Source organism: Arachis ipaensis, chromosome B8 (genome assembly GCF_059453495.1).
Source record: "Arachis ipaensis isolate K30076 ecotype BB chromosome B8, ASM5945349v1, whole genome shotgun sequence".
Taxonomy (NCBI): Eukaryota; Viridiplantae; Streptophyta; class Magnoliopsida; order Fabales; family Fabaceae; genus Arachis; species Arachis ipaensis.
In genome coordinates this window covers 24,955,381-25,027,469 of record NC_142443.1, presented here as the reverse complement: position 1 = coordinate 25,027,469, position 72,089 = coordinate 24,955,381, and the positions used below count along the sequence as shown (strand labels likewise).

At 35.7% G+C, this 72,089-nt stretch overlaps 2 protein-coding genes and 2 non-coding genes across 4 annotated transcripts; 2 read left to right on the top strand and 2 right to left on the bottom strand.

Moving 5' to 3' along the window:
- Positions 1 to 8,443: 8,443 nt before the first annotated feature.
- LOC148547477 (small nucleolar RNA R71) lies at positions 8,444 to 8,551 on the bottom strand. Its single transcript, XR_015897608.1, has one exon. It is a non-coding gene; the product is annotated as a small nucleolar RNA R71 (small nucleolar RNA).
- A 21,930-nt stretch (positions 8,552 to 30,481) lies between these two features.
- Positions 30,482 to 30,589, top strand: LOC148547476 (small nucleolar RNA R71). The gene has a single exon (XR_015898185.1). It is a non-coding gene; the product is annotated as a small nucleolar RNA R71 (small nucleolar RNA).
- Positions 30,590 to 36,677: 6,088 nt separating this feature from the next.
- On the top strand, positions 36,678 to 41,175 carry LOC107613163 (Regulator of chromosome condensation (RCC1) family protein). Its single transcript, XM_016315026.3, has 6 exons — positions 36,678 to 38,058; positions 38,506 to 38,712; positions 39,214 to 39,324; positions 39,922 to 40,290; positions 40,386 to 40,493; positions 40,590 to 41,175. The coding sequence occupies exons 1-6, from the start codon at positions 37,720 to 37,722 to the stop codon at positions 40,926 to 40,928; spliced, it is 1,473 nt and encodes a 490-aa protein (XP_016170512.1). The 5' UTR covers positions 36,678 to 37,719; the 3' UTR covers positions 40,929 to 41,175.
- Positions 41,176 to 49,129: 7,954 nt separating this feature from the next.
- Positions 49,130 to 50,944, bottom strand: LOC107613742 (CBS domain-containing protein CBSX5). The gene is made up of 2 exons (XM_016315869.3): positions 50,450 to 50,944; positions 49,130 to 50,207 (listed from the first exon to the last, which is right to left on the bottom strand). The coding sequence occupies exons 1-2, from the start codon at positions 50,806 to 50,808 to the stop codon at positions 49,343 to 49,345; spliced, it is 1,224 nt and encodes a 407-aa protein (XP_016171355.1). The 5' UTR covers positions 50,809 to 50,944; the 3' UTR covers positions 49,130 to 49,342.
- Between the last annotated feature and the right edge of the window lie 21,145 nt (positions 50,945 to 72,089).

Below are 72,089 nucleotides of genomic sequence, written 5' to 3'. Positions count from 1 at the left end.
TATAAATATAATAAATATTGGACATATATGATGAAACAAAATATAGATTACAGTCATAGAGAAGTAAACACACAAGAATAAAATAATGATGGTTAAATAATGTAACCATTCATAAAGGCTCAAATCTCACAGGTTGTGTGTTCTTTAGCTCAAAAATCATGTTTCAAATACAACTTCAAGCAAATTTAACATAAAAATTTTAATTAAAATTAGTGAAATTTTATTCCAAAGATAGGGTCTTAGAAGAAACTTATTGTCTTTTTAATCAAGCAGAACATGGATGCAACTAATCTATTACTATGCAATTTATCCTATTCTACAAAAGAAAAATCTAACTAAATATCCTAATTTATTGGTGCTAGGGAAGAGAAATTACCTCCGGAAGTCAGGTACTGACCGACCTCCCCACACTTAAGGCTTTTCACCGTCCTCGGTGCCATCTGTCAAGAACAAAGGTGGGCTGGTAGCAGTATCTCCACAGTCGGGACCATCATGGCTCCCTGTGCTGGTAAAAGAAGTGGAGTCCGGGGTATCTGAGTCCTTGAATTTTCCCATGATCAGCTCCTTGAGGTATGTGAATCGGCGCTTGTTACGGCGCTCTCTCATCTTAGCTTTGTGTTCTTGCCGATCCAACTTTTCAAGTATCTGATGGAGCAGCTGATCAGTAGTGGGTGCTTGTGGTGTTGAAGAAGGAATATCTTCAACTGGTTCAGTGGGTTGGCTGATAGTGGCTGTTGGAAGTCTAAGGTACTTCTCGTTGGGGACATACTGATCATCCCATGGAAGCATGGATTTGGTGTCCCCAGCTCTGTAGGAGACGCCGGCTGCTGAGATAAGATCTGAGACCAGGGCGGGAAAAGGTAAGTTGCCCGCGATTTGTACGTGTCCCATGGCATTCCGGATATGTCTTGGTAGATTCAGAGGTTGGTCTGTAAGGATGCACCATAGTAGAACGGCCATGTCCGCAGTGAAGGAGGACTCGTGAGTGCTCGGAAAGACGTAATGGGACATGATCTGTGCCCATACGCGAGCCTCCAAGGTAAGTGCTGAAGCCGAAATTCCCTTAGGGCGGGTACGATGGTATCCGTAGATCCATCTGCTGCCAGGTAGTGCGATAACTCTGAGAACGGCGTCCCAGTCAAATTGATACATCTGGCGCTTGAGTGCGGCTTCTTAAAAGGTGTCCAATCCTTCTGGAATAGGGGGAAGACATATAACTTTTTGAATGGCCTCTTCTTTAATGGGGACTTGTTTCTGACGGACAAAGACAGACTGCAGGGTTGGCAGGTGGAAGTTGGAGTAGAACTCGACTACCCAAGAAAGATTGACCTGCCTTGGCTGTCTTTGTAGGAAACCCCATTGTCTTCAGGCAATTTGTGGCTCAACAAAGGTAGCAATATTGGGCGGGAGGAGAAGAAGGTATTCGTTGTTGTAACTCCTTTCAGCCAGGATGGGAAACATCTGCTCACAGTAGCGATTAGGGAATCGCGCAGTGTCCTTTGCTGGGAAGGCTTTTTCTTTATCATCAACCTTTATGATCCTCTTAATTTTCTTTGTTGAGGGCTTTACCGCAGTTGAAGAGGGTTCTGCCACTAATGCTCTCTTTGCTCCTCTTCTTGCTGTTGATTTGGGAGTAGCTTTCTCTTTTCCTTTCTTGGTGGCCATCTTGAAAAAGGGAAGAGAAAGTAAATTAAATTCAAAGGTGTAGAGCAAGGAAGAGAACAGAAAAGGATGGTTATAAATGCACATGAAAAGGTAAATGATGTTAACACACGCTCATGAGTACATGTGAAAACTCATTAATGGAAAATAGCTAGTGCATATGATGACAAGTGAATGCAAGGTGTTTATTGGCATGCCGGCAAAGGGCATGAGTAGCATAGATCAAGCATCACTCGTAACAAACCATCACGTTTGTATTGACAATTAATTTCAATGAATAAAATAGTAAAGGGAATTTGTGAAAAGCAAGCATTGAATAGTAGGATAATGTAGAAAAATGCATAATGCCATATTGGTTTTTTCACAAACACATAGCATGCATGTAGAAGAAGCTTTTGAAAATAAGAATTTGAACATGCAAGTAATCCCTTAAAAAGCAATATATAATTGTCAAACAAATTTATAATAATCCACAAGCATATAAAAATAAATAATGACTCACATAAATTGATAACACCAAGTAAAAAGGAGAAAGAAAGAGAAAGAAAATATGAACAATAAAGGTAAAAAGAAAAGAAAAGAAGATGACATAAAAATAAAAAGAATAATAGAAAAGTAAGGAGGGAAAGAGAAAGAAAAGAAAAACCTTGTTAATGGGGGTGAGAGAGTAAAAAGTGAGAAAGAAGGAAGAAGGGAAGGAGGGAGGGAGAAGAAATAAAGAGGGAAAAGAGAAAATAGGATTTGGGCGGGAGAAAGATATGATAATTGGCAAATCAGGAAAACTGTGCGGCGCAAGCGACGCGGTCGCGTGGGGCACGCGGTCGCGTCGGTCACGCGGTCGCGTGACCCGTTTTATGCCATTGGCACGAGGGTAGCCTCGCACTCGCACAACTCTCTGTTCAAAAGTATATTAGTGCCAAATTTCGGGTGACGCGATCGCATGGGGCATGCAATCGCGTGAGTGGTCAATTATTGGGATACGACGCGGTCGCATGGGGCACGCGATCACGTGAGAGGGACTGCGCGTCCAGCGCCAGTCTAGCACCACTCTAGCACAACTTTCAGCTGTGTACCCTTGTTACGTCGAAATCCAGGTCACGCGGCCGCGTGGGGCACGCGGTCGCGTGGGAGGCCATTATTCCCATATGACGCGGTCGCGTCGGCGACGCGGTCGCGTGGGACGATTTGTGCCATTGGCACACCTCCAGCCCTGCTCCTGCGTAACTCTCTGTTCATATTATTAATGTCTCTCAGCTCCCTGCGACGCGGACGCGTCAATGAGGCGGTCGCGTCGCGTGATTATTTTTTTTTTAAATAAAGGTATGTAAATGCAGATGCACGAAATGTACTAATAAAGAGAAGAGTTATTGAATAAGAAAATTAAAAATAGGAAAAAGAACGATCATACCATGGTGGGTTGTCTCCCACCTAGCACTTTGCTTTAACGTCCGTAAGTTGGATGCTCCACTAGCTCAGTCTTCAGCTATGTGCGGATCTTCCATGAGGAAGATCTCAAGCTCCTTGTTTTTCTTCAGCTTCTCGCCATGGTACAGCTTTAAACGATGTCCATTAACTTTGATAGGTTCAGAGCTTGAAGGATGGCTTAGGTGATAAACTCCGTACGGTTCGGCCTTCTCTACTTTGTATGGACCTTCCCATCTTGATCTCAACTTGCCTGGCATGAGCCTTAGTCGAGATTTATAGAGGAGGAATAAGTCCCCAGGTTGGAACTCTTTCCTCTTGATGTGCTGATCATGTACATCCTTCATCTTCTCCTTGTATAGTCTTGAGTTCTCATAAGCTTCTAGGCGAAGGCTCTCCAGTTTCTGCAGTTGCAACTTTCTTTCAGCTCCGGCTCTTTCAATTCCCATGTGGCATTCCTTTACTGTCTAAAAGGCTTTATGCTCTATTTCAACAGGGAGATGACAAGCTTTTCCATAAACTAAGCGGAAAGGACTCATCCCAATGGGTGTTTTGTATGCTGTTCTGTATGCCCAGAGTGCATCTTGTAGCCTGGTGCTCTAGTCTCTTCTATGAGGTTTAACTATCTTCTGCAAGATACGCTTTATCTCTCTATTTGACACCTCGGCTTGTCCATTAGTCTGAGGATGGTAGGCTGTTGCAACTTTATGAATTATCCCATGTTTCTTCATTAGTCCTTGATGAGCGGATAATTTATACGCTTTTTGGCATTGTTTTTAGTATGTTTTTAGTAGAATCTAGTTACTTTTAAGGATGTTTTCATTAGTTTTTATGATAAATTCACATTTCTTGACTTTACTATGAGTTTGTGTGTTTTTTTGTGATTTCAGGTATTTTCTGGCTGAAATGAGGGACTTGAGCAAAAATCAGATTCAGAGGTTGAAGAAGGACTGCTGATGCTGTTGGATTCTGACCTCCCTGCACTCAAAGAGGATTTTCTGGAGCTACAGAACTCAAAATGACGCGCTTCCAATTGCGTTGGAAAGTAGACATCCAGGGCTTTCCAGCAATATATAATAGTCCATACTTTGCCCAAGTTTAGATGACGCAAACTGGCGTTCAACGCCAGCTCTCTGCCCAATTCTGGCGTCCAGCGCCAGAAACAAGTTGCAAAGTGGAGTTCAACGCCCAAAATGGCACAAAAGCTGGCGTTCAACTCCAAGAATGACCTCTCCACGTGTAGACTTCAAGCTCAGCCCAAGCACACACCAAGTGGGCCCCGGAAGTGGATTTATGCATCAATTACTTACTTTTGTAAACCCTAGTAGCTAGTTTATTATAAATAGGACTTCTTACTATTGTATTAGACATCTTTGGTCTCAGTTTTAATCTATTGTTCATCTTAGGAGACTATTGATCACGTTTTGGGGGCTGGCCTCTCGGCCATGCCTGAACCTTTCACTTATGTATTTTTCAACGGTAGAGTTTCTGCACTCCATAGATTAAGGTGTGGAGCTCTGCTGTTCCTCATGAATTAATGCAAAGTACTATTGTTTTCTATTCAATTCAACTTATTCCGCTTCTAAGATATTCATTCGCACTTCAACATGAATGTGATGAATGTGACAATCATCATCATTCCCTATGAACGCGTGCCTGACAACCACTTCCGTTCTACCTTAGATTGAATGAGTATCTCTTAGATCTCTTAATCAGAATCTTCGTGGTGAAAGCTAGATTGATGGCGGCATTCATGAGAATCCGGAAAGTCTAAACCTTGTCTGTGGTATTCCGAGTAGAATTCAGGGATTGAATGACTGTGACGAGCTTCAAACTCGCGAGTACTGGGCGTAGTGACAGACGCAAAAGGAGGGTGAATCCTATTCCAGTATGATCGAGAACCTCAGATGATTAGTCGTGCTGTGACAGAGCATTTGGACCATTTTCACAAGAGGATAGGATGCAGCCATTGGCAAGGGTGACGCCTCCAGACGATTAGCCATGCAGTGACAGCGCATCGGACCATTTTCCAGAGAGGATCAAAAGTAGCCATTGACAAAGGTGATGTCCTTAAATAAAGCCAACCATAGAAAGGAGTAAGACTGATTGGATGAAGACAGCAGGAAGGCAGAGGTTTAGAGGGACGAAAGAATCCCCATGCATTTATCTGAAATTCTCACCAAGGATTTACATAAGTATTTCTATCCCTATTTTATTATTAATATTCGAAAACTCCATAACCTTTTGATATCCGCCTGACTAGGGCTGGCAATGGGTAGGGTAGGGTAGGGTTTGGACCCTACCCTAACCCTACCTGCGGGTTGAAAATTCTATTAAAACTCTACCCTACCCTACCCGCGGGTTGAGAATCTCTCAACCTTAACCCTACCCGCACCCTAAAGTTCTAAACCCTACCCTACCCTACCCTACCCGTAGATATATCAATTTTTTTCAAAGTAAATATAAAATTCAATCATTTCAAATTTTATACATATTAATAACATAAAAAATAACAAACTAATACTCTAAATTAACTAACTAGTTTATTGGTTGTTCACTTATTGTAAGTCATTACATAAGAGAGGTTGTAGGTTCAACTCTCACTTCTTTCACTATATACCAAATTTTTATAAAATATGTGTTATATATTTGAGGTTAGGGTAGGGTAGGGTACACCCTAAACCCGTACCCTACCCTACCCGCAGCGGGTAGGGTAGCCTACCCTACCCGAACGGGTTGGACCGGGTTGGATACCCGCGGGTAGGGTATGAATTGCCAGCCCTACGCCTGACTGAGATTTACAAGATGACCATAGCTTGCTTCATACCAACAATCTCCGTGGGATCGACCCTTACTCGCGTAAGGTTTATTACTTGGACAACGCAGTGCACTTGCTGGTTAGTTGTGCGAAGTTGTGATAAAAAGTTGAGATTACAATTGAGCGTACCATGTTGATGGCACCATTGATGATCACAATTTCGTGCACCAAGTTTTTGGCGCCGTTGCCGGGGATTGTTCGAGTTTGAACAACTGATGGTTCATCTTGTTGCTCAGATTAGGTAATTTTCTTTTTGTTTTATTTTCAAAAATTTTTTTAAAAATCTTTCAAAAATTTCTCCTTTGTTTTCAAAAATATATTTTTCTTCAGAATTTTTAAGAATGAATTCTAGTGTTTCATGAAGCATGTTAAAGCCTGGCTGGCTGTAAAGCCATGTCTGATTCTTCTGGATAGGGTATGTCAGGTGTGTCATGTCTGAGTTACATACTAAAGCTTGGCTGGCTATTAAGCCATGCCTGACCCTTAGATTGGAGCTTTAGACTAAAGAGCATAAGATTCCTGGAATTCATATTAAAAATTTTGGAATCCTTATTTTTCTTTTTCAAAATGATTTTCGAAAAAAAATAATTAAAAGAAAATACAAAAAAATTTATAAAATCATAAAAATCAAAAAAATATTTTGTATTTCTTGTTTGAGTCTTGAGTCAGATTTAAAGTTTGGTGTCAATTGCATGTTCATCTTGCATTTTTCGAAAAATTCATGCATTCATGGTGTTCTTCATGATCTTCAAGTTGTTCTTGGTAAGTCTTCTTGTTTGATCTTGATGTTTTCATGTTTTGTGTCTTTTCTTGTTTTTCATATGCATTCTTGCATTCATAGTGTCTATACATGAAAAATTTTTAAGTTTGGTGTCTTGCATGTTTTCTTTGCATTAAAAATTTTTCAAAAAAATAAGTTCTTGATGTTCATCTTGACATTCATAGTGTTCTTGGTGTTCATCTTGACATTCATAGCATTCTTGCATGCATTCATTGTTTTGATCTAAAATTTCCATGCATTGAGCATTTTTAGTGTTTTTCTCTCTCATCATTAAAAAAATTTAAAAATCAAAAAATATCTTTCGCTCTTTTCTCTCATAAATTCGAAAATTAAATTTGACTTTCTCAAAATTTTTAAAATCTAGTTGTTTTTATGAGTCAAATCAAATTTTCAATTTAAAAATCTTATCTTTTTCAAAATATTTTTCAAAAATCAAATCTTTTTCATTTTTCTTAGTTATTTTCGAAAATTATAAAAATATTTTTCAAAAATCTTTTCTTAATTTTATCTCATAATTTTCGAAAATAACATTATCAATTAATGTTTTGATTCAAAAATTTCAAGTTTGTTACTTGCTTGTTAAGAAAGATTCAAACTTTAAGTTCTAGAATCATATCTCATGATTTCTTGTGAATCAAGTCATTAATTGTGATTTTAAAAATCAAACCTTTTTCAAAACTAATTTCAATCATATCTTTTCAAAAATATCTTCTTATCATATCTTTTGTCAAAAACTTGATTTCAAAATATCTTTTCTAACTTCCTAACTCCTTATCTTTTCAAAATTTGTTTCAACTAACTAATTAACTTTTGTTTGTTTCTTATCTTTTTCAAAACTACCTAACTAACTCTCTCTCTCTCTAATTTTCGAAAATATCTTCCGTCTTTTTCAAAATTTCTTTTTAATTAACTAATTATTTTAATTTTTTATTTTAATTCTCGAAAATTACTAACCTTTTTCAAAAACTATTTTCAAAAATCACTAACTCTTTTTCAAAAATTATTTTCGAAATTTTCCCTGTCTCATCTTATTCTATTTATTTATTCATCCACTAACATCTCCTCACATCACTCACCAAAAATCCAAACTCCCTCTCTCTCTCTGAGTTCAGATTTTCTTCTTCTTTTCTTCTACTCACACAAAGACCTCTATACTGTGGTATAAAGGATCCCTATTATTATTATTATTATTATTATTATTATTTCTGTGCCCTCTTCTTTGTCATATGAGCAGGAGCAAGGACAAGAATATTCTTGTTGAAGCAGATCCAGAACCTGAAAGGACTCCGAAGAGGAAACTAAGAGAAGCTAAAATACAACAATCCAGAGATAACCTTACAGAAATTTTTGAACAGGAAGAAGAGATGGCAGCCGAAAATAATAATAATGTAAGGAGAATGCTTGGTGACTTTACTGCACCTAATTCCAATTTACATGGAAGAAGCATCTCCATTCCTGTCATTGGAGCAAACAACTTTGAGCTGGAACCTCAGCTAGTTTCTCTGATGCAGCAAAATTGCAAATTTCATGGACTTCCATCTGAAGATCCTTTTCAGTTTTTAACTGAATTCTTGCAGATATGTGATACTGTTAAGACTAATGGAGTAGATCCTGAAGTCTACAGGCTCATGCTTTTCCCTTTTGCTGTAAAAGACAGAGCTAGAGTGTGGTTAGATTCTCAACCCAGAGATAGCCTGAACTCTTGGGACAAGCTGGTCACGGCTTTCTTAGCCAAGTTCTTTCCTCCTCAAAAGCTGAGCAAGCTTAGAGTGGATGTTCAAACCTTTAGACAGAAAGAAGGTGAATCCCTCTATGAAGCTTGGGAAAGATACAAGCAACTAACCAAAAAGTGTCCTTCTGACATGCTTTCAGAATGGACCATCCTGGATATATTCTATGATGGTTTATCTGAGCTATCAATGATGTCATTGGATACTTCTGCAGGTGGATCCATTCACCTAAAGAAAATGCCTGCAGAAGCTCAAGAACTCATTGACATGGTTGCTAATAACCAGTTCATGTACACTTCTGAGAGGAATCCTGTGAGTAATGGGACGCCTATGAAGAAGGGAGTTCTTGAAATTGATACTCTGAATGCCATATTGGCTCAGAATAAAATATTGACTCAGCAAGTCAATATGATTTTTCAGAGTCTGAATGGAATGCAAACTGCATCCAACAGTACTCAAAAGGCATCTTCTGAAGAAGAAGCTTATGATCCTGAGAACCCTGCAATAGCAGAGGTGAATTACTTAGGTGAACCTTATGGAAACACCTATAATCCATCATGGAGAAATCATCCAAATCTCTCATGGAAGGATCAACAAAAGCCTCAACAAGGCTTTAATAATGGTGGAAGATACAGGTTTAGCAATAGCAAGCCTTTTCCATCATCCACTCAGCAACAGACAGAGAACTCTGAACAAAATACCTCTAAATTAGCAAACTTAGTCTCTGATCTATCTAAGGCCACTGTAAGTTTCATGAATGAAACAAGGTCCTCTATTAGAAATTTGGAGGCACAAGTGGGCCAGTTGAGTAAAAGGATCACTGAAATCCCTCCTAGTACTCTCCCAAGCAATACAAAAGAGAATCCAAAAGGAGAATGCAAGGCCATTGAATTAATTACCATGGCCGAACCTGTAAGGGTGGGAGAGGACGTGAATCCCAGTGAGGAAAACCTCCTGGGATGCCCAGTGATCAATAAGGAGCTTCCCTCTGAGGAACCAAAAGAATCTGAGGCTCAACTAGAGACCATAGAGATTCCATTAAACCTCCTTATGCCATTCATGAGCTCTGATGAGTATTCCTCTTCTGAAGAGAATGAGGATGTCACTGAGGAGCAAGTCACCAAGTACCTTGGTGCAATCATGAAGCTGAATGCCAAATTATTTGGCATTGAAACTTGGGAAGATGAACCTCCCTTGTTCACCAATGAACTAAGTGATCTGGATCAACTGACATTGTCTCAGAAGAAACAGGATTCTGGAAAGTTCTTAATACCTTGTACCATAGGCACCATGATCTTTAAGGCTCTGTGTGACCTTGGTTCAGGAATAAACCTCATGCCCATCTCTGTAATAGAGAAACTGGAAATCTTTGGGGTGCAAGCTGCTAAAATCTCATTAGAGATGGCAAACAATTCAAGAAAACAGGCTTATGGACAAGTAGAGGACGTGTTAGTAAAGGTTGAAGGCCTTTACACCCCTACTGATTTCATAGTCCTAGATACTGGGAAGGATGAGGATGAATCCATCATCCTAGGAAGACCTTTCCTAGCCACAGCAAGAGCTGTGATTGATGTGGACAGAGGAGAATTGATCTTTCAAATAAATGAGGACAACATTGTGTTTACAACTCAATGATCTCTCTCTGCATCCATGGAGAGGAAGCATAAAAAGCTTCTCTCAAAGCAGAGTCAAACAAAACCCCCACAGTCAAACTCTAAGTTTAGTGTTGGGAGGCCACAACCAAACTCTAAGTTTGGTGTCAAACCCCCATATCCAAACTCTAAGTTTGGTGTTGGGAGGTCTCAACAAAGCTCTGCACATCTATGAGGCTCCATGAGAGCCCACTGTCAAGCTATTGACATTAAAGAAGTGCTTGTTGGGAGGCAACCCAATGTTTATTTATCTAATTTTCATTGTTTTTCATGTTTTATTAGGTTCATGATCATGTGGAGTCACAAAATAAATATAAAAAAACTGAAAATGGAATCAAAAACAGCAGAAGAAAAATCACACCCTGGAGGAAGACCTTACTGGCGTTTAAACGCCAGTAAGAAGCATGTTTTGGGCGTTCAACGCCAGAACAGAGCATGGTTCTGGCGCTGAACGCCAGAAATGGGCAGCATCTGGGCGTTTGAACGCCAGAAATGCACCCTGGAGAAGAGCTGGCGCTGAACGCCCAGAACAAGCATGGTTCTGGCGTTCAACGCCAGAAATGGGCAACAAATGGGCGTTCAACGCCCAAAACAAGCACCAATCTGGCGCTGAACGCCCAGAGTTGTGTGCAAGGGCATTTTGCATGCCCAATTTGGTGCAAGGTTGTAAATCCTTGAACACCTTAGGATCTGTGGACCCCACAGGATCCCCACCTACCTCCACTCACTTCTTCTCACCCCTCTTTCACACAATCCCATAAACACTCTTCCCCAAAACTCTTCACCAATCACCTCAATCTCTCTTCCCTATCACCACTTCACCACTCACATCCATCCACTCTTCCCCATAAACCTACCTCATAAACTCCACCTACCTTCAAAATTCAAAATCAATTTCCCACCCAAACCCACCCTAAATGGCCGAACTTACCCCCCCTCCCTTCCCTATATATAACCCTCCATTCTTCCTCATTTTCACACAACACAACCCTCTTTTCTCTTCTTGGCCGAAACACACCTCCCTCTCCTCTCCATATTTTCTTCTTCTTCATCATCTATTCTTTTTTCTCTTACTCGAGGGCGAGCGAAATTCTAAGTTTGGTGTGGTAAAAGCATAAGCTTTTTGTTTTTCCATTACCATTGATGGCACCTAAGACCGTAGAATCCTCTAGAAAAGGGAAAGGGAAGACAAAAGCTTCCACCTCCGAATCATGAGAGATGGAAAGATTCATCTCCAAAGCTCATCAAGACCACTTCTATGATGTTGTGGCCAAGAAGAAGGTGATCCCTGAGATCCCTTTCAAGCTCAAGAAGAATGAGTATCCGGAGATCCGACATGAAATCCAAAGAAGAGGTTGGGAAGTTCTAACAAAACCCATCCAACAAGTCGGCATCCTAATGGTTCAAGAGTTCTATGCCAATGCATGGATCACTAGGAACCATGATCAAAGTAAGAACCCGGACCCAAAGAATTATCTCACAATGGTTCGGGGGAAATACTTAGATTTTAGTCCGGAAAATGTGAGGTTGGCGTTTAACTTGCCTATGATGCAAGAAGATGCACGCCCCTACACTAGAAGGGTCAACTTTAATCGAAGGTTGGACCAAGTCCTCATGGACATATGTGTAGAAGGAGCTCAATGGAAGATTGACCCCAAAGGCAAGCCGGTTCAATTAAGAAGACTGGACCTCAAGCCTGTGGCTAGAGGATGGTTGGAGTTCATCCAACGCTCCATCATCCCCACTAGCAATCGATCTGAAGTTACTATGGATCAGGCCATCATGATTCATAGCATCATGATTGGAGAGGAAGTAGAAGTTCATGAAGTCATCTCTCTTGAACTCTACAAAATAGCCGAAAAGTCCTCCCCAATGGCAAGGCTAGCTTTTCCTTATCTTATTTGCCATCTCTGTTACTCAGCTGGAGCTTCCATAGAAGGAGACATTCCCATTGAGGAAGAGAAGCCCATCACTAAGAAAAGGATGGAGCAAGCAAGAGAGCCCATTCATGGAGCTCAAGAGGCACATGAAGCTCATCACCATGAGATCCCGGAGATGCCTCCAATGCATTTCCCTCCACAAAACTAGTGGGAGCAAATCAACACCTCCCTAGAAGAATTAAGTTCCAACATGGGATAACTAAGGGTGGAACATCAAGAGCACTCCATCATCCTTCATGAAATTAGAGAAGATCAAAAAGCAATGAGGGAGGAGCAACAAAGACAAGGAAGAGACATAGAAGAGCTCAAGGACATCATTGGTTCCTCAAGAAGGAAACGCCACCATCACTAAGGTGGACTCATTTCTTGTTCTTACATTCTCTGTTTTTCATTTTCTATGTTAAGTGCTTATCTATGTTTGTGTCTTATTACATGATCATTAGTAGTTAGTAACTATGTCTTAAAGTTATGAATGTCCTATGAATCCATCACCTCTCTTAAATGAAAACTATTTTAATTCAAAAGAACAAGAAGTACATGAGTTTCGAATTTATCCTTGAACTTAGTTTAATTATATTGATGTGGTGACAATGCTTCTTGTTTTCTGAATGTATGCTTGAACAGTGCATATGTCTTTTGAAGTTGTTGTTTAAGAATGTTAAATATGTTGGCTCTTGAAAGAATGATGACAAGGAGACATGTTATTTGATAATCTGAAAAATCATAAAAATGATTCTTGAAGCAAGAAAAAGCAGCAAAGAACAAAGCTTGCAGAAAAAAAAAGAAAAAAAAATAGCGAAAAAAAAAATAGAAAGAAAAAGAAAAAGCAAGCAGAAAAAGCCAAAAGCTCTTAAAACCAAGAGGCAAGAGCAAAAAGCCAGTAACCTTTAAAACCAAAAGGCAAGGGCAATAAAAAGGATCCCAAGGCTTTGAGCATCAGTGGATAGGAGGGCCTAAAAGAATAAAATCCTGGCCTAAGCGGCTAAACCAAGCTGTCCCTAACCATGTGCTTGTGGCGTGAAAGTGTCAAGTGAAAACTTGAGACTGAGCGGTTAAAGTCGAGGTCCAAAGCAAAAAGAAGAGTGTGCTTAAGAACCCTGGACACCTCTAATTGGGGACTTTAGCAAAGCTGAGTCACAATCTGAAAAGGTTCACCCAGTTATGTGTCTGTGGTATTTATGTATCCGGTGGTAATACTGGAAAACAAAGTGCTTAGGGCTATGGCCAAGACTCATAAAGTAGCTGTGTTCAAGAATCAACATACTTAACTAGGAGAATCAATAACACTATCTGAATTCTGAGTTCTTATAGATGCCAATCATTCTGAACTTCAAGGAATAAAGTGAGATGCCAAAACTATTCAAGAGGCAAAAAGCTACAAGTCCCGCTCATTTAATTGGAGCTATGTTTCATTGATAGTTTGGAATTTATAGTATATTCTCTTCTTTTTATCCTATTTGATTTTTGGTTGCTTGGGGACAAGCAACAATTTAAGTTTGGTGTTGTGATGAGCGGATAATTTATACGCTTTTTGGCATTGTTTTTAGTATGTTTTTAGTAGAATCTAGTTACTTTTAGGGATGTTTTCATTAGTTTTTATGCTAAATTCACATTTCTGGACTTTACTATGAGTTTGTGTGTTTTTCTATGATTTCAGGTATTTTCTGGCTGAAATTGAGGGACTTGAGCAAAAATCAGATTCAGAGGTTGAAGAAGGACTGCTGATGCTGTTGGATTCTGACCTCCCTGAACTCAAAGAGGATTTTCTGGAGCTACAGAACTTAAAATGGCGCGCTTCCAATTGCGTTCGAAAGTAGACATCCAGGGCTTTCCAGCAATATATAATAGTCCATACTTTGCCCAAGTTTAGACGATGCAAACTGGCGTTCAACGCCAGCTCTTTGCCCAATTCTGGCGTCCAGCGCCAGAAACAAGTTGCAAAGTGGAGTTCAACGCCCAAAATGGCACAAAAGCTGGTGTTCAACTCCAAGAATGACCTCTCCACGTGTAGACTTCAAGCTCAGCCCAAGCACACACCAAGTGGGCCCCGAAAGTGGATTTATGCATCAATTACTTACTTCTGTAAACCCTAGTAGCTAGTTTATTATAAATAGGACTTCTTACTATTGTATTAGACATCTTTGGTCTCAGTTTTAATCTATTGTTCATCTTAGGAGACTATTGATCACGTTTTGGGGGCTGGCCTCTCGGCCATGCCTGAACCTTTCACTTATGTATTTTTCAACGGTAGAGTTTCTGCACTCCATAGATTAAGGTGTGGAGCTCTGCTGTTCCTCATGAATTAATGCAAAGTACTACTGTTTTCTATTCAATGCAACTTATTCCGCTTCTAAGATATTCATTCGCACTTCAACATGAATGTGATGAACGTGACAATCATCATCATTCCCTATGAACGCGTGCTTGACAATCACTTCCGTTCTACCTTAGATTGAATGAGTATCTCTTAGATCTCTTAATCAAAATCTTCGTGGTGAAAGCTAGATTGATGGCGGCATTCATGAGAATCCGGAAAGTCTAAACCTTGTCTGTGGTATTCCGAGTAGGATTCAGGGATTGAATGACTGTGACGAGCTTCAAACTCGCGAGTACTGGGCGTAGTGACAGACGCAAAAGGAGGGTTAATCCTATTCCAGTATGATCGAGAACCTCAGATGATTAGCCGTGCTGTGACAGAGCATTTGGACCATTTTCACAAGAGGATAGGATGCAGCCATTGGCAAGGGTGACGCCTCCAGACGATTAGCCATGCAGTGACAGCGCATCGGACCATTTTCCAGAGAGGATCAAAAGTAGCCATTGACAACGGTGATGTCCTTAAATAAAGCCAGCCATAGAAAGGAGTAAGACTGATTGGATGAAGACAGCAGGAAGGCAGAGGTTTAGAGGGACGAAAGCATCTCCATGCATTTATCTGAAATTCTCACCAAGGATTTACATAAGTATTTCTATCCCTATTTTATTATTAATATTCGAAAACTCCATAACCTTTTGATATCCGCCTGACTGAGATTTACAAGATGACCATAGCTTGCTTCATACCAACAATCTCCGTGGGATCGACCCTTACTCGCGTAAGGTTTATTACTTGGACGATCCAGTGCACTTACTGGTTAGTTGTGCGAAGTTGTGATAAAAAGTTAAGATTACAATTGAGCGTACCATGTTGATGGAACCATTGATGATCACAATTTCGTGCACCAGTCCTGTTAGTCTCCTGTTACAAAAATGGGTGCCTTGATCGCTCACGATTGCTCGTGGTGATCCAAAGCGACAAATAATATGGTTTCTCACAAAGGAAACAACAGTGTTAGCATCATCATTGCGGGTAGGAATTGCTTCCACCCATTTGGAAACGTAATCCACAGCTAACAATATATAGAAATAACCATTAGAATTTGGAAATGCACCCATGAAGTCAATGCCCCAAACATCAAAAATTTCACAGAAAAGCATAATCTGTTGAGGCATCTCATCCCTCCTAGATATATTACCAAATTTCTGGCATGGGAAGCAAGATTTACAAAATTCAGCAGCGTTCCTAAAAAGAGTAGGCCACCAGAATCCGCAGTCTAAGATTTTTCTAGCAGTTCTTTGAGGGCCAAAATGTCCTCCACTCTTAGATGAGTGACAGGCCTCTAAGATGGACTGGAATTTTGATTGAGGTACACACCGTCTAATTACCTGGTCAGCGCCACATCTCCATAAATATGGGTCATCCCATATATAATATTTAGACTCGCTTTTCAGCTTGTCTCTTTGATGCTTAGAAAAGTTTGGAGGAAAGGTGCGGCTAACTAGATAATTAGCTATAGGTGCATACCAAGGGATTATCTCAGATACTGCTTGTAGGTTATCAAACGGGAAATTATCGGCTATAGGAGTGGAGTCATCTGTAATGTGCTCAAGGCGACTCAAGTGGTCTGCCACTAAATTCTGGTTACCACTCCTATCCTTAATTTCTAAATCAAATTCTTGTAATAGTAGTATCCAACGTATAAGCCTTGGTTTGGACTCCTTTTTAGATAATAAATACTTTAGAGCTGCGTGGTCTGAATACACTACTACTTTAGTACCAAGTAAATAGGCTCGGAATTTATCCAGAGCAAAAACAATAGCAAGAAGCTCTTTCTCAGTAGTAGTATAATTCGACTAAGCGGCATCTAAAGTTTTAGACGCGTAAGCAATAACAAAAGGATCCTTACCTTTACGCTGAGCCAGTGCTGCTCCTACTGCATGGTTGGAAGCATCGCACATTATTTCAAATGGTTGGCTCCAGTCTGATCCTCTCACAATTGGAGCTTGAGTCAGTGCGGTCTTCAGCTTATCAAACGCTTGTTTGCAATTTTCACTGAACTCGAACTCAATATCTTTCTGCAGTAGTTTGGATAAGAGAAGTGCTACCTTACTGAAGTCCTTAATGAACCTCTTGTAAAAACCTGCATGGCCAAGGAAAGAACGGACCTCCCTCACAGAAGAGGGGTAAGGTAAACTAGAAATAACATCCACCTTTGCTGGATCTACAGAAATGCCAGTATTAGATACAACATGTCCTAGTATAATCCCTTGTTTAACCATAAAGTGGCATTTTTCAAAATTTAATACCAGGTTTGTACTGACACATCTATCTAACACTCTAGATAATCCATCTAAGCAAAGGCTAAAGGAATCGCCATAAACACTAAAATCATCCATAAAAACCTCCATATAATCCTCAATAAGATCAGAGAAAAGACTCATCATGCACCTCTGGAAAGTAGCTGGTGCATTGCACAAGCCAAAGGGCATTTTCTTGTAAGCATAAGTCCCAAAAGGATATGTAAAAATGGTCTTTTCTTGATCCTCATGGGCTATATGAATCTGGAAATAACCTGTGTAACCATCTAGAAAATAATAATGAGATTTACCTGACAGGCGATCCAGCATTTGATCAATGAATGGAAGAGGATAGTGATCCTTACGGGTTGCTTGGTTGAGGCGTCTGTAATCAATGCAGACCCTCCAGCTGTTCTGAACTCTGGTTGTCAGGAGCTCTCCATGCTCATTCTGCACTGCAGTGACTCCAGACTTCTTTGGCACCACTTGTACTGGGCTTACCCATTCACTGTCTGAGATGGGATAGATGATATCTGCCTCTAGTAGTCTGGTCACTTCCTTTTTGACAACCTCTAGGATAGTGGGGTTCAGTCTTCTCTGGGATTGACGGACAGGTTTTGCTCCCTCTTCTAAAAATATTCTGTGCTCACAAATTTGAGGGTTGATGCCTACTATGTCTGCCAAACTCCAACCAATTGCCTTCTTATGCCTCCTCAGCACACCAAGTAGCTACTCTTCCTATTGAGAAGTGAGTTCCCTTACAATGATAACTGGGAACCTCTGCCCATCTTCCAGGTAAGCATATTTGAGGTTTGGAGGAAGGGGTTTTAATTCTAACTTCTGATCATGTTCAGGCTCTGGGTTGTCTGGAGCTGGTAACAGTGGTAAGGCACTGTCATTGTCCTCTGAGAATGTCCCCACACTTGGACCTTGTCTTGTGTGCTTCTCTTCAAATTCCTTCTGGTAAACTTCAGACATGGTTCCATCTATAATGTCACACTTGAGGATAGAGTGATCCTCTGGAGGATGTTTCATAACTCCATTCAGATTGAAGATTACTATTCTGCCATCTATTTCAAAAGAGTATGTTCCTTAAAAAGCATCTAATTTAAACTTTGAGGTCTTCAGGAATGGTCTTCCGAGTAGGATTGATGATGGCTTGTCTGAGTCATTTTGGGACATTTCTAGGATATAAAAATCAGTGGGGAACGTGAGTCCCTTAATGCCTACTAGTACATCTTCAGTAACTCCAACCACTGTAATAATGCTTTTATCTGCTAACACAAAATGAGCTGCCGACCTTTTTAAGGGATGGAGCCTCAAAACATCATATATAGACAAAGGCATTATACTTACACATGCTCCTAAATCACACATGCAATCAGAAATTATCACACCACCAATAGTACAATTAACTATACAAGGACCTGGGTCACTACACTTTTCAGGTAAACCTCCCATTAAAGCAGATATGGAACTTCCTAAAGGAATAGTTTCTAATTCATTAATTTTGTCTTTATGTATACATAAATCTTTTAGAAACTTAGCATACTTAGGTACCTATTGAATAACATCAAATAGAGGAACAGTTACCCCAACCTTTTTGAATATCTCTACCATTTTTGGATCAGGTTCCAGCTGCTTCCTGGGCTTCATTGCAAGTTGTGGAAATGGAATAGGAGTGGCATTTTCTGTAGTGTCTACGCCTTTTAGTGCTTCCTCTCGTGGTTGCACTTCTTCTTCTTCAGCTATGTCCTGTATGTCTTCTTCCTCTTCAACATCTTCTATTTCCACTACCTCTTCAGCTGAGGCGTGTTCTAATTGGTTTGGCTCCTCTTGATTCCTCTCCTGCAGTGTGGTTTCGGACCTCGGGGTGATGGCATTAATACCGCCCTTGGGATTGGGTAATGGTTGAGAGGGAATCCCACTGGAGCTCAAAGGTTGGTTATTGGAGTTATTCATTGATCCTATCTGGGAGACAAGAGCTTGCAAAGTAGTGTTCAGACCATTCAGAGTGGCATTAATGTTGTTTTCCATGGTCTGCTGTCTTCGATCAATAGATTGTAGTAAGTCATCATTGGCAGATGAAGAAGGATGGGTAAATTGAGAGGTCTGCTATTGGGTATTCTGTGGTCCTTGGGATTGCCTTAGATGAGGTGCTCTGTAAGGCTGATTCTGATTCTGCTGCCTATTGTTGTTGTTATTCCACCTCTAATTTTCCTGATTATCTCTGCCTCCTCTGTTGTTGTTGTTGTCTCTCCAATTCTAGTTAGAATTGTCTTGCCATTCGTGGTTGTAATTGCCACCTTGATTGTACCCTTGGTTGGGGTGGTCATAGAAGTTATGAGTGGCTGCCACGGTGTTGTCTTCATGCTGGAGCTGCGGACATTCATCAGTATAGTGGCTATAATCAGCACAGATTCCGTAAACTCTTTGTGGGACTAACTGTTGGTTTTGCTGTGCTGGAGAAGGTTGAGCTTGCTGAACTTGTTGTTGATTCAATTGCATTTGCTTCAGCAAGTTAGTCATTTCACAGATACTCTGAGTTAAAGCAGCAGTCTCTCTGCTAGAGGATACTTCTGCTACGACTTTTGAACGGCCTTGTTTCTGCTTGTGATTTCTAGTAGATTCAGCTAAGTCACTGATTAATTTCATGCCTCATCAGTGGTCTTGTACTTTTTCATAGACCCATTGCTAGCACTTTCCAATGTGGTCTTATCTTGGGGCCTCATGCCCTGTGTGACATATCCGAGTAACACTATCTTGTCAATCATATGGTGGGGGCAAGCTTCCAGAAGATTATTGAAGCGCTCCCAATATTCATAAAGCGTCTCGGATTCATCTTGAACAATCATGGAAATATCTTTCCTCAGTTTATCAGTAACTTCAGCTGGAAAGAACTTTTCCAAGAATTCTCTTCTTAGTGTATCCCAGTTGGATACAGTTGCTGCTGGTTGAGTGTAGTACCACTCTCTTGTCTTTTCCTCAAGAGAAAATGGGAAGGCTTTTAGCAAAATTGAAGTTGCATCTGCACCATCACGCCTGACAGTAGAACAGGCTGCTTGAAAATCTCTCAGGTGCTTGATAGGCTCGTGAGCAGGTAAGCCATGAAACTTGGGCATCAAATTGAGCAGTGCGGTCTTTATTTCAAAGTCTGTAGCTATTGCTGGGTGATGCACTTGAAATGGTTGCATTGTAAAATCAGGGACTCCAGCCTCCTGGATAGTAACTCTCTTGGCTGCTGCCATGTTACCTGCGCGTGAAACAACCAAATCAGTAGAACGGGGGCTGGTTTCTTTCTCAAATGACATTTCAGATCCGCCCTCAGAGAGGACTAACCGACGCCGAGTTTGCCTTATTCGTGAAATAGTTCTTTCAATCTCAGGATTGAATATTAGCAAGCTTGGATCAGAAAGCGAACGTGTCATCTCACGAAAGAAACAAGCAGCTCATAGTAGCAAAATAAAATTAAATGCAAATAAATAAAATCCAATTAATAACTTTAGCACTCTATTGCAACTCCCCGGCAACGGTGCCAAAAATTGATGCGAGCGGAAATTGGCGAGTTAAGAATGATTATAAAATATGCGTTGCAAGTATAGTTCTCAACCAACCAGAAATCTGCTCATCAATTTAAAAGGGTGTCACAGAAATTAAAATTAAAATACTGGGAGTATGAATCCCAGGTCATCTCCCAACGAGTTACAGAAAAGTGTGCTATTTTATTAATCAGATGTTTTCAAAAAAGTTTGAGTTGAATGGCAGAAAATTAAATTAGAGAATTTATATAAATTTAAATAAAAGCCTTGACTGGGAGTTGATTAGCTGGAAGCCCTATTCTTGTTGCAGTACTCTCAAGATTAATTGATAATTGGGGGTTATTATGTTTAGTTGCCCCTTACTAAGTAAGGAAAAGTCAAACGAGTTGGAATGCTATATCCATCCACAAGTTCCAATCCACTCTTGGGAGGATTGGTGTTAATGACTAGAGAGCAATCCAGCAATAAACCCAATTACAATCTTTCTCTTGAGTATCCCAACTTCAAGGGTTTCTTTCAATCAACTCCCCATCAAGTTAGGGAACTACTCGCTCATTGTAAATGAAGAATTCATAACATAAGAAAAGGGATTAAAGAAAGACATAATAGATAATGATCAAAAGATTAATTAAAAATAAAAGTAATTCTTGTATTGATAAATGCTAAAATAATCCAATGGTAAAATTAAGTAAATTAAGGAACATGGAAGAGCAAGAGACAAGTAAAGAGAACGAACTAGAATGTCGAAGTCTTGATGAGGCAATAACTCTTCTCAATATCCTAATGCAAAACAATGAATATAACAAATCCTAAAAACCATGAATGTGTAGAGAGAAAACCTAGAGGAGAGAAAAATTAGATCTAAAAACTAAAACTATGCGGAATGAATGTTGTTGTTGGTTTCTGCATGTTTTCTGGTTCTAGTCTGCTTTTCTGGGCTGAAAACTAGGTCAAAATAAGGCCCGAAATCGCCCCCAATGATTCTGCAGATTATGCAGATCGCGCATGTCACGCGGTCGCGTCATCCACGCGGCCGCGTCATTCGGCTTTCTGCTTTGCCACGCGGTCGCGTCATCCATGCGGCCGCGTCACTCGTGCTATTCCATGCCGCGCGGTCGCGTCATCCATGCAGCCGCGTCACTTCTCGCTGGTCATCTCCTCAATTCCTTGTGTTCCTTCCATTTTTGCAAGCTTCCTCTCCAATCTCCAACTCATTCATGCCCTATAAAGCCTGAAACACTTAACACACAGATCACGGCATCGAATGGAATAAAAGAGAAATAAAATATATAATTAAAAGTCTCTAGGAAACAAGTTTTCAATCATGCAATAACTTTAGGAAGGAATTATAAATGCATGCTTATTTAATAAATAAGTAGGTAAGGATCATGATAAAACCACATAAATAAACACAATATAAACCATAAAATAGTGGTTTATCACGCAGCATAGAGAAGAGAGGAGAAGAGTGTGATGTTACTATTCAACATCACCTTTCGAGAGCCATAACTTGAGCTACGGAGATCCGATTGACGAGTCGTTTGCAGCCACGCGAAGCTCTCATTGAGCTCTTCGATTCTAGCTAGGCATTGTTGGTAAGATCTCTCAACTCACACTCCAGTTTCCAGTGCTAGAATTTCTGCATTTTTTAGTTTAGTTTTTTAGTAGATTTTGTGATTTTGTTCGTTTAGGGGTGATCTAGCATTGGAGTATTGTTGGGTTTTGCCCCTAATATCTTTGGGTAAGGTAAGTCTCTTCAAACTCTTGTGGTTTGATGTTTTTGTTAGCCATAGTGTTCATTCTTGGTATGTTATATGTGTATGGCTTGATAGTTGGTGAGTCTTGAAGGTGGTGTTGGTGCTTGAGGGTTGTTGATCTTGTTGGAATCAAGCTTTTGGTGTTTTGCACATATTGAAAATCGGCCAAGGTATGGTTTCGGTTTCCTTTATGTAATATGTAATGTTTCTGGAAACCTATGCTAGTAGGCCTTAGGATAGGATTGAATTGATGGTAATTATTGGTTGTTTTTTATTATTGTGGTTGATGAGGATTATTGGGAATTATTGGTGTCAATGAGTATTGATGGTGGGTTGGATTATGTATGAGGCATGTGAATTGTGATGAAGATTTTATGAATTGTATGTATTGGAGTGTGATTATGATGTTGTTGAGAACATTGATGATTGGTGTTGTTGCTGAGAATTGATAGATGAAGTGGTGGTGTTATGTGGAATGAATCCGAATAATAATAATAATGATTATATGATTTGATGATGAATGATGATAATTGGGTATATAGCTTCTATATGGAATAATGTTTTTGTAATTGGGATTAGTGAATGAATTGAGGAATGGAAGCAATTTGGGTATTTTGGTAGTGATATATATTGGATTCGTGATAGGAAAAGTTGGAAGAGAATGAGTGATTAGGTGTGGAAATGTTTGGGATATGGTTGAGAAATAATGGTAAATGTGTGGTAGTGTTTTGGTAATGAATTATGGTTGTAAATGTTTGGTTTAGTTTTGAGTTTTGGAAAAATAGAGAACCTTGTGAAATTTGGTAAAAATGGATTTTTGGTGAACTTTGACATATCATATCTTGAGCTACGGTTTTTGAATGAATGATTTTTGTATCAAATTAAAGATAATTTAAATATATTTAAAATGATATAGATTTTGTAGAAATCAAAATTTTGTAGAGAAAGATATGGTCGTCGAAAGTTGGTGCCAAAAATCTGAATTCTGTGATGTTACAGATTTTGTGATTTCTGGTTTGTGTGCGCACGCACACACTGGTGCGCATGCACACGCTGGAAGGTGCATTCCGTTGAGGGTGATCGCACGTACCTATGCGTGTATGCAGAATGGAAATTTTTACTTTCTGTGTGTATGCACACCCCTATGTGTCTTGAAATTCCTCTTGGACGTGCGTACGCACAACCCTATACGTACGCACACTGCCCTATCTTTCAACGAAAACTTTGTTTTTAACTGTTTTACCTTCCCGGCAAGCTTGTAAACTTCCGTAACACTTGTTTAAAACACTTTTTGTTAGTTTTTAGACTTTGAATCAAGGGAGGATACATTTATTGAATTAAATGGATATTCTTTTTGGTTATGAGTTTAAAAGACGGAGACTTAAGTTTCTGAAGTTGTGGGTGAACTAGTGAAGTGATTTATTGGCAATAGCATTAAGAACTTGTTGGATGTGGAAAGTGTGACGGGCACTATATCCTTAGAATGATAGTGTTTGAAGGAGAGTGTGCCAGGCACTATATCCTTGGAATGTTGAGAATTGATAATTGAAAGTGGACTGAGATGAGAAATGGTGATGACTGGTGATGATTTGAAGTGGATGGATTTGTTAGACGTGGAAAGTGTGCGAGGCACTATATCCTTGGAATGATAGTGTGCCAGGAACTATATCCTTGGAATGATTTATGATAAAATAGATGTTGTTGTTGTTTTCCTTCTCTGCCGCAAGAGTGTGTCAGCCACTATATCCTCGGAATGAGCATACAAGTGTGCCAGGCACTATATCCTCGGAACGATAGTGTGCCAGACACTATATTCTCAGAACAAAAGCGTGCCAGGCGCTATATCCTCAGACGTGGCAGAAAGGCGACATCCGAAAGGATGTGTCGGGTTGGCATTTATAGATCGACAAGTGATATCACAAGCCAATAGAACAGGCATTCATCATGTGCATCTTCTTTGTGTTTTGTTTGTTTTGCCTAATTGCATCTCTTGCCTAAATGAATAATATGCTTATTTTCTAGTTGTTTTACTTGCTGTACATGTATATTACTTGTGTTTTACTTGCTTGTATTATTTGTGATTGTCTGGTGGTGCACAAAATTGTGATCATCAACAATGGCGCCAAAGGACTTGGAGCTCTTAAACGTGAATCACACTTTGTCACAATTTCGCACAACTAACCAGCAAGTGCACTGGGTCGTCCAAGTAATAAACCTTACGTGAGTAAGGGTCGATCGCACGGAGACTATTGGCTTGAAGCAAGCTATGGTCACCTTGTAAATCTCAGTTAGGCGAATTCAGATAGTGATGGAGAATTGATAATTAAAAGATAAATAAAACATAAAGATAGAGATACTTATGTAATTCTTTGATTGGAATTTCAGATAAGCGTATGAAGATGCTTTGTTCCTCCTGAACCTTTGCTTTCCTATTGCCTTCTTCCAATCATTCATACTCCTTTCCATGGCAAGCTTTATGTTGGGCATCACCGTTGTCAATGGCTACTTTCCATCCTCTCAGTGAAAACATTCCAAATGCGCTGTCACCGCACGGCTAATCATCTCTCGGTTCTTGATCATGTCAGAATAGGATCCATTGATCCTTTTGCATCTGTCACACGCCCAACAATCGCGAGTTTGAAGCTCGTCACAGTCATCCCTTCCTAGATCTTACTCAGAATACCACAGACAAGGTTTAGACGTTCTGGATCTCAGGAATGGCCGCCAATAATTCTAGCCTATACCACGAAGGTTCCAATCTTAGATTAGAAACCCAAGAGATACGCATTCAAGCCATTGCTAGTAAAACAGAGGTGGTTGTCAGGCACATGTTCATAGGTGAGAATGATGATGAGTGTCACGGATCATCACATTCATCAAGTTGAAGAACGAATGAATATCTTAGAGAAGAAGTAGGCGTGAATTGAATAGAAAAACAGTAGTACTTTGTATTAATTCATGAAGAACAGCAGAGCTCCACACCTTAATCTATGGTGTGTAGAAACTCCACCGTTGAGAATACATAAGAACAAGGTCTAGGCATGGCCGAATGGCCAGCCTTCAAACGTGTCTAAGATAGCATAAGACTTATCAAAGATTCTAAATACAATAGTAAAAGGTCCTATTTATAGAGAACTAGTAGCCTAGGGTTTACAGAAATCAGTAATTAATGCAGAAATCTTCTTCCGGACCCACTTGGTGTGTGCTTGGGCTGAGCATTGAAGCTTCCATGTGTAGAGACTTTTCTTGGAGTTAAACGCCAGCTTTTGTGCCAGTTTGGGCGTTTAACTCCAGCTTTTATGCCAGTTCCGGTGTTAAATGCCAGAATTCTTGAGCTGACTTGAAACGCCTATTTGGGTCATCAAATCTCGAGCAAAGTATGGACTATTATATATTTCTGGAAATCCCTGGACGTCTACTTTCCAACGCAATTGAGAGCGCGCCAATTGGGCTTTTGTAGCTCCAGAAAATCCACTTTGAGTGCAGGAAGGTCAGAATCCAACAGCATCTGCAGTCCTTTTTCAGCCTCTGAATCAGATTTTTGCTCAGGTCCCTCAATTTCCGCCAGAAAATACCTGAAATCATAGAAAAATACACAAACTCATAGTAAAGTCCAGAAGAGTGATTTTTATTTAAAAAATAATAAAAATATAATAAAAACTAATTAAAATATACTAAAAACATACTAAAAATAATGCCAAAAAGCGTATAAATTATCCGCTCATCACAACACCAAACTTAAATTGTTGCTTGTCCCCAAGCAACTGAAAATCAAATAGGATAAAAGAAGAGAATATACAATGAATTCCAAAAATATCTATGAAGATCAGTGTTAATTAGATGAGCGGGGCTTTTAGCTCTTTGCTTCTGAACAGTTTTGGCATCTCACTTTATTCCTTGAAGTTCAGAATGATTGGCATCTATAAGAACTCAGAATTCAGATAGTGTTATTGATTCTCCTAGTTAAGTATGTTGATTCTTGAACACAGCTACTTTATGAGTCTTGGCCATAGCCCTAAGCACTTTGTTTTCCAGTATTACCACCGGATACATAAATGCCACAGACACATAACTGGGTGAACCTTTTCAGATTGTGACTCAGCTTTGCTAGAGTCCCCAATTAGAGGTGTCCAGGGTTCTTAAGCACACTCTTCTTTTTGCTTTGGACCTCGACTTTAACCGCTCAGTCTCAAGTTTTCACTTGACACCTTCACGCCACAAGCACATGGTTAGGGACAGCTTGGTTTAGCCGCTTAGGCCAGGATTTTATTCCTGTGGGCCCTCCTATCCACTGATGCTCAAAGCCTTGGATCCTTTTTATCACCCTTGCCTTTTGGTTTAAAGGGGTATTGGCTTTTTCTGCTTGCTTTTTTTTCTTTCTTTTTTCTTTTCTCTTCTCTTTTTTTTCGCCCCTTTTTTTCTGCAAGCTTTTCACTGCTTTTTCTTGCTTCAAGAATCAATTTTATGATTTTTTAGATCATCAGATAACATTTCTCCTTTTTCCATCATTCTTTCAAGAGCCAACAATTTTAACATTCATAAACAATCAAATTCAAAAATATGCACTGTTCAAGCATTCATTCAGAAAAACAATAGTATTGCCACCACATCAAAATAATTAAACTGTTTTAAAATTTGAAATTCATGCACTTCTTTTTCTTTTTCAATTAAAAACATTTTTCATTTAAGAAATGTGATGGATTCATTTTCATAGCTTCAAGGCATAGACACTAAGACACTAATGATCATGTAATAAAGACATAAACATAAATAAACATAAAGCATAATTTTCGAAAAACAGAAAATAAAGAATAAGGAAATTAAAGAACGGGTCCACCTTAGTGATGGCGGCTTGTTCTTCCTCTTGAAGATCTTATGGAGTGCTTGAGCTCCTCAATGTCTCTTCCTTGCCTTTGTTGCTCCTCTCTCATGATTCTTTGGTCTTCTCTAATTTCATGGAGGAGGATGGAATGCTCTTGGTGCTCCACCCTTAGTTGTCCCATGTTGGAACTTAATTCTCCTAGGGAGGTGTTGATTTGCTCCCAATAGTTTTGTGGAGAAAAATGCATCCCTTGAGGCATCTCAGGGATTCATGATGAGAGGTTTCCTCATGCTCTTGGTGAGGTTCTCTCACTTGCTCCATCCTTTTCTTAGTGATGGGCTTGTTCTCATCAATGAGGGTGTCTTCCTCTATGTCAATTCCAGCTGAATTGCAGAGGTAACAAATGAGATGAAGGAAGGCTAACCTTGCCACAGTAGAGGACTTGTCCGCCACCTTGTAGAGTTCTTGGGATATAACCTCATGAACTTCTACTTCCTCTCTAATCATGATGCTATGAATCATGATAGCCCGGTCTATAGTAACTTCAGATCGGTTGCTAGTAGGAATGATTGAGCGTTGGATGAACTCCAACCATCCCCTAGCCACGGGCTTGAGGTCATGCCTTCTTAGTTGAACCAGCTTTCCTCTTGAATCACTCTTCCATTGAGCGCCCTCTTCACAGATGTCCATGAGGACTTGGTCCAACCTTTGATCAAAGTTGACCCTTCTAGTGTATGGGTGTGCATCTCCTTGCATCATAGGCAAATTGAATGCCAACCTTACATTTTCCGGGCTAAAGTCTAAGTATTTCCCTCGGACCATTGTAAGCCAATTCTTAGGGTCCGGGTTCACACTTTGATCATGGTTCTTGGTGATTCATGCATTGGCATAGAACTCTTGAACCATTAAGATTCCGACTTGTTGAATGGGGTTGGTGAGAACTTTCGAACCTATTCTTCGAATTTCATGTCGGATCTACGGATATTCGCCCTTTTTGAGCTTAAAAGGGACCTCGGAGATCACCTTCTTCTTGGCCACAACTTCATAGAAGTGGTCTTGATGCACCCTTGAGAGGAATCTCTCCATCTTCCATGACTCGGAGGTGGACGCTTTCGCCTTCCCTTTCCTCTTTCTAGAGGTTTCTCCGGCCTTTGGTGCCATTAATGGTTATGAAAAAAAAAAGCTTTTACTTTTACCACACCAAACTTAGAAGGTTGCTCGTCCTCGAGCAAAAGAAGAAAGAAGAGAGTAGAAGAAGAAGAAATAGAGGAGATAGAGGGGGCTTTGTGTTTCGGCCAAGGGGGTGGGTAGTGTTTAGGTTGTGTGAAAATGAAGGAGTGAAGATGGGTTTATATAGGAGTGGAGAGGGGGGTGTGGTTCGGCCATTATGGGTGGGTTTGGGTGGAAAAGTGGTTTGAATTTGAATGGTGAGGTAGGTGGAGTGATATGAAGGATGGATGTGAGTGGTGAAGAGAATGGTGGGATTTGATAGGTGAGGGGTTTTTGGGGAAGAGGTATTGAGGTGATTGGTGAATGGGTGAAGAAGAGAGAGAGATGTGGGGTAGGTGGGGATCCTGTGGGATCCACAGATCCTGAGGTGTCAAGGATTTCTCATCCTTGCACCATGTGGCGTGTAAAACGCCCCTTGCCGCTAATCCTGGCGTTAAACGCCAGGCTGCTGCCCATTTTTGGCGTTTAACGCCAGCTTCTTGCCCATTCCTGGCGTTAAACGCCAGTCTGGTGCCCATTTCTGGCGTTAAATGCCCAGAATAGTGCCAGACTGGGCGTTTAACGCCCATTCTGCTACCCTTGCTGGCGTTTAAACGCCAGTAAGTTTCTCCTCCAGGGTGTTCTATTTTTCATTCTATTTTTCCTACTGTTTTTGCTTTTTCAATTATTTTTGTGACTTTTCATGATCATCAACCTACAGAAAACATAAAATAACAAAAGAAAATAGAAATTTAACATAGATAATTAAAAATTGGGTTGCCTCCCAACAAGCGCTTCTTTAATGTCAATAGCTTGACAGTGGCTCTCATGGAGCCTCACGGATGTTCAGAGCAATGTTGGAACCTCCCAACACCAAACTTAAAGTTTGAATGTGGGGGTTCAACACCAAACTTAAAGTTTGGTTGTGGCCTCCCAACACCAAACTTAGAGTTTGACTGTGAGGGCCTGTTTGACTCTGTATTGAGAGAAGCTCTTCATGCTTCCTCTCCATGGTGACAGAGGGATATCTTTGAGCTTTAAATACAAGGGAGTCTCCATTCACTTGAATGATCAATTCTCCTCTGTCAACATCAATCACAGCTTTTGCTGTGGCTAGGAAGGGTCTGCCAAGGATGATGGATTTATCCATACACTTTCCAGTCTCTAGGATTATGAAGTCAGCAGGGATGTAATGGCCTTTAACTTTTACCAAGACATCCTCTACAAGTCCATAAGCCTGTTTCTTTGAATTGTCTGCCATCTCCAATGAGATTCTTGCAGCTTGTACCTCAATGATCCCTAGCTTCTCCATTACAGAGAGAGGCATGAGGTTTATGCTTGACCCTAGGTCACACAGAGCCTTCTCAAAGGTCATGGTGCCTATGGTACAAGGTATTGAGAACTTTTCAGGATCTTGTCTCTTCAGAGGTAATCTCTGCCTAGTCAAATCATCCAGTTCTTTGATGAGTAATGGAGGTTCATCCTCCCAAGTCTCATTACCAAACAACTTGGAATTTAGCTTCATGATTGTTCCAAGGTACTTAGCAACTTGCTCTTCAGTAACATCTTCATCCTCTTCAGAGGAGGAATATTCATCAGAGCTCATGAATGGCAGAAGTAAATTCAATGGAATCTCTATGGTCTCAGTGTGAGCCTCAGATTCCCATGGTTCCTCATTAGGGAACTCCTTGGAGGCCAGTGGGCGTCCATTGAGGTCTTCCTCAGTGGAGATTACTGCCTCTTCCTCCTCTCCAGGTTCGGTCATGTGAGACGTGTTTATGGCCTTGCACTCTCTCTTTGGATTCTCTTCTGTATTGCTTGGGAGAGTACTGGGAGGGAGTTCAGTAATTTTCTTACTCAGCTGACCCACTTGTGCCTCCAAATTTCTAATGGAGGACCTTGTTTCAGTCATGAAACTTTGAGTGGTTTTGATTAGATCAGAGACAATGGTTGCTAAGTCAGAGTGGCTTTGCTTAGAATTTTCTGTCTGTTGCTGAGAAGGTGATGGAAAAGGCTTGCTATTGCTAAACCTCTTTCTTCCACCATTATTGTTGTTGAAACCTTGTTGAGGTCTCTGTTGATCCTTCCATGAGAGATTTGGATGATTTCTCCATGAAGGATTATAGGTGTTTCCATAGGGTTCTCCCATGTAATTCACCTCTTCCATTGCTGGGTTCTCAGGATCATAAGCTTCTTCTCAGAGGAAGCTTCCTTAGTACTGCCTGGTGCAGCTTGCATTCTAGACAGACTTTGAGAAATCATATTGACTTGTTGGGTCAATATTTTATTCTGAGCCAATATGGCATTCAGAGTATCAATCTCAAGAACTCCTTTCTTCTGAGCTATCCCATTATTCACAGGATTCCTTTCCGAAGTGTACATGAATTGGTTATTTGCAACCATTTCAATGAGTTCCTGAGCTTCTGTAGGTGTCTTCTTCAGATGAAGAGATCTTCCAGCAGAGCTATCCAATGACATTTTGGATAGTTCAGACAGACCATCATAGAAAATACCTATGATGCTCCATTCAGAAAGCATGTCAGAAGGACATCTTCTGATCAATTGCTTGTATCTTTCCCAAGCTTCATAGAGGGATTCTCCTTCCTTTTGTCTGAAGGTTTGGACTTCCACTCTAAGCTTGCTCAATTTTTGAGGTGGAAAGAACTTTGCCAAGAAGACATTGACTAGCTTTTCCCAAGAGTTCATGCTTTCTTTAGGTTGTGAATCCAACCATGTCCTAGCTCTGTCTCTTACAGCAAAAGGAAAAAGCATAAGTCTGTAGTCTTCAGGGTCAACCCCATTGGTCTTGACAGTGTCACAAATTTGCAAGAATTCAGCTAAGAACTAGTGAGAATCTTCCAATGAAAGTCCATGAAACTTGCAATTCTGTTGTATTAGAGAAACTAATTGAGGCTTAAGCTCAAAGTTGTTTGCTCCAATAGCAGGGATTGAGATGCTTCTCCCATAGAAGTCGGGAGTAGGTGCAGAAAAGTCACCAAGCACCTTCCTTGCATTGTTGGCATTGTTGTTTTCGGCTGCCATGGTTTCTTCTTCCTTGAAAAGCTCAGTTAGGCCCTCTAAAGAGAATTGTTCTTTAGCTGCTCTTAGCTTTCTCTTCAAGGTTCTTTTAGGTTCAGGATCAGCTTGAACATGTATGCCTTTATCTTTGCTTCTGCTCATATAAAAGAGAAGAGAACAAGAACGTAGGGAATCCTCTATGTCACAGTATAGAGATTCCTTGAGGTGTCAGAGGAAAAGAAGAATAGAAGGAGGAGGTAGATGGAAGAGAATTCGAACATATAAAGAAGGAGGGAGTTCGAATTGTACCTTGAGGAGGAGTGTTAGTCCTTTAAATAGAAGGATGTGAGAAGAGGGGAAGAATTTTCGAAAATAAATTAAAAAGGTTTTGAAATAATTAAAAGAAATTTGAAAATTTGATTGAGATTTTCGAAAATTAAGATTGGGAAAGAAATTAAGTGATTTTTGAGAAAGATTTTGAAATTAGAAATAAAAAAGATATGATTGAGAGTTAATTTTGAAAAAGATGTGATTGAGAAGATATGATTGAAGATCAAATTAAAAAAAGAAAGTTTTAAAATTAAAGTTGATTACTTGACTAACAAGAAATTAGAAGATATGATTCTAGAATTAAAACTTTTGATCCTTTCTTAATAGGCAAGTAACAACTTGAAAATTTTGAAGTAAATCTTTAATTATAACAAGGATTTTCGAAAATAATAAAAAATGGAAAGAAATTGATTTTGAAGAGATATGATTGAAAAGATATGATTTGAAAAAGATTTGATTTTGAAAAATTATGAAGATTTGAAAAAAATTTGAGTTAAAAACAAAATCTTCCCTCTAGTGTCCTTTGGGCGTTAAACGCCCAGCCAGGTACCCTGACTGGTGTTTAAACGCCGTTTTCCTTCTTCACTGGGCGTTTTGAACGCCCATCTTTTTCTGTTTGATTCCTCTGCTGAATGTTCTGAATCTTCAATTCTCTGTATTATTGACTTGAAAAGACACAATTTTGAAAATATTTTTGAATTTTTAATGATGAGAAATAACAAAAAAATGCAACTAAGATCAAATGAACAATGCATGCAAGACACCAAACTTAGAAATTTTGTATTAGAGGCTTTAGCAAATTGAGAATGCATAAGAAAAATAACAAAACACACAAATCAAGAGATTTTAAAGATCAGAGCAATGAAATCATCAAGAATAACTTGAATATCAATGAAGAACAATATGTATAAATTCAAAAAATGCAAGAAGAAGAAAGTCATGCAATTGATACCAAACTTAAAAATTGATACTAGACTTAAACAAGAAACATAAAATATTTTTTATTTTTATGGTTTTATAATTTTTTTTTGTGATTTTCGAAACTTATATGGAAAAGGAAAATAAAGAGAATAAAAACTTTTAATAAGAATTCCAGGAATCATGCAATGTTAGTCTAAAGCTTCAGTCTAAAAAGATTAGACATGTTTGGCCAAGCTTCAGCAGGACATTACATTCAACAGCTAAATTGATGAGAATCAATCGGCTTTTGTGATGATAAGAACATCACCTTGAAACTCTAGAATTCATTCTTAAAAATTCTGAAAAGAACCTAATCTAAGCAACAAGATGAACCGTCAGTTGTCCAAACTCGAACAATCCCCGGCAACGGCACCAAAAACTTGGTGTTGTTGCCGGACCAAACTTGGCATTGTTGTTCGTTCTATCCCCGGCAACGGCGCCAAAAACTTGGTGCACGAAATTGTGATCATCAACAATGGCGCCAAAGGATTTTGAGCTCTTAAACGTGAATCACACTTTGTCACAATTCTGCACAACTAACCAGCAAGTGCACTGGGTCGTCCAAGTAATAAACCTTACGTGAGTAAGGGTCGATCCTACGGAGACTGTCGGCTTGAAGCAAGCTATGGTCACCTTGTAAATCTCAGTTAGGCGAATTCAGATGGTGATGGAGAATTGAAAATTAAAAGATAAATAAAACATAAAGATAGAGATACTTATGTAATTCTTTGGTTGGAATTTCAGATAAGCGTATGAAGATGCTTTGTTCCTCCTGAACCTCTGCTTTCCTATTGCCTTCTTTCAATCATTCATACTCCTTTCCATGGCAAGCTTTATGTTGGGCATCACCGTTGTCAATGGCTACTTCCCGTCCTCTCAGTGAAAACGTTCCAAATGCGCTGTCACCGCACGACTAATCATCTGTCGGTTCTCGATCATGTCGGAATAGGATCCATTGATCTTTTTGCGTCTGTCACACGCCCAACAATCGCGAGTTTGAAGCTTGTCACAGTCATCCCTTCCCAGATCCTACTCAGAATACCACAGACAAGGTTTAGACATTCCGGATCTCAGGAATGGCCGCCAATAATTCTAGCCTATACCACGAAGGTTCCAATCTTAGATTAGAAACCCAAGAGATACGCATTCAAGCCATTGCTAGTAGAACAGAGGTGGTTGTCAGGCACATGTTCATAGGTGAGAATGATGATGAGTGTCACGGATCATCACATTCATCAAGTTGAAGAACGAATGAATATCTTAGAGAAGAAGTTGGCGTGAATTGAATAGAAAAACAGTAGTACTTTGTATTAATTCATGAAGAACAGCAGAGCTCCACACCTTAATCTATGGTGTGTAGAAACTCCACCGTTGAGAATACATAAGAACAAGGTCTAGGCATGGCCGAATGGCCAGCCTTCAAACGTGTCTAAGATAGCATAAGACTTATCAAAGATTCTAAATACAATAGTAAAAGGTCCTATTTATAGAGAACTAGAAGCCTAGGGTTTACAGAAATCAGTAATTAATGCAAAAATCTTCTTCCGGGCCCACTTGGTGTGTGCTTGAGCTGAGCATTGAAGCTTCCATGTGTAGAGACTTTTCTTGGAGTTAAACGCCAGCTTTTGTGCCAGTTTGGGCGTTTAACTCCAGCTTTTATGCCAGTTCCGGTGTTAAACGCCAGAATTCTTGAGCTGACTTGGAACGCCTGTTTGGGCCATCAAATCTCGAGCAAAGTATGGACTATTATATATTGCTGGAAAGTCCAGGATGTCTACTTTCCAACGCAATTGAGAGCGCGCCAATTGGGCTTCTGTAGCTCCAGAAAATCCACTTTGAGTGCAGGAAGGTCAGAATCCAACAGCATCTGCAGTCCTTTTTCAGCCTCTGAATCAGATTTTTGCTCAGGTCCCTCAATTTCAGCCAGAAAATACTTGAAATCACAGAAAAATACACAAACTCATAGTAAAGTCCAGAAGAGTAATTTTTATTTAAAAACTAATAAAAATATAATAAAAACTAGTTAAAGTATACTAAAAACATACTAAAAACAATGCCAAAAAGCGTATAAATTATCCGCTCATCATCTGGTGTTGAGGAGGTTAGGTAGGCGGCGGCGATGAGATCGCGTGGAGGATAGGTTGGTGACGGCTGTGAGATACAGCGGTGTGATTTGATATTAGTTAGAAATCCCCTAAGTTTAGATAACCCTGTTTATGGCTTAAGTTATTTATTTATGTTAAGCTTGAATATCTGTATCGGTGTGAAGTTCTAGGATTGCCTTTGGCATCCCGGAACCTTACATCTGGGCACTGTTACCATACTGAGAACCTCTGGTTCTCATTTCATACTTTGTTGTTATTTTTCAGATGCAGGTCATAACCCACCTCGGTGAGTTGCGAGATGGTGACAGAGCGGAGGACCTTGTTTATCTTTTGGAGTCTTTTGAACTCTTTTGTTTAGATTCTCTCACTTTTGTATTTACTTTTGCCTTAGAGGTTTACTTTGAGAGATATATTTTGTATATGATGCTTCTTATTTTGATTGCTGTTTCATTATTTTCATGATTGCTGTTTTTAATTTTGAATGTGTTTTGCTGCTTATGTTAGCTGCTTCATGAATCATGATGAATATGTTTTGCTTCTTATTTTGTGAGCTCGCCTGTTTTTTGATTTTGAATATGTTTTGCTGCTTCTGTTAGCTGTTAGCTGCTTCTGAGGTTCTGTTAGCTGCTTGCTGTTTCATTATTTTCATGGTTTTCTGAAGTTGTTTTCTGGTCTTTGATTTTCTGATTGTTATAGATTGAATTTATATACTTAATATTATTTTAAGTTTTTTAATAATTTTATTTAATATTTAATTAAACCGGTTGAACCCCGATTGAACCCCGGTCGAACCAGTAAACCATTAAACCAGTGACCTTACCGGTTTATTGACCGGTCCGGTTCTCGCAACCTTGATTCAAAACTTTGTATGTCAGTATTTAACTAGTCGGCCTAAACTCCACAGGCTTAGACTAGTATCCTATGATTATTATACTCTTATATATCTACATATATCTTGTTATCTTACATAGTGGATCTTGTCTTTTACGCTTGTAGCTTCGTGTGAACGTTCGCGCTTTGTAATTCCGTATTTAAGCTTATTTTCTTCATCGGGCTTCTAGAATTATTATTCCTTCTATATATACTTATGTATAAGCCTTAGAATTGTCGTAACCTTTGATTAACCTTTACTTTACGGCATGAGGTAAGGCTTAGGGTAATTAAGGTGTTACATGTGGTTTCTTCACTCTTGCCAAATCTCACAAGTTCACAAAGATTTTAAGAATGGCTACAAGGAGCTCCTTCGAGTTTTACAGCAACGCATTATAGAGAATGAAGAAGACAAAGTGTCAAGATTTTCTTGGTATTTTGAAACTTATGATCATCGTAGTGAGAAGAACGAGAGTTTAACCCCCCTCCCAAGCAAACTGAAACAACGTCACTTTCATAGGGTTTGGCGCAAAACCAACACGACGACATCTTAGCTATGTCCACCGTGTTAGGTAAATGTGCGAGATAAGTATTCTGGTGATAGAGATCATTGTAGGAGCAATCGGGATCTACTATTGCTAATTTACGGATTCTAATTGGAGCGAATAAAACTGTAGAAGTTAAATTGAGTATCGAGCCAAATTTCAAGAACCAAATTGAGATTTAACTGAATAAAGTAAGGATGCAGCCAAGGTCTGGGTCAGATGACAACTTTGTTTGCCTCACTTGAAGCTGCATCAGGTTCAAATTCTCATGGAGGAATATAGAACCATGCTAATAGAATAATATTAAAGATGGGTGTGTGAGTTGGTATGTATTGTATAAGACAAAAAAAAAAAAAAAAACAAAGTAAGGATAATTAATTTCTAATTCGATTACTTTATATTCTCTTCAAATTTTTTAGATCATCTAAAGAAATCAATTAACTATTATATAAAAAAATATATTTAGTGCTTATATAAAAATTAAAGCTACTGTACAGATTGGAGTGATATAGAAAGAGTATAATTTTTTTATAGTTATTTTTTATTATTTTTTCATTATTCAAAATGTAAATTCTATCTTTATTAATCTTTCTTTCATTCTATTAATGGAAAAATCTGTAAACTTACACATTTACCATATAACTCACCAAAAATCAATTATACTAATATAAAAAAGTAAATTATTTAATAACCACTAATGTCGCGGATTTGAAAGTTGGCTTAATTAGCTTGATTCATTAGTGGTCGCTGGCGCTCCTTCAAATACATACAGTCATACACACACCCACCCAAAATGAAAGCCAAGTGCACTCTGACTCATCTAAGCTTACGTGGCACTGTCGAGAACAGCCACGTTGGACAACTTCGACGACAAACAAAAGACGACACACATCACACGACAACACAACCCAGAAAGAAAAGGAATGTAGTAACAACAAAAACGCCACTGTTTTTTTCTTCCTTTTTCTTTCGCTCTTCCAAAAGAACCACATGAAATTCCACGCTCTCTCAGATTCTTCAATACTCTCTCTCTCTCTCTCTCTCAAATTCAGAGAAAACATTCAAAAGCCCCTTCCAATAGAGAGAGAAAGATGATGAAAATGCCCCACACCCAAACACAGCTCACAAAACCCTACTTTTTTTTTTTCCTTTTAATCGTGTAATTCTCAAAAAGAGTGAAAAGAACCATCAAACCAATCCACACCCTCGATTTGTTTCTTTAACTTAACTGGGTTTCGATCTTCAAGCCTTCACCTTGATTGGTTTTTTATTGTTTGCCCAATTGAATTCAAATTCTCTGGAAAAGCTAGCTCCTTTACCTTTTGTGGTAGGGCTAATCACTATTTGTTTCGTTTCACTTGCTTCTATTCTTATCTCAAAGACCCACTTTTGATTTTTTTTTTGTCCCAAGTTGCCTCAATCATTGGATCAGTCTTTGGTTCGAATTCGATCTACTTTGGGAGCTTAGTTTATTGTTTTCCAAGAAAAATTCACTCTTTTCTTCTCTAAGTGTGTAGAATTGTGGTCTGTGTCTTTATCAAGTTGCAGGTGAAGAGGGTCTTCTTTGATCTTCAATTTTTGTTTTCTTTATTGATTTTTTTAGTTCTTGGGGGTGTGTGAATATTAGTTCTCTTCTGATGTTTTGTTTCCAATCACTGTTTCAACCATCACACGCAAACTATCCATCTGGACCCCCTTTTTCATACTCAATCTCCCATGTTTTTCTTCTTCCTTCAGATGTGTTCTTCATATGCTGCTTCAATTGCCTGAGATTTCGTCTCAAAATTTGATGCTTTTGTTCAAGGAGGGGTTGCTGTGTCACACTCTGGAATTTCCCTGCAAATTGTTTGAAACTTCTATTCAAAGTTAGTTTTTCTTTGGAGAGACTTAAAAAAAAGGAGAAAAAAGTGTGTGAAAGAGTGAAAACTGAAAACTGTTAATTATGGTGGATCGCTTTAGGCCTGTTTCCATTGAAGAGTTACCTTCACACTTGATCTTAGAGATTCTGTGCTCGGGAAGGTTAAGTGCAATAGACCTTGCTTGCTTGGAGCTTACTTCAAAAACTTTTGGTGGTAGCCATGGATTGTATCCATTCAAGTTTAGTTCATTGGTGGACTTTGCTGCATTTCAGTTGTGTGCCTCCCATATTATCTACTCTAAGACGAGTTTAAATTCTCAGAAGGAGTTGTATGATCGATGCGGCGCAAATTGGAAGCGGGTCTTGAGGTTCTTACAGTCTGTTGAACAATCCTCTGAGATGGTGGAGACATCAGCAGGCAATGTACTATTTTCATTGTATCATAGAATGAACTTCTGTTTTGATGTTCAGAAAATTGATGTTTTGTTAATGGTTTATTGTTTACTTAGTTGAATTAAATGTTGTCATCTTTGAATATGATCACGTAGGGAATCTCTGAAGGCTGAGGATATTTTCTCTTTACATGGTTTACCACATTTCCTTGACTTTCTCTCTGTGTTAATACTGTGATAAGTATGAAATAATTCACTTGTGAAAGAATTAGAAAAGAGAAGGAAATGAAGCTGGAATTTTGAATATTACAAACTTACTTTTCATAGCACTCACAACATTGCAATGATGTTTTAAGAATAAAAATTAATTTGAATAGTTATGTTGTTCTTTGTTACTTGCACTAGTATTGGTGTTCTTATTGTGCTTTTTATAGAATAAATGGAGAGCTGTTACTGATAAAATTCAATTTAATGGCAGATGCAAATTACAACTGGAAAGTATCACACCCTGTTGATCAGCAATTCCTCTGTCTACTCTTGTGGTTCTGGATTATCTGGTGTACTTGGTCAAGGGCCTGAAACACAATGCGTAGCATTTACCCGGATAAGTTTCCCACCTTTGGCACGTGTAGTTCATGTATCAGCCTCCTTTAATCATGCAGCTTTTGTTATGCAATCTGGAGAGGTTTGTGACAGCTTGACCTCTATTTAATTAGTTTTGTTTCATGATGGTGCATTGGTATGAACTATGGAACATAAAATGTATCTTGAATTGATTGTAATCAAAACTATTATTGGGCTTGCACAAAAATCTTGATTTCATGGTTTAGTTGGTTTCTTTGGAATAATATCATAAGCTCATAGTGAAGTCTTCAAGAATTTGATGGCTATATTCCCTGCTATTATGAACCAATCCATTGTAAGTTTTGGACAAGCATGTGCTTTTTCCTCAGTTAAAGACCAAAAATATATTGGTGATATCATTAAAACCATTTTGTGCTTAACACCTAAAAGCACAAGATATTAGGATATGTAGATCATAAAGGAGCAAATGTTCTTGTCAAAGATATGTATTTCTCATCATGTATTTGAAGAATATTTCGTGGAACTGAAAAGGATGGTTTTCTATTGTTACTTGATTTATTCTAGTTTCCAATATTAAAATGAGACTTTACTACTGGCGCAGGTATTCACATGTGGAGATAATTCATCTTCTTGCTGTGGCCATAGCGATACAAGCCGACCGATTTCCAGGCCACGTCTTGTTGAATCCCTGAAGGGAGTCCCTTGCAAGCAGGTAAAATTCAAATTGCTATCAGAATAGTATGTTTTGTTGATTATAGATGTTCAATGAGTTGAAAGATTTTGTAGTTTATTGAATGCAACTGTTGATTTCATGAGATAAGTAGTCTCACTTTTTTACCACGAGAACGAATTGCTCATCTCAAACCTCACTTTGGTTTGAATACTCATAATCTTCTTTTGTTTTGTTTCTTTTTGTTTTAGATATCTCGAGATCAATTGTTAAGCCTTAACCAAGTTATCTAAGGGGTCTCTTATGGAAGTGGATTATAATATATATACATACATATATTTGAGAAATTGTGTTGTTTCAAGTTAATATATACTGGCAAGTCTTATGGCTAATCTCAATAACTGTACATTCAAGTAGTAATAGGCATAAGATGTTCCACCACTGTGCTATATTTAGTAAGGGGTTCTTTCTAGTCGTATCTAACTATACTGTTTCGGTTGAACATACATAATTCAATTATATATCTCCCTCCCTTACTGTTCCTTTTCAATTCCACTGTTTTCTTTTTTTTATTGTTCCATGAAGCCTGCCTCTCTAAGATCTCTTGTAAAAATATTGAAGTATGAAAAGATGTCTCAGGTTGCAGCAGGGCTTAACTTCACAGTCTTCCTCACTAGACAAGGTCATGTTTATACATGTGGAACCAATTCGCATGGCCAACTTGGCCATGGTGACTCTCAGGACAGACCAACTCCAAAAATGATTGAAGTCCTTGGTAATGCAGATCCTGTTGTTCAGATTGCTGCTGGACCAAGCTATATCTTAGCTGTAACAGCGAACGGAGCTGTATACTCCTTTGGGTCGGGGGCTAACTTCTGCCTTGGTCATGGGGAGCAACATAATGAGTTTCTGCCACGTGCTATACAGAAGTTTAGAAGAAAAGGTATTCATGTTGTCCGTGTATCTGCCGGGGATGAGCATGCAGTGGCACTTGATTCAAATGGATTCGTGAGTTTTATTAGACATTTCTGTTTGTTGTGGCTGGGTTCCATAATTGAAGTTCTTGCAAGAATTGCACTAATTATTGGTTTGATGGCGGCCAGGTATATACGTGGGGCAAGGGATACTGTGGTGCTCTTGGCCTTGGGGACGAGATTGAGAAAACTACCCCCGAGATTGTGACCGGTCTTAAGAATCACTTGGCTGTTCAGGTATTGCACTTTTTTAAAAACACTATGAAAAGATTATCTGAAAACTGACGTATTTTGATTCATTTTCATATCATAAGTGTTTATTGTTACTTGAAGGTCTGTGCAAGAAAGAGGAAAACTTTTGTGCTAATTGATTCTGGTTCAGTCTATGGCTTTGGTTCGATGGGATTCGGCAGCCTGGGATTTCTCGACAGAGGGGTATATGATAAAATCTTGAAGCCAAGAATCTTGGATACCTTAAAAACTCACCGTGTTTCACAAATTAGCACTGGATTGTATCATACAGTGGCAATCACAAGCAGTGGAAGGATATTTGGATTTGGAGACAATGAAAGAGCACAACTTGGTCATGACACATTAAGAGGGTGCCTTGAACCAACTGAGATTTTCGTCAAAGAAGATTCTTCACAAGAAAATATAGATCCCGACATTTGAAAACCTCCACAAAAAGAAACCTTATATTAGTTTTTGTGGTAAGGATAAATTAGTAAAGTTCACTGTTTTTTACTAATGTTGTATCATTATAGTAAAGAAATTGTAACACGCAAGGCACTTAACATTTTTCAATATTTAAAATACATTATTATTAGGAATTTATAGACTGTAATAATTGTCCTTAAAATACATTGTCACTGTTGTAAGCAAATTATGATCATTTACTTAATGTATTGTTGTTATGATTATTATTGTTCGTATTTTTGTCTCAATGCAAGTATCTACGTCAATCTTATTGTTAGGAATTTGACTTATTATTATTCATTGTAGTTCAAAAAAGTATTTAGAATAGAGGCTGTGTGGCATTGTAACATGTTTGCAGTGGGGGGCTATCGTGAAAATTTTGAGGATGTGATAAAGTGTTTATGAGGGAAGTGATTCAAGAAAAATCCATAGGTGTGGCTATTCTTGCTAGAGTGGCAACAGTACTGGAGTTTTTATTAGCGGACATTGTGATTATTTTGGCAGGAGTTGGCAGGACCCTATTGGTAACGTAGCGGAATTGTTAATATATTAGTGTCATATGGTTTCTCTGGTGATTTATGTATCTTGTTTGATATGTTTGGTAATTGAAATTCTTAGGTATTTTTGCTGTGACTTCTTGTATGATTTGTGATGATCTTTGATGGCTATGTTCAAGGACTGATTACAAATCAAAACTTTCCTCGGGCTCTATCTGATCACTGTCCGTTACTTGTGGACTCCGGGGAGATGGATTGGGGGCCAAAGTCATTCCCTTCTCTTGATGCGTGGTTGAAGGAGGAATGGAGCAAGCTGGAGGGGTCATTCTGATGCATACGCTGAAATCGATGAAGGCACCGCAAGTCGGGCGGCAGGGCCGGATGACTTCAATTTCAAGAAGATGACTCTTGCAACACGGTACATGAGTTCTTTGCTGAATTCAAGTTGTCGAAAGAAGCAAATCTAACATGGGTTGCATTAGCCCATAAGGAAGGTGGCACAAAGGAGATCCATAAACATGGGTTGCAAATATAAAGTGATTTCTAAGATCCTATAAGCTCGACTTTAGCCATTGATGCGAATTCGGTAGGGGAGGTTCAGTCTGCATTTGTAAATGGTAGAAAGATTCATAACGGAGCGATGATAGCCTGCGAGGCAGTGCATTGGCTGAACAAATCAATGCAACCAACATAGTTGGTTAAGCTTGACGTTTAGAAGGTGTACAAGAAAATTCGGTGGTTTTTGTTGATAAAGTATTAGAAGGCATGGGGGTTCTGGCTAAAATGGTGGCGATAGATCCAACTATGTGTCACAACAGCATCAATGGAACAACAACAAAGCCTTTCGATCTACAAAGGGAATTATGTCGAGGTGATCTGTTATTTCCCTTTCTTTTTGTTCTTGCTGGTCAAGTCTTGAATAAAATGCTGCATAGGTTATGGATAAAGGAACATCTTAAACCACTTGAGGTGGGAAAGGATAAAGTAGAATTGTCTCACTTATAATTTGCGGATGATACAATTGCTAACTATAGACAGATCTTGGCTAATTTTGAGTTGTTGTCTGGGTATCTGTCCTTATTGAATTGAATAGTGATAGTGAGAAAATAAAAAAGGCAAGTGCAATGTTAGGTTATATGGAGGCAAAACTGCCAATCAAATACTTAGGCGTTCCTTTAGAAGCAAATCCCAAGCACATAGATACTTGAGAACTAGTGATTAAGAGGTGGAGAAGAAATTGAAAGGTTGGAAAGGCAAATAATTATCAAAAGCCGGAATGCTTGTGTTGATTAAGACTGTTTTAAACAATTTTAGGATGCTGAAGGCAGTGGTGAGGAAGATTACATCCCTTCAATCTCAATTTTTCTGGGAAAATTCAAAGGGGGAAAGAGGTCTAGCAAAGATAAAATGGAAGGTGGTACAGAAACATAAAAATCTAGGAGGTCTTGGAATATGGGATATTGCACTTAAAAATTTGGCATTACTCTATGGAAACAAGTGATAAGCTCGTGCAATAATCTAAGTACAAATGAGACTCTTAAAAATCCGATTCGGAAAAATTATGGAACTATCTGGGGGGAGATTACAGGCTTTTAGCAAAGTAAATTAGTGTTGACAAAGGCATTTCAAAAAGATTTGCGGCTGGTAATTGGTGATGGTACAAAAATACGATTTTGGCATGATTTATGGCTTCAACAAGGTAGATTGTTGTTATGCTTTCCACGACTATTTACATTAATAAACAATTAAAACTGTATTATTCATGACTGTGGATTCTGGGATGGATACAGTTGGATGTGAAGTCTTGTTTGGCGAAGACAGTTACGTGTGTAGGGGAACAAGAAATTGAACAAACTGATGTTGGTCCTGTCTAAGGGAATTATGAGGGATAGAAAAGTTGATAAATTGGTTTAGAAGCATGAAAAATATGGAAAATACTTAGTCAAGTCTTTCCTCAATGTGGTGTCTAAGGATAGGTGTAAGGATATTGATTATAACATGTATAATTTGTCTACTAATATGTGGAAAGAAATGGTGCCCCCTAGAGTAGATCTCCTTACATGGTTCATTATTTTGAGGAGATTCAATACAAAGGATATGTTATGGCTCGAACCAATTCATGATTGGTGCTCGAAAAACAAGTCCCTCAACAAGCTAACTAACCAAATTTACAAAAAAACTGACCGTCTCCTTTGTCTCTAAGACCTTGCCAATTGAATATTATCTTTTTGCATTAATAATGAACATCTATTTCTAACAACAACATCATCATATTCTAAATATATTCACAAACCAAATATATCAAAAAGTCGTATCATAAGTCTTACATAACCAAATCATAATTACTATCTAAACAGCTTGAGATTCAAAATAACATAATCAATGTGAGGACTCTGCCTGTAACATAGAAAACATTGACATAATCTAGATTTTTGTGCAAAGTTTTTCTTACATACGAATGTAGCCCTTAGATAAAAGAAGGGCTCACTGAAATGACTAAGACCTACTGTTAGACGAGTAGAATGGAATTTGAATTTACACTTGTATCTGAAAAATATGAGAATATAATAGGATGAATTTTGTAATTCATCAGTGGGCAAATATTATATCTATAATGCATACAATACGATACAAATTTTACCTTAAAAGTTATATTTCTTTTTTAACTATAAAAAATTCATATTAGGTAAATACGTAAATAAATAAATAAATAAACAAATAAATAAGTAATTAAATGAATGAACTAAAATGAGAGTTCTCATTTTAGAAGTCAAATCAAATCAAATGCCACACACTTGAGTAGTTTCATCTCTAACGGTGGTCCTTTCCTCCAGTGTGCTCATATGGTATAACAGATCCAACGTGTGGCCTACACGTTGGGCTAGCAAGTAGCAACGACTATGCTAGTTGAGGTCTAAGCCAGATGTATCTAGATTAACGTTATAATCGCTGTTAACTATGGTTTTCTAGTCCAAGTCTCCCAAACTAATCCAAACCAATTCACGTATAACAAATCTCTAATACTCATAACGTATTACTAAATTTCATAATAAATAAAATATATATAAGAATGCATACTAAAAATTTAATTAAAATTTAACAAAGTCAAATAAGAAAAATATGTATGCTTTATAAAATATATGAATATCGTCTTGTGTGTATTTCTACAAAATTATGAGTTTTTCAAAAATTAATATTCATTCCAAAAATTCAAAAATCACAATAATCAAATATTTTCAAATGCTAAAAATAATGATTCGATTTAATTATTGATAATAATACACTTAAAAAAAATTATAGACATAATATTCACTCACAACTTGGTTCCAAAGAATCGGAAGCAACTCTGATCGCGTCACTACAATTCGAGAAACATGACAATAATAATATTTGTGATAAATAATCTTGTCGATTAACACAATTTTACTCAATTTGGTAAAAGCCCAAAATTTTCTAAACTAATAACCCTAATTTCAGATTTAAGTATACCCACAAGTATTGGATGACAAAAATTAGAGATATAACTAATTATTAAGTTAAGAATTACCTTAAAGTCTCAATAATAATCGGAAGTCAAAAATTGAATGCTTTCTTCACTCATTAAAACTGAAATTCCATGATTTGAAGTTGTGAGAAATAAGATTTAAATAAATAGAGATAGAATAGAGAAAGAGAAGAAAGTAAGATGAAACGAACTTGATGGTGTTGTGTGTGAGATTGCAAAGGAAGGAGATGAGAAGAGGATAGAAATAAAAAAAGAGGGGAGAAATGAGGCTAAGGAGCCAGGGGAGGGGGGAGGGGAATAGGGTTCGAAGACTCGAGGGAAAAATTTAAAAGGATAAATGGGGTCACATGTTCTTCACGTTCTCTCTTTTTTTTTTAGTTATAACATTCTCTCGTCCTTAAGAAATTTGGTCCTCGAATTTCGAACTCATATACTGTTATAGTTGTGATAATTATCTTTCGACTCAAATAAATAAGGATACTTGTCATGTATGGCATCCTCAGCTTCCAAAGTTGCTTCTTTTACTAAATAGTTTCTCCAAACAACTTTTACAGAGGCTATCTCCTTAGAGTGCAGTTTCTTTACTTGGCGATTAATATGTCTGCATCGTTGATTTTTTTTTCTTGATCTCAATCGATTTACTAATGATTTACTAAGAATTCCCGTCGAATAAACAATGACTTTTAGGTTTTTAAGAACATTGCTTTGATTTGTTGAATTCATTGACTATAGGAAACTTTGGAAGGAAAACAGCAAGAAATTGAGAAGAAATGGACCACTTTTTGTAAACCAAAGGTCACGGCGTTCCGATTAGGCGCATGATTTTCGAACGAATCCATTCGGGAATCGAAGCACTACAGCATATCATCGACCTCATCCTCAATCTCAATTTTGATCCTCAAGCAAGATCTCGATCTTCGATCTCAATTTCCATCCTCGATCTCGGTTCTCCTCGATCTCCATCTCCTCGAGCTTGATGGCACCATTCTTTTTCCGATCTCAATTTTGGCCATCAAGGAGGCTTCACGTACAACGTGGATGGTTGGACACCTTCCAGAACCTCGATTCAGGCCACTAAACTTCCAATCTTTCATCATTCACTTAGTTAATCAAAAGCCCACTAATGATGACATTAATTGAAGATTGGAAGCAGATAAGAACGAGATCTTTGCGAGAAAGAAAATAGTTACGAAAGAGATTTGGTTTTGATTCAGTTTTGATTCAGTTTTAGGATTTGAATTTGCATTTATTTTTAGGTTTAGTATTTAAGAGAGAGGGTAGAATCTTTTTGGGGATCATCTTTTATCTTAGGCAGTTTTTACTTTTGAAGAATTTAAGACTTTTTGAAGAACATGAGCAACTAATTCTCCTTGGTTAAGATTAGGAGCTCTGTTGACTCCATAGATTAATGTTTTAGCTTTTCTACCTTTGATTTATGCATTGATTTCTTTTTATGAAAAGGTTTTAATTCTTCATCCTAAAGAGTTCGAATGTGTTGGGAAACAATTCTTCTCCGATTTGAATTCTTTAAACTTCTTGAAAAAGTTGATTAATTGAATTAAGCTTGAAAACCGATTCTCATAACTCTTAATATAAGTTTTGAAACTAGACTTGATAAATGACATAAAATCAACTAAAGGAGATGTTTATGAATTGCGTGGCTTTATAAATCAGTGAACGTTCTTTAACTCTTTTCTTAAGTAATTGACTAAGGGATTAACAATTAATTAAGTTAAAGAGAAATTGAATCACAGGGATTGGATTTTGATTACTAATGATTTACCATTGAGGTATCTTTTCATGATCATGGTGGGGAGGGATTGGATTTTGATTACTAATGATTTACCATTGAGGTATCTTTTCATGATCATGGTGGGGAGTAAAAATGACTGATTAGGAAGTTTCAACATCTGCAAAATATTAACTCTCTTTTATCATATTATCTTTCAACACTTACCGTTTGCTTTTAATTAATTCATGTCATCGATAAAGTTTTCTAAAACCCCAATTTAATTGTCTGACTACATTAATCGATTGACCATTGCTTGCTTAATCCGTTAGTCTTTGTGGAATCGACACTCACTCACCGTGAATTATTACTTGATACGATCCGGTGCACTTGTCAGTTTGTTTGTGGTATTCGAAATTTTGCGATCAAGTTTTTGACATCGTTACCGAGAACTAATTGTGGTTAACAAACTACCAATTAATTGATTACCTAGATTAGACTTTTCATTTCTTTAGCTTTTATTTATTTACTATTTTAGTTTTACCCTCCTGAAAATTCTCTTCACACAGTGAAGGAAATTTCAATTTGATTTTCTTGTTTTTGTATATACAGAACAATAGGGATAAAGAACATCTTCAATACGATTCAAAGATCGAGAGAATTCTTTGACGACTAAAGAAACAAACTCAAAATCGAAGAGTTGAAGAAGAAATTGAAGAGGCAGTTGAAGAATTTGCATTCGACATGGCTGAGAATACAAACAACAATGCTAATGTTTCTCCGCCTAGGAGAATTCTTGGATCTTTCATTACCGCCAATCTAGGAAGTTATGAAAGTAGCATTGTTACACCTACTGTTAATGCCAATAATTTTAAATACAGATAATATCTTTCACTTTACTTATTTTTTATTTATTTTGTTATTTTTTATTTTTTAAAATCATCAAAATTTTTAATAGATTTTAAGTTACATTGATTTTGTTAACAGACCAGCTTTAGTATTCAATATTCAGACCAATAAACTTTATCATAGGCATAATCTATTACGGATAAAATCTGATCTGACCTAATTTTTTACCACTAATTAAGTGCTTTATTTTTCAGGGTACCATCGCTTTCCTGTGTCTTAAATGTTTGGTAATGATACAAAATTTTTAGGTGAGGCTAGATATAGCCAGACACCACTCAATAATAGTGAAGACTGACAACAATGGATTAGTGTCCAACTAACAAAATCTAGATTTGGCAATAACATAGTACAAAACAAGACATGAAAATTTAATTACTTAGGGCCATCCCCACTTAATTACTTAGGTGGTTTAAAATAAATTTAAACACACAACACTTGTTTCTCTAAAATAAATTTGAAGTTCAAGTTTTGTTTAGTTGATTAAAATGCAATAAGATTCGTTTAAATCTTAAGTTCATATAAGATACTAGCATCTCTAAACTATTATTTATTTATTATGTTTATCTAAATTGAGATACTGAAAGTTTGGTTCTTATTATTTAAAATTTAATTAAACTAACCCAATTTAGTTGATGTTTTATGAAAGAAATAAGATGGTTATTATAACAAAGTCTTTAATTTTTCTTCCATAATTCTAATCCAAAACTTCAAATTAAGAGTTCAAAGTAACTACCAAATGGATGATGAATCTGTGCTCCTTAAACTGCTCTACATCAAAATGACCTTAAGTCAACCAATATTAATTAAACTTCACTATTATTTAATTAATTTAATGCCAAGTAAATAAAAAGAAAAAAGAAAGAATCTACTCGCCTCGAGATCCTAATCAGTGAACATTGAGGTTTCTAACAAGGTAAAATTTTACAATTCCTAGCACAGAATCAGAATCTTTCTTTCCATATGATGAAGCAAGAGTTAAACTGAAAATAAATACTTTTTGTGAACAAATGATGAAAGATTCGGTCCTTTATGTTGGAAGTACTTAACAAGAATCACATGGCATATACGCATCTTCACAAGTTAATTAGTGTTTTTATGGGAAGTTGTAGCTAACAAATAAAATGTGTAAAATAGGCCATGTGCTTCAATCTTAACCACAATTTCTGACAACCAAAATTTTCCATATATCTCTTTGCTTTTCTACTACTCATCCATGCATGCATCAATCTCATTTGGTTCTACCGGGAAATAGAATCTCTCACCTGAGTATGGTTCAACAACCCTTCTTCTAAATCATGATGTTAAGTACAATTATGTATGGATTGAATTGGCTTAATTTAGATCCCAAAAAATATTCTATCAACAGTGAATAGTTGTTTTGACAGTAGTTTTGTGAGAGAGATCAATTTTGATGTAAAAAAATTGTAAAATATTTTACACACCATTATTTTTACTGAAATGGTAATTTTTTAATCTTAAAGTAGCACATCAAATTGGCGAAAGACAGGTTGTATAAAGGAAAACCGAAACAAGAAGATTCAGAGTTTGAAAGGGAATTTATTAGAAAGGAAGTAGATAAAGCAGAACCGAAAGCTCACTTAGCCAAACATCTCAACATTCACAAGTCACAACCGAAGAAGTTCCATGTTCATAGACATGATTTATGCTTTTTCTCTAATAATATCAACAACATTAATTCCAAAGCCAAAATCTTTGACACCAAACATTCCCTCAATTCTCCTAAATCCTCTTACATAGTCTCTAAATGTTCTCTGAAAACTTTCAACATATTTGAGAATGTTACAATGCCAACTAAGCTGCAATCATCTTCAATAACCCACAAATAGTTCACTCTATGAGCAATTGCTTGAATCATCACAGCAATAAGTGAGCTCTTTGGATGGCACACTATGGCCTCAGCCTTCCTCACCATCCTCGCCGAGTAGCTCGAAGATCTAGAGTACCTTCCGCCGGGCCTCATCCGTATTCTGGCCGACGAGGACTCCTCGTCAGACGATGATGCAGACGAGGCCGACGAAGCGTCGCTAGCTAAAGGCGACAAAATCATGAACTCTTGAAGCATTTTCTCCAAATTCTTCTCTCTCAACCTCGCCTTCACCACTCTGAGAAGATCCTCCGGGGGCCCACCGCCATCAATGTAGGCCATCAGGTCCCCGGCAGAGAGAGTGGCGATGGCGGCCGCAACCGTCTCGTCACAACAACCAAGAGTAGAGGGCGAAATCTCGCCAATGAAGGTGCCATCACTATCAACAATGGCAACAGAAGTTTGATCCGCCAGAGACTTGGAAATCGCCGGTAACGCCAAGGATGCAGGGGAGTAGTAGTCAATGGCAAGAACATCGGTGGAAATGATGCCGAGGGAGTCAATAGAGAGTGCAGGGAGAGGGGTGAAGAGGCCAATGGAGCCAAGTAGGAATCTAATCACATCTTCTTGCGTTATCCAGCAGAATTCACGCCCATTGTGGCTTGTTGACAATGATTTCTGAATCTGAATCTGTTTTCTTCTTGAGATTCCACTCTTTCTTGTTGCTGCTATAATCGGCACCACAAGATTCTGTGCTCCTTGGAGAATCAGATCAATTGCTTCCAGTAAACTATATTTACCACAAAAAAAAAAAAAAAAAGTTAATAAATTTCAAGTTTTAGCAAGAAAAAATAAAGCATCAGGTTCAGGTTGTTCAAGATTTTACTAATTAGTAAAAAGGATCAATAGTAAACAAACCTCAGTAATTAAAATCTAAATTCACTTTATCTACTTTGAGTTAAAATTTCAGATTCAGAAAATTGAAGGAAAAATATGATGTCTAACATTTGGAGCAGAGAGAAAGGTAGTTACGTGGAAGAAGGTTCTAGATGCACGACGATCCGAGGCGGAGCTTGAGTGAGAATAACAGAAAGAGGAGCTTTGAGAGCTTGAGAGGGAGACAAGAGGTTGTCTTCCCTGGAAAGGAAGCAAACAACATCAACCATGCACACTTTGCCAACGCATCTACAGCACTCTCCTCCTTCTTCTTCTCCTTCTTCTTCCTTCTTGCTGCGATGATCACAGGTCCAGACACTGATGAAGTTGTCTTCCGAGTTGTTGAGAGCAGCCAAGGCGTGTGCGATGGTGGAGGAAGCAGAGAGGGACCTCAACGGTGGTTTCCCAAGGCAGAGGTCGGATACCTCGCGTTCCTGCAGAAAGCTCACTGCCATGCAAATGAACAGATTCCGAGGGGGTTCCGGTGGTGGTGGCGGTGTAAGGCGGTGCTTGTGGTGGTTGGAAATGGTGTGTGCTGTGAGACAAAGGTGTTGGTATTTATAGGAGGAAGGACAAGTTAAAGTTCACAACTTGGAAAATGGAAGGGAGGTGAATAAACGCGCTATCAGTACTTTTGACATCATTATTTCAATTTTTTTTTTTATAATTAAGCTAAGAATTTAGTTTGTTTATTTATTTATTTTGGTTTTTTCATGTATTTCTCAACCCAGTCTATTAACGGTTAATTTATTACGCATCAAAATTCCATTTAAGGGTTTAATTAATAATACCCCTCTTGTATTAATTAAATATCAAAAGTTATTAAATGCTAATATAGATCAAGAAAATAATTTAATAGTATTAAAATTATCAAAGCAAAATTAATTTATAAAATCTCTCTTAATCTTAAAAATGTTAGCAATACTAGAAAAGCATTTCATATGGTTGAAAAAAAAAGTTATACTAAGCAAAAGATATAATTGGTAAAGATCAGAAAATCAATGTTACCGAATTTTTTTAAATGGACAATAAATTATGAAAGAATAAATTTTAAAGTTTAGAAACTTAATTACTAGTATTTTATTCTTCTTTTATTTGTTATTTTAACTTATTTCTGTCAACGACGACATCTAACATTTTTAATGCAAAATTTATTGTTGGATTATCAATTATAATAGCAATCTATAAAAGAATTAAGTTGGAAAAGTGAAAATTAATATTGATATAATATTATTTTAGGTATATATTTTGTAATTATTAAAAAAAATATTGAGTTATTTTTTAGTAGGTTTAAACTATTTACGATTTATTAGAAAATTTTGTACATTAAAATTCTTTAATAATTAATTGTTCATTTTAAATTGATTTTAGTATGTTTTTACTTGACAATAAAATAACATATAAAAATTTATTAGTGAATCTAAGTATTATTATTAGATTATTTATAATCACATTAAATATATATATTTGGTCTATTAAAAACAATAAATTACTAAAACTAATTAATAACTATTTTAAATTTATTAATATTAGATTAAAAAAATAAATAATATATAATAAATTATTTTTTATTAATTAAATTATTATAATTTAAATTAATTTTAATAAAATAACTTAAAATTATAATTTTAATTTTATTACGTATATGATACGAATTATCACACTTGTTATTTTTAAATCAAAGTTATAAGTCTATTACATGATATATTTTATAAATTCAATAAGGATTAACCACTTATTTATTACTTTATTGAATATCATTGTTTTAGATGATATTTTTCTGCTATGAAGATATTGAAAATTATTTCCATTAGTTTCTATCGCTTCATTAATTAAAGGGTATTTAATAATATATATTATGAGAAAATTACATTCTTCGTTCTCGTTGGTAAGATGGCCCAATCAACCATGTTTAAGGAATATTAAAATTATCTATTAAAATAATATATATTAAAAATAAATTAAATTATATATATTTTATATACAAATATATAATAATAACTAATTTTTTATGTGTAATAACATTTTTTTATCTAAATGGTACTTTTTTTTATATAAAATATATACTCTATTATCTACCGCAAAATTGAGATAACATATATTTTAGACTATTTTATCAAAATACCGATCAATTATCTTTATAATTATAATTTTATATATAAATATATGAATTATTAGTGATACTTATTTGGTTGATTTAAATAATAATATAAAATATATTTTTATTATTTAAATAATTTTATTTATTTTTAATGATAAAATATAAAATATTTAACTTGTTTAAAAAATATTTAATTAAAAAATTTTCTATTTTATAATTAATAATAAACTATTAAAAATAAATAAATTTATTACATTAATAATCATGAAATATATAAAAAAATTAATTAAATTTTTTAAAAAGTTATAAAGTTTTATATTATGTGATAAAAATATTAAAATTAAATAAAATTTTATATAATAGTAATAATAATAAATATATTTTATATTATTATTATTATTTAAATCAACCAAATAATTATCATTAACTTATATATATAATTATAAATATTATTGATGAATATTAGTGAAAAAAACTAAAGCGTATATTTTATAAATAAAAGTGTCATCTAAATATATTTCTCTAAGATTATCCTTATTATTATACTGCCCTTAGCTTTATATTTCTAAACACAATGTTAACATGCATAACTAGTTTTAGGCAGAAAAGATGTGGACATATCTTTTTTTCTTACATTAAAATAGGTGAAGATTATTATACTACGCAAATTAAAGTTTTAAGCTTGCTCGCTTCTCTCAATTGTCACTCTAACACTTCACTTCACTTCAATTGCTTGATTTATAAATAAGGACATTTTAGATAATTTTCAGTGAAGGAAACAACAAAATTAAATGATACTCCTATATGAAATAAGAAATCAAACTGATTCCATTATTGTTTGTAAATTTCAAGCTATCTACAACAAATAGCAGATATTATACTGGCCGTTCTAGACTAAATCAAATTAAATTTATGGATTTAATATAATTAATTTAAGAGAGTTGTTGATCGATAGCTAGCTGTTAATCTTTTATTTTTGTAGGTTAGTGATGAATGAATTGAGCAAAGAAGACTAGCGCGTAGAAAATGAAGCTTAGCGGATATTATTAGCGTACTAAAGAATCTGAAGACTATTTTCTACTTTTTTTCAAAATTATATATTGACCAAAATCACTATCCACTTGCACCAAGCAAAAAGGGAAATTCTCTTTTTCTTCCTACCAATTACGACGACGATCTCGTTCACGTTCACCATTTCTTCTGATGAAAAGGTTTTCCAGCTACACGTGCTTAAAATAGAAAAACACGTACCTAGCTTCTTATCAACTAGTACATATAGAATTTTTTAATCTGTCCTTGATATGCTACTTATATATATATGTACCCCTGATTTAGCTAACAAGTGCCCTTTTTCTAATAACACTTGTCAAGTGCTAAAACTTAAAAGTATTACATGTGGATAAGGTTTATATTAAAAAGAAAAACCTTAAATTTTTAAAGTATTTAACTATTTATTGTATATAAAATATATATGTAAGTTAAAAAATTATTTGAAACAAAATTTTGTATAAAATAAATAACATTAAAAATGTGATTAAATAATTTATTTTTTCAACTCTCGCTCAACTTGCTTGAGACACACATATTTAGTATCTACACACATTTTCGCTTGCAAAAGCTGCGAAAGTCTACAAGCGAAAATGTTAAATAAATTTATGTGCATTTTTATTTGCATCATCGGCGAAAATAGAAACTCAATTTTCGCTGGTATAGCTATAAAAAAACATAAATTTTATTTTTGTGGTCTAGGACTGCGAAAATATATACAAATTAATAAATTTTTGTATCTTGATATAAATTGATAATAAATAAAGATTTTTTTTAAATAGAAAAGCCAAAAAACTAAATGAGTTTGATTTTTACATATATAGTAATTTTTAAAATAATTAACCGCTCATATATACTTCTAATAAAATATTAAATGGAATTTAAATTAAGGATGCCACTTTTCGATATAAACAACAATAACTAGCTTATTTTATAAACAATAACTAATTGCTTGGTTGGTTTGATGCACTTGACACTTTGTTGCATTGAGAAAAATAAATAAAAGGTTTATTTCTAAACAATTATGCGACGTCATAATTGAATAACCAAGGTGTGCGCGCATGTTTGTTGTTTTTTGTTTATTTATTTTTCAATTTATAATTGATATATACATATATAGGGGCCATATATATAGCTGATATTCAAGCCTCCTTTTAATGTTGTTCATTGAATTCTTTATCATTATTACCATTATTAGAATGCCCATTGCTGTTGTCACGATCTAGATAATTGCATTAATCAAGAATGGGTCTGAAATTTTGAACAGAAATAATGAAGTGGAAAATTAAAGTGTTTATGTCTCTTCGCTGAAAACGTATATATGATTGAAAAAATCATAGAGACCCAATAAAAAGGATCCATAAATATTTTCCTAACAACTCTTGTAGTATTGTTCACTTGTCGTTGTCAATTGTCTTTTTTCTTTTTTTCCAGTAGAGGAGGCATATTCTTCATAAATTATGCTGTGTCCAGGGATGGCAAGGCAAATAATTAAAAAAATAATTCTTCTGAGTGATTTTGCTTCAAAGATGTTTCTGCTGAAAATATATTAATCGGGAAAATAAAATACACGATATATTATATAGAAGCAAAATGGAAACTCCAGGGCTTGTGTTTTAAATTTTTTTCGATTCATCGACGTAGATGTGATCGTCTATCAACGTTGTAGGTTACCAAGTTAGAGAGTATATTAATAATATTAACTTCTCAAAATTTTAAAGTTTGTAAGGAAAAGTTTGTTGTCGAAGATGAAAGGGGCTTAGTGATGTGCTCAAAGAGGAGAAATTGACAAAGAAATAGTCTGACGAAGAATGAGTAAATTCTCAGTCTCTAAAATTTATGCAATTATATATTAAAATAATCTTTGACGAAATTTAATTTTTTTTATAGTAGTTCTTTAAATAGGACTTCGGACATTATAATAATTCATGTGTTATTTTTTGTGCTGAATTAGTTGTCAAAGTGCTGATTTGGTTATTTTTTTTATCAGATTGGACAGTTTTAATGATTAAGTAACGTGAATTTATTTTAATTTCGATCCAATTCAGTCATTTCCTTAATTTATAACCTTAATCTCATTGTGTAGAGCACTATAACTTTTTCTATGTTCTTCATCATCTTTTTCATCGTATCAACTTGTCCTAAAAATTTATAAAGCTAACAGAATAGGAATATTTCTATATACATATTAGGGGTGACAAAGCGGGCCGATTCGTCCCAACTCGCCTTGTCTTGTCTAGACCCGTCTCATAAACGGGACGGACCGTCCCGCCCCACCAATTAAAATGAGTTTAAAATGCTAGTCCGCCTCACTTTATGGCGAATTGGCGGGTTGACAGGTTAGCCCGCTTGACTTTTTTTTTTTGAAAAATAAAATTTATTAAAATTAATAAAAAATAATAATTAAAAAATCAAATGCAATAAAAAATAGCCAAATTATAATATAATTTTTTTTTTAATTTTTACTTCAATAAAATTGTTCAAAATAATATTTGTTAATAGAATCATCTTTATTTTAAAAATTAAATCACATAATTTGAGCATATATACGAAATTGTAAAATAAAATAAATAAAGTTAATAACTATAAAAAGAATAAAAACTAAAAATGAAAAAAAATGTTCAAAAATTCTATAATTATTAATTGTATAATAGTAATCACTCTTTTATTTAATAAAAAATAAAAATCTTCGGTCCGGCGGACTAGCCCGCCCCGTCCCGCCAAAACTCGCCAATTTGGCGGTGCGGGTTTGGCGGATTTTTTTAATTTGGCGGACTTCAAATCCTAGTCCGACCCACCTTTTTAGCGGGTTTAGCGTATTGACCCGACGGGCTCGACCCGTTTTGCCACCCCTAATACATATACACACAATAAATGTTTTTTGGAATATCCACCTTGCTTAAACTTGTCTATCCAATGAAAGCAGAATAACTTTTCTTATAACATATAAGAAAAAGAAAAAGATTTATTTAAAAGCCAATCTAAAAAAAACAAAAAAAAAATGGAGTCGAAATTCATCGGGCCATCCCGCATAATCCGCCAAAAAGATGGGTTGAACTGGAAATTTGAAACCGCCAAACTTAAAAAGTCCGTCTAACCTGCACCATTCGTGGGCTTTGGTGGGCTTTAGCGGGCGAAGCAGGCTTCCCCGTCGGGCCAGACTTTTTTTGTCAGAGCCATTTTTTTACAAATTTATATGATGTTATTGATCTACAAGAGGATGAATGAAGATGATAATTGAAAATGTTATGAGTTATATTTTGGATTATGTTTTATGTTTGATTGATTATAAACTTGAAGATGTTTAATTATATATTTTGGACAATGTTTGTTTTGCTTTGGACAATGTTAGTTTTATTATTTTGTTTCAAAAAACTTAGTTTATAATTATGTTTATTATATATTTATAATTATAAATACTTTAATGTTTGTGAATTTAGACATTATAATTTTTTATGCCTTTAGAAATTATAAATTTATTGAAATAGTTGTGAAATTATATATATTATTTAATATTTAATAGTTTATATAAAAAAAGATTTGGTGGGTTTGGCCCACTAGCCCATCGTTAAGCAGGGCAGAAGAGAAATTTAGGACCACTTCACTAGACGGGACAGGGCGGCCCAACTCGCTAGATGATGAATTTTGGCTGGATGAAACGGGACGAGACAGACTTTTTCATTTGCCACCCCTATTTGTGACCTGCAAAGGGTAAGAAAATGAATTTATTATAGAGTTCAGTCCTCTTGTTGAGATATTGCAACAAAAAAAGCATCACTTTTTGAAAGTTTTTATCGACCATACTAAGTATAATGGCTTCCACTATATATTGCTACAAATTGAAAATGGCCAGACATGACGAGTTCGTTTTGTGCAGAATATAAAGTTGGACTCGATGATATAGTTGTCATCTAAAGCAATACAAATCAGACAAGATAACTAATCTTGTTCCTCATAGTAGCGTTCGAGAAAATTTGATGACACACTTGAAGAACAATTAAAGAAAGTACAATTTATTGGCTTAGCAGATCATCAAAACTATCGAAAATAAAAACAAAAGAGATGAAGAAGATGATGAAGAAGAACACAAAAAAAGTGCTCTGCACAATGAGATTAGGGTTATAAATTGGGGAAAGGATCGAATTGGGTCCAAATTAGAATGAATATACGTCATCTAGCCATTGAAATTATCCAACGTGATAAAAGATGGCCACATCAGTACTCCAACAGCTAACTTAGCACCGAAAATAACACAGAAATCACTATGGTATCCGGAGTTCTATCTAGGGACCACTATAGAAAAATTTGGATTTCAAAGACTATTTTAGATAATTGCATGAATCTCAAGAACCATTATGAAAATTTACTTGTCGAAAAATAGTTGATAATACATGTAGATAGGAGTTTGAAAGGAGATCAAGAGTCAAGAGGAGAGATTCTATAAAAGGCATCTTGTCAAAGAAAAGAATCGAAAGTTTGAAGGGCAAAGTTCATCTTGGTGGGAAACATTATTAATAAGAAAAATTAGGCGTTAATACATGGCAAAGAGAGATTGGTCAAGTGTGTTTATAAATAGGATGCACCAGAAACACACTTCACACACTTATATTTATATTTCAGCAAATTCCTGAATCTTGTTGAAGTTAGATTTTTGAGTAGGTTTATTCCATTTTTTCATTTACTTTGCTTTATAGTTCTGCATTTTGTCATTTCTGCAAAGTTATTTACTTTATTTTATGTTGTTAAATATTCATTAGCTACTTTAAAACCTACAAAATTCTATGTGCCTCCGTCTCTGAATTTTGAAAATAAAAAATTTTTAAATTATGTTTTTAAATTTTCTAAAGTACTTTATGATTTAAGACAAATTTCTAGAGTTTGGCATAAAAATTTTAATTCTTTTTTATTAAAAAATAAATTTTAAAGAGATACTACATATACTACTTTATTTATTAAAGAGTCTAATTATAATTTTATTCTTGTTCAAGTTTATGTAGATGATATTATCTTTGATTCGACAAATGAATCCTTGTATGTTGATTTTAGTAAATTAATAACTAGTGAGTTTGATATGAACATGATGGGAGAACTTACCTTCTTTCTTGGTCTCCAAATTAAACAAACTCCTAGTAGTACCTTGGTAAGAAAAGTATGCCAAAGAACTGGTTAAGAAATTCAGATTAAAAAGTGTTAAGCCGATGAGCATTCCAATGCATTCGAATTTTAGACTTAAAAAAAATGAAAATGATAAAGATGTGGATGAAACTAGATTTAGGAGAATGATTGATTCACTCATGTACCTTGCTTCCTCTAGACCGGACTTAATTCAAAGTGTTAGAATTTGTTCTAGATTCCAATCACATCCTAAAAAATTTCATCTTTCAGCTGTTAAGAGAATTATTATATATGTTCATGGCACTTTTGATTTTGGTTTATGGTATCCCAAGTCTAGCCATTGTTGTGTAGTAGGTTATTGTGATGCAGATTTTACCTGTAATAGAGTAGTTCGTAGAAGCACATCTGGCATTTGCTGCTTTCTTGAGAGATCTCTTAATGTGTAGTCAAGAAAAAAAACAATCCACATTTGTTCTATCAACTGCTGAGGCTGAATATATTGTGGCATCATCTTGTTGTTCTCGATTATTATGGTTGATAACACAACTTGTTAACTATAAATTAAAATCCAATAACATTTTTTTATTATGTGATAACTTGCGTGTTATAAATATTTTAAAAAATTGTGTCTTGTACTCTAAAACTAAGCACATTGAAGTGAGATATCACTCAATTAGAGAATATGTTCATAAGAAAAATATTGACATTTAATTTGTTAGATCAGAAGATCAACTTGCTGATATTTTTACTAAATTCCTTGCTGAGAATAGATTTTGCAAGTTGAGAATAGCATTGGGCATTATCTGTGCTAACTCAATAATCTAATTTGATGATGAGTTTCTCTGAGTATTTTTGTCTCTCGGGTCGATAAGAGACAATTCTGGATAGATGATGAGTCCTTAAAGGTTTTCTTTTTATCAATGCTAAGAGTTGCTCTCTAAACAGTTGGGTCAAGATAAATTCTCTTTATGGTTCCTTGTAACAGATGATGAGTCCTTAAAAGTTTCCTTTGATCAACGCTAAGAGTTGCTCTCTAAACAATTGGGTCAAGATAAATTCTCTTTGTAGTCCCTTATATTTCCTTAAAACTCATATTTGGACCCAAAAGAGAGTTCTATTCTATGAGTGAGTCTCATCATTCTTAAATCATAAATCTATATACTTTAATTTTGTCATTTTCTACCAAGTTAAATCACTTTCAGATCATTAATATATTTTTTTGGACTTGTCTTTCAGATATTTACTTTATTATCTACATAAAATTTTTTAGTTACTTTCTTTTAGAAATCCTTTTTTAAATTATTTTGAAAAGTTACCTTTTGTTTTTCAAAAATTGTCTTCATTGCAGTTATTTATTGTAAACTGTTTGTCTTTCTCACTTCACAAATTTTCATTGTTTTCAAAAACTGCATTCTTAGTGTTCTTTAAAATGAGAAAGAAGATTGCCACTCACAGAGGCTCTTTTGTCAATCGCCCTCAAAGAAACCCTCCGCCCAAAACTCAGGCACACACTCACATACACATTGACTCTCATTCGTCTTCACATTTCTCATCATCCATTCCGAAAACCATGGCTTAGACAAAGAACACCATTCTCTGTCCCTCTGTAACGTTTCTATATGCTGAAACTTTTAGAGCTAATGTAGTAAAAGACAAGAAACCCATGACAGAGAAAGATCCTCCATTGTCTCCTCTTCCTCAGTCTTCCTTTCGTCCTTGAGCTCTACCCCTAAAGCTCTATCAAATTGTTCAAATAAAGGTAATAGTAGTCCCATGTTTTAATCTGTCAAGGAACCTAATGACCTTGAGCCCATTGGTTTCAAATCTCATTTTTCAAATCTCCTACACTTTTATTTCGACCATCTTCGCTTTTCATCTAGTATGAACTTTGAGTTTCACATAACTGTAGTGGCTAATCTTTCCTTATGTTCCACTTATTTTGTTGATTTAGATGCATTGGCTAAAAAGATCTTAACTTTGTGGATAACATTATTTTCTTAAACTGGAAACATTTTTTCAAAATCCAAAAACCTGTTTATCCTGAGTTGGTTCGTGAGTTTTATGATAATATGTTTTATCATGAAGAAAAGATCCACTCATATGTAAAGGGCTATGAACTTTTTTTAAATAAAGACACCATTAGTGAAGCTCCAGGTTATTATGACCTAGGTGTTAATGCTTACACTTCTGAAAAATGGGATGATGATCTTGGTATTTCATACCAAGAGGTCCTGGACAATATATGTGTGAATATTTCTCTCACGGATGGTGTTACTCCAAATTATAAGTCTCTAAGTCTTGTTAGAGCGCAATTGCACCGCATTATTACTCACATTCTGTTGCCACAAAGCAGTTATTATCAAAGAGTCACATTCTGCGACACCTTGGTTCTTTATACTATTCTCAATAAAGTTAAAATTTCTTTTGCATATCTAATGATGCGTCATATGTTTGACTGCATTAGAAGTGATAAAAATATTTCTTTACCTTATAGCATATTTTTAACTTGTATTTTCGAATATTCTGGTGTTGATCTCACTGATGAGAAACAAGAGAATTGAACCTCTTATCTGAAAAGCGGTAATGCAATAAAATAACCAAAACAGAAATGGATTAAGGCTGAAAAAGATACCATTTTAAAATAAAGAAGAAAAAGAAGAAGATGAAAGTATTCCTCCACCTTCTACTACGGAAATATCTTCCTCCCACAAGTATTTGATCAATGGAATGGTCAAGGATGTTTTGCAAGAGTTTGTCAACATGACCAAATACTTCATCAACTCAAACAAATAAACAAGAAAACTGGAGGTCCAAAATGAAAAATTTTCTGAGAAAATCTCAGAGTCGAGTTGAAATACTTCTAAAGTACATTGATTCTATGGAGAAGAACTAATCCAATCTGACCAAGAGGATGAAGAGCTCTTGAAAACTGAGGATGAGGGATCTGATATCTAGAAAATTCTCTCTATTGCTGCTGATGAAAAATTGTTTATTTTTTTATATTTTGATACATTATCTTTTATTCTTAAGTTTAGATAACTATAATCTTTCTAGATTTGAATTCTGAACTGATTAGCTTTTGCATTTAACAAAATTTTTTGTGTATGAAACTGTTATATTTGGTTTCATTCTGTGCTCTTCGGTGACAAAAGAGAGAGTCAAAATGAAAAATGAATTACTATGATGCATTGTTAGAATTTCTATAATGTATTGTTAGACTAGGCTATCTCGTGAATTTTGTGGAATTATGGATGATAGTTTATTTTTCTTGATAGTCTATTTTTCTTATCTATAATTTTTATGTATATTGGCGATAGTTTCTGCACATATATTATTATTTTAATGATAATTACAGGTTGAAAAAAAGCATGCATTAAGAGAGAGTAACCTAAATGAAAAAAAGGAGAAGATCAACATGAAATTGGATTATCAAAGGGAAGTATCATTAACTTTTCTCACTTTTTTTTAATTAATTCATTTTCTTAAAGAATGTTTGTTATCAAGGAAGAGATTGTTGAGTTTAAAGTACAATAATAATAATAATAATAATTAATTAACAATGACAAAATATTATTGGTTAGGTTAAAAGTTCAAAAATTTTTTGTAATGAGCGTGGTTATTGTACAGAAAAATAAAATGCAACTAAATAAATCAAATTCCATTGCAAACAATCTCTTTTTTCCTTAAAACCATAACCCACGTGAAATACCGTCAAAACAAGGACGAAAAAATATTTTATAAGCAAATTGGCATATTAAAAAGTGGGTTCAAGCTAAATGAAAAAGTGAATCAACAAACTTATGCATTGAAAAGAAAAAAAGAGAGAAAATATCAAATGTTAGAGGCAAAAGAAAAATCAAAACCAGATTTGATATAGAAGTTAATCAAAGAAGCTGAGTTGCTATCTTTTTGCAACTAGCTTAACTTGTTGAAACTACCATTTTTCTGTTGCACATTTTTAGGTAAAAAAAATAGAGGTTATCTTTTTCTGTTGCAAATCAAAGGCCATAATTGAAACTTATAGTCAAAGAATGGATTAACGGCGCAAATCTTTAAAGTCAAAAAAAAAAAAAAAAGAAAAAGAAAGAGAAGCAGTTAGGTTAGAATCCAAGCCAACTCTACCAGCCATGAAATTTTGTTGCAGTCCCATCTCTTCTCTGCATCTTTGCTCTGATTTTTTGGGAAGAAGACAAAATCAAAGGCGTTCTACTGTTCAGAATCAATATCCTCAACAAACTCAAGTTTTGTAAGCTTTACTTTTATATAAAAGGGGTAAATAGTCAGAAATTAAAGCAATGAGAGTGAACACACTGTTTGAGTCTTCATAGCATTTAGCTATACCTTTTTCTCTTTCATAGTTTTACATTAAAATTTCTATTCTTCAATTTTATCTTTCTCTGATTCAATCAATGAAAAAAGACAAATCTGTGAGGTATCAATAAAAGTCGTTGCGAGAAAAAGGAAAAGAGAGTAATCTTAGAAAAAAATCAGAAACTATGTTAATTTTTTTGTTATCATTTATGTTTTATATTTATGAACCTGGGAGGTTTTTCTTGCTAAGTTAGATGAACAGTTAGTGTTGAGAGTCTAGGGAGTGAACCTAGCCAAATCAAGTTTGGTTAGAAGTTTGGTTTGTTCCTGATATGATTAGGTAGAATACTTGGAAATTAGTGTTTGTAATCTTTGATAAAGATAGTGAAAATTCCACCAGTTGTGATGGAGACTGGATGTGGACCACACTGCACATGGTAATTGAACCTGGATATATGGTTGTGTTATTTTCTCTTCTCTACTCTTTCCGATTAACTCGTTATGAGACAAAATAAAATTGTCTACTGCTTAATCAATTTTAGAGACGTCACAGCAACACACAGTGTTATTTTCTCTTGATTGCTCTGTTCTTGTTTCATTTTTTAAGAGACAAAATAAAATTGTCTCTTGCATAATTAATAGTACAGACTTTAAAGTAACTTTGTCTTAAATTCTTATTTGAAGTTTAAAGTGTACAAATTTAAAAGAGGTTATAGATTCAACTCCATTCTCTAGGCCATTGAGAACTTTTAGGACTTTTTTGTATAGCAAATAAGAGTAGAATAATCATTCAAACTACGGCTACACGACAAAAAATAAAAAATAAAAATAAAAACATGATTGTACCTGGCTCACCAAAATGCCATAACCGTAAGTAGCTCACATGAAACATTCCCTATAATATAACTCACTCTACTTGGGTTAAATCATCAGAGTGCGTCTAAAATAAGCACAATAATTTTGTGCACATTGAATATACTACTTTTTATGAACGATTAGATTTTATTAAATAAAAATCAAAGATATCATAAAAATAGAGTATTGATAGACTTTATAAATATAAAATATTTTAGTGTATACATACATAATTATATTTTAATATATAATATTTTAAAAACGGCAAATACAATTTTTCGCTTTAAAACAAATAAATATAAAGTATATAAACACATATAATTTTTTTTATTTACTAGGATTAATTATTACCCAATATTATTTTAATTAGAGTAATTACCCAAATCAATTTCCAAGAATTTTAAAAGTAGACATTTTAGTTCCTAAGAAAAATTAATACACAAATTAATCCCTAAAGTTTTACTCCGACAGAGAAATTAGTCCCCAATTTATTTTCTGACAGAGTAATTATCCAAACCAGTCCCCAAGGATTTTAAAAGTGAACATTTTCGTCTTAAAAAAATTAATACACAGATCAATCCCCAACGTTTTTCTCTGTCAGATATAACAGTCCCTCATCCATTTTACTTTTACTATATGTTGAACTTTATTATTATTAACTTAGCTTTGTGTATGTGGTCGATGACACTAACATATTAATACACTCTTTTTGTTAGAAACAAGTAACGTGAATAATGATGTTTTGAAATCCAAATTAAAATATTTTCTTTTAATAAAAATATATTTTTTAAAATAGGACATCTTTTGAATATATTAAATACAAAAATCTCAAATAATTTTAACTTTAAATTTTTTATAGAAAAATTTCTAATAATTTTATTGAATATTATTATTATTATTATTATTATTATTATTATTATTATTATTGAGTGACTATATATATATATATATATATATATATATATATACATAAAAATTTAATAAATAAATTTATCATTATTTTTGTTCAAAAAATACAAAAAAATTATAGTACAGTATTATTGTGTAATTAATAATAATAATAATTTTATTTTATTTTATTTTATTGATAGATAACTATTATGTCTGATAAAAAAATGTTAGAGATTAATTTTTGTATTAATTTTTTTTGGGACTAAAATATTCGTTTTTAAAATTTTTGATTTCTGAGTAGTTATTTTGTCAAAAAATAAACTGAAACTGATTTATCTATTAGAGTAAAATTTTAAAGATTAATCTGTGTATTAATTTTTTTTAAAATTAAAATATTTATTTTTAAAATTTTTGAGAACTAATTTAAATAATTATTTTTTTAATTAATCTAACGTGCCTTTCTCTCGCAGACTCGCTATATGTATATAATGTAATGGATTTATTATGGAAAAAGAAAGTTCAGTACATTAATTAAATAAGGTTATTATCCCCTTAAACTCCATACATAAATAATGGTATGCTTTATATTAAAAAAAAAAGAAAATCCCTATAAAATTGCAAGTCGTTTATTTTATGAAGAGAAAAGGATAAATTGATTTCTGATTTTTTGGTCTGCAGACATTTAAGTTTTTGAGAATTTAAAAATATATTTAAATTATTGACTTCTTCAAAATCTGGACATATCGATCTCTGAGTCTAATTTATCCAATTTTAAAAACTTTCTCACGTGTGCATCTATATCAACCAGATCAGTACAACAGGAGTCACGTTTGATTTTTTTGTTGAGTCTTATAGACCCAAGTGAACATGAAAAACTGATATGTCCAGATTTTGAAAAAGTCAAAGACTTAAATATATTTTCAAATTCTCGAGGACTTAAATGTCTGCGGATCAAAAGATCAAGGATTTATTTGTCCTTTTCTCTTTTATGAACAAATAAATTAACGAGAGCAGATCAGAGATAGGGGAGTCCCTTTTGGAATCCAAATAACTCCGGTAAAGCTCCAAAATTAAATGATTGTTAGAGACTTTTGTCAAAGTAGTTTATGTTGCAGAATATCTTTACTAATCCTCATGGGGTGAAAGAGATAAATGAAACTCTCATTGTTTTTATTCCTAAAATGGAGCCTTCTATTACTTTAAAACAGATGCGTCCGATTAGTTTGTGCAATGTTTCATACAAAGTCATCACAAAGATTCTTGCCAAATGGTTGAAATATATTATGGAGAAGCTTGTCCAGCCGACGTAATACAGTTTTGTCCTTGGCAAGCACAGCTTTGATAATATCATCATTACTTAGGAAGTCATTCACTCCATGCGAAGTAAAAAAAGTGTTAAAGGCCTTTAAAATTGATTTGAAAAAAGCTTATGACAGACTGAAATGGAGTCTCATTAAGAATACACTCAATGATATTGGGATCCCATCTCACATCTCTAATCTCATATGTACATGTGTCTCTTCAGTCAGAATGAGGATGCTTTGGAATGGAGAGGCATTAGATGAATTTACTCCTTCTAGAAAAATTTGTCAAGGTAATCATATTTCACCTTATATTTTTGTTCTGTGCATGGAGCGTCTCTCTCAGCTCATATCAGAAGCGGTCAACCTGGGTTACTGGAAACCTATCAAACTTAATAGGGGTGGTCTTAAGCTCTCTCACCTATGTTTTGCTGATGACTTGATTCTCTTTGCTGAAGCCAGTTTGGAGCAGGCCCTGATAGAGAAATTTATGTTGATCTAGAATTTCTCAATAAAAAAAATTACTTCGTTGCAAGCATAGTCTAGACCAACAATGGATTCTCCATCAAAGTTTAATTTTGTTTGTTACAAGTGCAAACCAATAAAAATACCGAGAGTATTAGATCTCGGGTCATCTCTTAAAGGAATTGTAGTGAGGTATGCGTGTTATTGGTTATGAGGTTCAAGGGGCGGTTTGCAAATAAGAAGGTAATAATCTAAATGACAAGAAAATTAAAGTAGACAATAAAGTAAATCAACAACTAAAGATAATAATTACTAAAAAGAGGCATTCATGGCAAGGATTGACAATCTAAATTTTCTATCCTAGTCATTAATCATAACACAATAATCATCAAGAGTTAAGTCTATCTCGTTATCTCCAACATCGGGAGAAAGTCAAATAAGCCTAGTTAATCTCAATTCATAAGTAATGTTAATGGAAACAAGATTAACTAATCACTCTAGATCACCAATCTAAATTGGGTATTGATGACTCAAGATCACCTAATTTCTCTTTCCAAGTCAAGAATGCACAAAATCTACTCTAAAGCACAACCAAGTATTTTGTCAAATACTTAGAAGGCATAAAAAGAAAGCATGGTAAAAGGGCATGAATAATAAAATCTACTACTACCAAATGCAAGAAAATAACAATAACAACTCATTTAATCAATAAGAAACATAAAAAGACATTAATTACATTAAAGAAAATAGAAATTAACAAGAGTTCATAAAACTAAAAAGTAGCTCAAAAGAGAAATTAACAAGAGAAACTAAGAAGATTGAAGCAAATCAATAAGGAAAAGTAAAGGAAACTAAATCAAAACAAGTAATTAAACCTAAATCTAAGAGAAAACTAAACTAAGAACCCTAATTTCTAGAGAGAAGAGAGAGCTTGTCTCTCTAGAAAACTACCCTAAGACATGGTCCGAAACTACACTAATTGCTCCCCCTTATTCCCTCTTGAATTCTGCATCAAATAACTTCAGAAATGAGTTGGATTTGGGTCTGGATGGCTTAGAAATTGCCCTCAGCATATTGCCTTTAAGTTGGTCACTTGTCGCTTGTCACGCGTACACGTCGCTTGGCAGATTTCCTTCCCACGCGCACGCGTGAGCCACGTACACGCGTCGCCATAAATTCTGTAAATCCTCATTTCTTCATGAATTCTCCACTTTATATGCTTTTCTCTTCGCTTCTTTCATCCAATCCTTACCTTATGAATTTGAAATTACTCAACAAACATATCAAGGCATCGAATGGAATTAAGGTGAATTAATTTTATCACTTTTAAAGCCTAAAAAGCATGTTTTCAATCATTAAGCACGATTTAGGAGAATTACAAAATCATGCTATTTTAGTGAATAAATCTGAGAAAAGTTGATAAAATCCTCTAAATTTAACACAAGATAAATCCTAAAAATGAGGTTTATCAACCTCCCCACACTTAAAACCAAGCATGTCCTCGTGCTAAACTCAAGAAAGAGATAAGGGGTATCAACATTTATTCAATGCAAATTATCTATATGCATTCTATCTAAATACAATCTATTTAAATGCATGCAACTACTTGGTCAAAATAAATCAACTTCCAAGAATACATATATAAACATAAGGGCTAAAGCAATCACAATCACATCAAATCCACAATTGAATTGTGTTATTGAAAAAATTTACAAACTTGTAGGAAAGAAATAATACCCGGTCGAAACATAGAATTTGAGCAATCGAACCCTCACTGGAAGTGTATCCGCTCTAGTCGCTCAAGTGTATAGGGTTGATTCACTCAATTCTCCTCTAATTATGCTTTCTAAGATTTATTTTTCAACTAACAATCAACAATTATTCAATGTATGCATACAAATATCATGAGGACTTATCCATAGGTTGTAATGGGCTAGGGTCAAGGTAAGATTATATTTGGTCAAGTGAGGTAAAAATTTGAATCTTTGACTAACTTAAGCACTCACCTAACCTACAACCTATACAATTCAAATGCAAACCTAACTACCCATTCTTCACTTTTTCACACACTCATGCTTTTTTTTAAATCACAACACATATGCATTGTTATTGTCACTTTACTTTAGAGCATTTTGTCCTCTTTTTATTGGTTCTTTTTTTTTCTTTTCTTTTTATTTTTTCTACATTTTTTTATAAATTATATACAAAGGTACCGATGCATATGGTTTAAACATTTAATGCATGAGTATGTACCCAATTTCCAAGATCTTCAACAAAATACAAAAATTACTTTTATCTCACCAATGTTCCCAAATTTCCCACTTTTAAATGATAAACACTCTCACTAGCCTAAGCTAATCAAAGATCCAAATTAAGGACATTTATTATTTTTCACTTAGGAGTAGCGATGTGCTAAAATAAAGAACAAAAGAAAATTAAAATAAGCTCAAAGTTGGTTAACAATGGTGGATGAAAGGTAGGCTATTTGGGTAAGTGAGCTAAATGAAACGATGACCTCAATCATATAAATGCATTCATACACAAAATAATGGACATAAAGAATAAAAAAAATCAAAGATTACAATCATAGAAAGAGAATAACAGACACAAGAACGAAATAGTGGTTGTATGATGTAACCATACAATTAGGCTCAAAACTCACATGCTTATGTGTTCTTAGCTCAAAAACATATTCCACAATATATAATTCAAGCAAGTTCCATGAAAATTTTTTTTACTCCAATCAATTGGGGTATCAATGCCCTGTATAAAAGGAGTTTTCTTGGAAAATGTCATTATTTTGATCAAGCTTATTATATATATATGCAAACTAAGAAAACGCAACTAAAAATTCTAAAAGACCTAGTAATAAAATAAAATAAAATGTGAAAATGTTGGGATTAGAAATTTGTTACCCAAAAATGGCCGATCGGTCAGACAACCTCCCCACACTTAAAAGTTTGCACAGTCCTCGGTGCATTCAAAGATGAGCAAAGGGGTACCGCAACTTTTCGGATTGCCACTTTCAGCTGGTGGATCAACCGGCTGCTGCATGTTCTTTCTTCTGCTTCCCTTTTTACTTATAGTAAATCATCTTGAAAGATAGAAAATAGGATAGTAAGACAAGTAAATACAAAAGCAAGGAAGTATAGATTGTTGGAATGAGGTGACGATCACTAAAATGAAGTGAGTAAATCAATGTGTGACATTAAAGAAAATAACGTGTGAGTTCTAAGTTGTATGCGGTTTAGAATGCACACACTAGCATTTTAAAGCTATGTCACAACTACATAATAGAAGTGTGCACTTTACCCATTCTAGTGTGCTTGAAATGCTTTAAGGAAACTTGTTGGTTAAGACAAACAAACAAGTAATAAAGAAGCATGCAAGTACTCAAGCAAGAATCAGGCAATTATGAATAAACATTGATTGATGTGCAATGGAACTTAATGAACAAAACAAAATATGAAACTTACACATCAATCAATGACACACTTTGAATTTTGCTTGCATTACCTAATTGACATAAAGTGGGACACATGGATGCTATGCAACTTATTAAAAGAGAGATATAAGTTGAAAATCAATCACATAGCAAGCATGGTCCATATGACTTGAGAATTTTTAAAAAATGCCCCTAGGTGAGCTTCCAATCCAATTTCACAAAAGAAGCATTATGCCAAAATGACTAGTTTCAAATATGTGTAGAGCACATAGTTAGACAATTAAGGATTAACATGTCATTAAGGCATAAGCATAACATATGGATGCATATGATCAAACAACACAATGCATTAAGATAAATACACATCATCCATCAAGGAATTGCCTAGTCAAAGTAAAGAATTCAAATTACATGGTGGCCAAATCATGCAATTCAAAAGATTTAGAAAGCTTTGAAGGCAATGTCATAAGTACTTGGTATTCACAAAATTAAGAATGAAGAATTCAATACTAAACAATAAAGTATAACCTCAATAAATAGATCCAACAATGAATATCAACAATAATTATGCTAAAATAGCATCAAGGTAGTAATCAGCAGCAATAAACAACAAACAAGATTAATAATCCAACACTTGTACACAAAAAGATAACCTAAACTAACAACTTAATCTACTAAAATAGAAAATTAAACTAACTAACAAATAAAGATGGTGGATGATGGTGATGGATGATGGTTGAAAGAAAGAAAGAGGAGAAGAAAAGAGAAAAGAAGAAAAGGAATGAAAAGATCATAAGAGAAGAAAAGAGGAGTGTGTGTAACAGGGGTTCCCACGCGTACGCGTGGGTGAAGCGTAAGCATGGGATGGGTGAATGGGATGCGACACGTACGCGTCGTGCAAGCGTAAGCGTGGCAAGGGAGAATAGAGAGTGACACGCGTGTGCGCGTACACGTTGGACGAAATTGTGCTAGACGCACAGTGTTCACACCCTACGCGCACAACTCTCTATTTGGACGGTTGGATGCAGCATCATTCACGCACGATCCTGACACGGTCAAATTTGGGAGTGTCACGCGTACGCGTCGGTCACGCGTATGCGTGATAGGCTTTTTTTTTTAAGAAACAGAACTAAAACTCTCCCAACACTATATACGACTCCAAACCAACAAAAATTTAAATTTAACAAAATTCCTAACTTCTAAAACTATGCAAACATGCAACTAAGCAATTCAAACAAAAAATGCAATTCAAAATAAAGATGCAAATCAAAATAACTTTATTAACTATTCACGTATGCAACCTAAAACACAAATGTAACTAAGCAAATTAACATCTAAGAGCAATATAGACAAGAATGATATCAAAGGCAATAAAGTACCTAACAATGGCAACCCAATTCATTCATCAATTATATATACAAGAGAATAGAAAGAGTTTATCATGGTGGGATGTTTTTCACCTAGCACTTTTATTTATTGTCCTTAAGTTGGACAATTGATGGGTCCTTGCTATGGTGGCTTATGCTTGAATTCTTCCTTGAATCCCCACTAATTTTGCATTTCCAATATCAACCAGGATCCCAAATTAGGCGCACCAAGCTCCTAATGAATCTCAATCAAGTAGCAAGACCCCAAGATTGATTATGGTTGATGTATATTTCGGGGTCCCAAACCTTTATTGTCAACACCCTTTCTTCTTGATCTTCATGCTTCTATTCGGGTGACAAGGTTGAAGCATTCTCATTCAAGCAACAAAGCTCTCCTCTAGATCCTTTCAATTGAGTACTACACCAATCTTTACACTTGAACTTTGATGACTTAACCATAATGAACCTTGAATTGAGGTGCCTACCACTAACCAACTCTTTCTTGCTTTCCATTCCACAAAGAGCTCTAAGTTGGCCATCCATTTCAAGCAAACCATATTCAAGAGGAATTACAAAGCTTAGAGATAAGAGGTTTACCCACTTGAATGATGTAATGGATGATGGCGACTTAGGAAGAGGGCGGTCCCAATGATCTTGCAAGTTCCACTCCCTTGTGCTCTTCTTTGACTACCTCCACTTCTTGGCAAACTTCTTCAATTTCAATTCCTTGCTCAACAACTTCTTCTATACATTTCTCATTACTCAAGTCATGTGTTGGAGGTTGTGCTCTAGCCTCCTCAACATCAATTTCACAACACAATGAGGAAGGTTCAACAAT

What these genes read in the sequence shown, in the direction of transcription:
- LOC107613742 (XM_016315869.3), bottom strand. Translation starts at nt 50,808, where the DNA reads ATGGCAGTGAGCTTTCTGCAGGAACGCGAGGTATCCGACCTCTGCCTT. An exon ending in CATCTAGAACCTTCTTCCAC is followed by an intron (nt 50,208 to 50,449) that starts GTAACTACCTTT and finishes TGGTAAATATAG; the next exon opens with TTTACTGGAAGCAATTGATC.
- LOC107613163 (XM_016315026.3), top strand. Translation starts at nt 37,720, where the DNA reads ATGGTGGATCGCTTTAGGCCTGTTTCCATTGAAGAGTTACCTTCACAC. An exon ending in AGGGAGTCCCTTGCAAGCAG is followed by an intron (nt 39,325 to 39,921) that starts GTAAAATTCAAA and finishes AAGATGTCTCAG; the next exon opens with GTTGCAGCAGGGCTTAACTT. An exon ending in AGAATCACTTGGCTGTTCAG is followed by an intron (nt 40,494 to 40,589) that starts GTATTGCACTTT and finishes TGTTACTTGAAG; the next exon opens with GTCTGTGCAAGAAAGAGGAA.